Source organism: Myxocyprinus asiaticus, chromosome 31, assembly GCF_019703515.2.
Source record: "Myxocyprinus asiaticus isolate MX2 ecotype Aquarium Trade chromosome 31, UBuf_Myxa_2, whole genome shotgun sequence".
Lineage (NCBI taxonomy): Eukaryota > Metazoa > Chordata > Actinopteri > Cypriniformes > Catostomidae > Myxocyprinus > Myxocyprinus asiaticus.
The window spans coordinates 35,654,493-35,715,440 of record NC_059374.1 but is presented as its reverse complement, the minus strand read 5'-3'; the positions used below and the strand labels follow the sequence as shown (position 1 = coordinate 35,715,440).

Here is a 60,948-nt window from a genome sequence, read left to right as displayed (position 1 = left end):
GAGGTCTGAATGAGTGAACCACAGCAAGGAGCGCTCCGGACATCCCGGCTCAAACACACACGGGGATGACTGACCATCCAAGGAAAAGGATGGGTAGCTCAGCAAGTATTGATGCTGACTACCACCTCTGGAGTCGCGAGTTTGAATCCAGGGCATGCTGAGTGACTCCAGCCAGGTCTCCTAAGCAACCAAATTGGCCCAGTTGCTAGGGAGGGTAGAGTCACATGGGGTAACCTCCTCGTGGTCGTGATTAGTGCTTCTTGCTTTCAACGGGGTGCGTGGTAAGTTGTGCATGGATGCAGAGAGTAGCATGAGCCTCCACATGCTGTGAGTCTCCAGGTGTCATGCACAACAAGCCACGTGATAAGATGCGCGGATTGACTGTCTCAGAAACGGAGGCAACTGAGACTTGTCCTCCGCACCCAGATTGAGGTGAGTAACCGCACCACCACAAGGACCTACTAAGCAGTGGGAACTGGGCATTCCAAATTGGGGAGAAAAGGGGATAAATAAAAATAGCATCATCCTGGACACTTCCGTTATAAATATCTAGCATAATATTAGCAGACATTTCAGGTGATTAAAGCTGCCAAATAATCACAGATGCAAAAATATTAACAGAACTTCAATTAGAAGGTAATTATTTTATTAACCAATCTGACATGGTTGTTGAACTTAGAATGAAACTGTAGCAATTATTAAACTGCTACAACACAAATCTGTCATAGAAATGCAATGTTCCTGTGTTGCGACTGGACTGACATTTTTTTTTGGCTCACATTGGAGAACGTAAAGAAGTGGAATTGGAATTGGAAAGTGATGTGGTAATTATATTATGGACCTATGACTTTGCAGTTACGTTGCCAATAAGTCACAGAATTACCCAGATATTACAAATACATTATGTAACTGGACCATTCTGGGTAAGCTTGGGACATTAGCAGGACGTGAAGATGATGTTGTGAATTGGTAATTTAATGGTAATGAAATTACGAGCCTGTGACTTTGCAGTTACATTGCCTATTAGTAAGTCATGAAATTACCAAAAAGGACGAATAAATTATGTAACTGGTACATTGTGTGTTAGCAGGAATATTACCATTTTACCTTATAAGTTTGATGTACTGTAGTTAAGAATTACATTATTGTACAATTGTATAATGTAGAGCCTTTATTGTCCAGAAGATGGTGTCAATGTATTAGCTTTGATATTAATCCTGAAAAGTTTCTGAACTGCTTTAAACTGTTTATGAAACGTTTAATATACAGAACTGTGTAAAAGTTTTAGGCATTTCTGGAAAATGCTGTAAAGTGTGGTGTTTTCAAAAATAATGTAATAAATAGCTTTTATTTAACAATTAACTTCATATAAAGTGCAGTAAACATAAAAAAGCTAAATCAATATTTGGTGTGACCATACTTTGCCATTAAAATCACACAAATTCTCCTAGGTACACTTGCACAAAGTTTTTCAACAGTGTTGGCAAGTAGGCTGTTCCAAGATTAATGAACAACTTGACACAGTTCTTCTATGGATTTAGGCTACCTTGATTGCTTCATTCTCTTCATAGAATCCCAGATTTATAGTACGGTTTATTGTTCTTCTATTCAATTCTAAAGACATTAAAATCTAAAATTGATATTTCCTACTGACACACTAAAGCAAAAGACAGAAAATAACCATCTTAAGACAAATGTTTTTGTGAACCATCTAATGTGCCTGAGACTTTTGCACAGTACTGTAAATTTAAACAATGATAGAAACATGTTTATTATTGGGAAGAAAACAGAAATATTCATCAGTAAATGGGGGTATATATGACTATGTTTTACAGACAAAACTTCGGAAGCTCAGAAGAGATCCAGAAGAAGGAAAGGTTGTCTGGCCAAGAAACTGTGAAAGAAGGATCTAAAGGCTCTCTTAAATCTGCACATGACATCATCTGGAGATCCTCTAGATTTCCTGGAAAGAGGGATACAGAGACTGACTATATAAAGAATGATGGATTGATAGGCATCAATTTGAGATGTATAATTATCAATATGAATATGTCTGTGCAAATAACAGTAATCTAAAATGTATTCATTTGGAGTGTTTTGTATGGAGTGTGAACACTGTACAGTAGGCAGAACCTGCAATTTGAAAATCTTGAAATAAATTAATGTATGTATTCAGATGGGATTTTTTTTTTCTTTTTGCATTTTTGCATTTTAAATGTTATCTATATATTTCTTTACTTAATTTTATTTACATACCCTTATCGTGCAATTAATTCACCCACCGCCTATGTATATCTTATAGACAGAGATGTGATGCCATGTACTGTATTCAATAATATGCTTAGAATATGAAAACATGAGGCAGTGAAAATGCATGTTAGATCCAGTGTTCACAAGACCTCTCTCTCCGTCAGAAGATATCCATATATCAGAGTTCTGTCTGATATCCAAAACCGGTCAACATCAACAGCTTGTTATGTTAACTCACTCTCTCCTACCAGCCCAAGAATCAGCAGGGGGAATACAGAAGAAGGCAGGAGACGAAGTGATGGTAAAAATGAGCAGAGTTTATTGAATAATCTTAATTGCATCTTTCTCAATGCTCAGTCTGACCAGCACTAATTCAACAAGTGTTACTACACCATGTGAAGTCAATGGACAATTACTTCTTCACAACATCGTCCCATGACATTGAAGACATTGAAATTTAAACTCTTTATTTCTAACTTTAGACAATATAGCACACAACTTCAAATTAAGGAATTTGACAAATAACAATATGAAAAATGATTAAAAAATGATTATATAAAAATTATATATGTGTGAATAATAAAATAATATAAAAAATAGAAAGAAATGAATTAAGACTTAGTATGTATGTATGTACAGTATGTTTGCTCTCTTTAAGTAACACACACACTCTCAAGCACAAACACAGACTCACAAACATACACACACACACGTTGCCTTTGAAAAATGAAAACAGAACATTAAATCCTTCTGTCATGGAATGTGGTATGTAAGTTTCTTTCAAAATTATCAGAGAAAGTCATGATAGACAGATGTTAGCTTTTTTATAACTATCAGTTCACCACTAAGAAGGACTTAGAATAGCCTAAAACACCTTTCTCTGAATGCTTATTGAGGGAAGTCCAGCAGGCTATTTTTTACATACAGTAATTATAATTCTATATTCCACAGAACACCTTGCCATGAAAGCACTTCAAAAGATGGTAATTTCTTTTGCAACACAATTTGCTTCAATAGTGATGAACATAAACTTTATTCTGGGGCCATATTTGTTATTGGTTTGAGCAGAAGACACTGAATAGGTTTGGCACTGTATGAAGATTTCATTCATTTCAAGACAATGAATCTAAATTTTTTGAAGCTGTCACATAGTTAGAGCATTGCTGAACTATGTATTTCAGGTTTTTACATGATATGTCCATGCTATGTATGAAAAAAGTCCTTGTTTGCCAAAATATTTTTGCTGATACCACACTTTGCCATTACTGATCTGGCTGTCTCTGAAAATGTTTGAAATCTTTTCTTTTCCAGCAAATAAATTATGATGCATTATGGTGCCACTTGCACTAAATGCCCAACAGTTTGAGGCCTTTCTATGTAAAGAGTTTCCATTTCTTGGAGAACACCCATCTGATCTTTGTAGGATTGACAAGAGCAGAAAGTTGCACGTTTTGACCTGCTCAATCAAGACACCATTAGCAATAAAGGCTCTTGGAGAGCTTGGAAGATCTGCTCTGTATATCAGACCACAGGTATATGTAAATGTTTTATTAAGGATGCATGGATATGAATTTTTAGGTAGGTTTTAACCACAAAATATAGGACAATGCCAGTGTTTTCCCTCATGACTGACCTTATTTTATCAACAGATCACCATTTTGCTAATTAATTTAGCTTTAAAAGTGTAAAAACAGTTACAACAGCTATGCAATTGTTCAAACAATAAATAATTGAGCAGATTTAAATAGAACACTACAAATGACAACAAAAAGTCATTGATGCAGTTACTTTCTACCAGTTTGCTCACTAATGATCTCTAATTGGCAGATAAATATTGGTGGCTGATACATTAGTTCATCCCTATTTTATTTTGTCTCGACCTTGCTCAAAAAAAAATATAGGTCACTGTAATGATTCATATTTTACAGATAGTGGACAAATTACATTTTGCATTACAGACACAGAACAGACATGTCAAGATTTTATCATTTTTGTGCTTTATTTTAGATGGACAAGGAGATGACACACTCTGACCCAGATGAACTGTCAGAGGTAAATAATGAACTGAAAATATGAATATACTCTATTATGCGATTCCGGCTCTACTACACAAAGGCTGTTGTATCACAAATAGTACACCGAGTAACATTATCCTTCCTTATAATATGCCCCAATTATAGTCTACATTGCTTGTATTATTCAATGGCAACACAATCACTGAGTTAATTAATCCCCAATCCATTAATTCTGAGACTCTTTTATTGCAGGGAACTGACACTGAGAGTACATCATCTGATCAGTCTTTGGATTCACATAACATGGAAAGCCCAAACAATTCACCTCTTGCTCTTGCACCTCTAGCTAAACTGAGCCCAACTGATTTGTCTCTTCCTGAACAAAGCTCGGACATGTGTTCCTTTCCAGCTGAAAATATACCTCCTGTCCAAAACATGGCACAGTCCCCTACTGGTGCCAATTCACCTGCTCAACTAAGCCCTACTCATTCCCCTCTTTCTGAACTAAGTCCAATCCACTCCCATCTTAATGAAGACAGTCCTGTCCATTCACCTCTTCCTGAATGAAGCCTGGTCCATTCTCAACTTAGCGAAAACAGTCCTGTCCATTCACCTCTTCTTGAGCGAAGCCCGGTCCATTCCCAATTTAGCAAAGACAGTCCTGTCCATTCACGTCTTCCTGAGCAAAGTCCAGTCTATTCCCAACTTAGCTAAGACAGTCCTGTCCATTCACCTCTTCCTGAGTGAAGCCCGGTCCATTCCCAACATAGCGAAGACAGTCCTGTCCATTCACCTTTTCCAGAGCGAAGCCTAATCCATTCCCATATTCGTCAAGAAAGTTCTGACTATTCAACTCTTCCTGATTCAAATTCGCCGACTGACATTGATGACATAATTTAAAAACTTAAGCGACAAGTAGTAAGACAGCCACCACGTCCAAATATCATACATGTTTACAGGGAGGACGTATCAGATTGCTCAGTATGGGCCTTTCAGAGGCAGAGGTTCAATGCAGAGGCCCGTGTTGATGTAGCATTTGTTGATGTTCAAGACAAAGTGAAGGGATCTGTAGATGAGGGTGGGCCCAGACATGAGTTCCTGCGCCTTCTAATGCAGGAAGTTCAACACTGCAAGATATTTGAACGGCCAGAAGGATCACGGTCATTATCGCTTCATGGTGATGGTAAGTTAATTTCACATTTGCTCTGTATTACTTCAGAAGTTCTTTATAGTACTTCAGAATTTGAACAAAGCTGGTTGTGTTTATGTATGGTTTAATTATGACACCTTTTCCTTTATAGATTTGCAAGAAGGACTCTATAGGACTGTTGGAAAAATGATTTTGGTGGCTGTGGTTCAGGGAGGGTTGCCCATCCATTTACTCTCTGAGAGGCTATACTGCCAAATCAGTGGCCTGCAGCCTCCCAAGTTTACATTGGAGGAAGTTTCAGATCACGAAATCCAGAGTCAGTTGGAGAAAGTAAGTACTTATGTTTCTATATTTTATCTATTTTTATGCATACAATTGAATGATATATTGTGAATGTGGATAAAATTAGTACATGCAGGAAACTTTGTCTAATTGTAAGTGTACAGTTAGAAGTACAGTAACTCAGTGTAGCCATCTTTTCACTGCTGTGCTCAGAACTGTTCTATACCAGGGTTGTGCTGCATTAAGAATGGAATTAAGAATGCCAATTTAATTCCAATGCTATCTGTTAAATTGAAGCGAATTCGAATTAATGTGGCAAACATGACCTGCAGTTGCAATTTGAATATGAATTTAGGAAGCAGAATTAAAATGGAATGAAATTCAAAGAAATTCATAACTGTTGTTAAGTTTATTTTTTAGTTACGCATTTGATTTTTCAGTAAAACATTAAACATGTTATCATACACACTGCATTTGGGGTATTTTCAAAAACATTGCACTCTATAATTATTCTTATATCAGGTAAATCATATTTTAAAAACAGACGGGCCAATTTATTTGATAATTGTGGTTATTTCATTTCATATTTCATACATTTTCATTTTATGGACAATGGTGGAAGAGCACACCTTTTCCTGCATTGCTCTAATAAAATGTTTATATGCATGATTATTTTGTACAGTAACACTTTGGTTCAAGTTTATTTCAAATTACAACTCATGAACTGAAAGAGAGTTAATTCTGAATTCTGGCACAATTTTCGCTATGTGAAATATTCAGTTCTTGTACAAATTTTTTGAAGGGTGGGTGGGGGGTTGTATAACTGTTTGTCCTCACTTATATTCATGGACAAATATGTAAAGAATGTCAACAAACAGGGAGACATACTGTACTTTTGATTGGGGCTGCAATTCATTTTCCTAAAAACACCGTTCGCTGGGCTAGATGAAATGTTAAGTTAAAAAAATTCTTAATATTGAGCCCTTATAATGTTTTTGTGTTTCAGTTCAACACAGCTAGATCTGTGGAAGAAGCAAGGGCAGCAGTTTCTGCCTTTGCAGACACCTAAGTGTAATGGGGGCCTTCACTTACATCAGAAATTTAGAAGAGCGGGATAGGGTAATGCAGATTGCATTGCAGTTTTATCTTCAGGACAGACTTTCACAGGCTCTTTCACAGTAAGTTGAAGATTTTTTTTTATTCATCTAATTTGTAAAACCATATAAGTTTGGTAATATGTTTAGTTTAGAAAATACAGTTTTAAAGAGAAGAAGATATAATAACACTAGCTGAAGCATTTCCTATGGTGTAACTTTATAATCACTGATTTTCTATACTGTCTTGCACCCTAGGCTAAAGGAAGGTCTAATGACTTTGGGGGTCCTAAATGAGATTGTAGCTAACCCAGATAAATTCCACAGAGTCTTCACAGCATCCGTTGTGCCTCTAAACTCGACTGACCTAGTGAACCTTTTCATCCCCATTTTTCTCGCCGATTGGAAGTAATAGGTGAATGTTTGAGAATAGAACTCTTGCTTTCTGGAGAGATTGGCTGTTTGAGGTGGAGGGTAAGTTATTTGTTGACTTTTGATGTATCCAAGTGTTTTAAAAGCAATGATTACTGTATGTGTTATCTGAGAAGTGAGTGAGGGTCTGGCCTGTGTCAGTGAAAGTGTTTACTCATTTTAGCCAGGCTTCAAGAGCAGACATGCTTCTGTGTTGTATTAAATTTCTTTTACACCACATTTTTATTACATTTATTCGTATACAGCTGCCCCAAAAAGTATTTGGACACCAAAGCCTTAAGACAGTGCGAATGCTGCAGTAAATTTCAATTCACTTTGCTTGTTTTAAGAACTCTTCTCGAATGTTAATTTGGTCATGGGACGTCAGGCTGAACTACTAAGGTTATTTGAAATGCGATGGTTATTTCTTAGCATTACTTTGTGTCCTGTCTGCTGCTGTTCTCCTGCATCTGCCTCTTGGGTTGTGGAAGAGATAACTTAAATTGACTTAAAATATTAAAACAACATCTGAAATTTGCTGACAGTCTAGTAAGGAAAATAGCTCAATCTTACACTTAAGCTGTATGTTGACGATTTTTGTTTTTATTGGTAAACCAAAAAACAATTAAACATCTCAAGACACAGCTTCAAACAAACTTCAAATTATTAACAGTATTAAAAAATAACATTGAAAAAGACAGAGAGACAAAAAAGATAAGTATGATAAATATAAATACACATAAACAGACATTGTAATATATACATATACATACAAACATAGATAAATACCTAAATTAGACAAAAAAACAAAACAAAAAAAGAACACATTTTAACAAGTACTTGTTCCTTAAAGTAGTCTAAAAAAGGGCTCCATGATTTAGTCAAAAGATTGGGTTTCATTATGACTCTAAATTTTATCTTTTAAAGTTTGAGGGCAAACTGTAGGTCAAAAGCCTCCTGACGATAGGTTGCTGGAGACAGCAGTGCTATATTATCAATCTCTAAAGTTGTTAGTTTAATATTTTCTGGGAGAACGACAACGTTCCATCAGGGGGTGGCAGAAATTTCTGAGAGACAATTAAAAGTTCTCCCCCAAAACCTTAATAGCTTAGGACAAGACTAAAATGAATGAAACAAAGAGGCTGGCTCAACAGCACAGTGTGGACAAGTTGGGTCCAAATCAGGAAATACCTTGCAGAGTTGCACTCTAGACCAGTGAATATAGTGCACTACCTTAAATTGGATAAGGCTGTGCCTAGAGCTAACTGCATCCTTTTTAAGACAGCATCCCAAGTTTCATTTTCGAGTGTCAAATTTAAGTCATTCTCCCTAAGAGACTTTAATGGTCTATAAAATGGAGTTTGTTTATTATTTATTATACTGTAAATCTTAGAAATAGCACCCCTTATACATTAATGCTGATCTAAAATGCACTCAAAATGGAATAGAGGGGAAAATATGAAATATTAATATTTATAAATGTGAGTTATAAATAAAAATGTTCCTGTAAGTTGGTCAAACGAAGCAAAGTTATTGTCTATAAATAACTGGAGAAAGATACTTAAGCCGTAACGCTTTACGGAACTAGGACCAAATCCTCAAATTGACTTGACTTTAACAGTTGGGTTCTTAATTGAAATACTATAAGTGGGAGGAATAGAGGAGCAGATTAAAGATGTTAGTGTTGTTGGGGAACAGGATATAGTAGTGGGCAGAGCTATGATTATAGACCATTAGGAATTTCTACAATGACTGTAAAGAAAACTCTCACTATTGGAAAATGTTACTATTGAATGTTTTGTTCTCTAGCTGGAGGACATATTAATCTTCGCCAGTGGGGCATCTAAAATCCCACTGGTGGGATTTGATGAAAAACCAACAATTACCTTCAGTGAACCAGGGACAGGACGAAGCCTTCCAATGGCTAATACATGTTCAGTTAGCCTAAGTTTGCCAATGTGCCCAACATTTAAAGACTTTGCAGAAGGCATGGCTATAGGAGTAGCTTGTGCCAAAACATTTGGCATTGCTTAAATAATCATGTTATTATCTATATAACTTGTAATTGTTGTAACACTACTTTTTTTTTTTTTTTTTTGTTCTCAGCATGCTTTGCAGACTTGATGCACATAATAAATGTTGAAATAAAGAGCTATTCTTGTTTGCAAGAGTGATGTCTACCGATCAAAGATGGATATATCCTCTTGAGACAGACATTAATATTTGACCTCTGTAGAGTAGGCATACATACATGTTTTTTATTTAACAGAGACCATAAATGCCACAATTGTATGATATCTTAGAAACAAAGTAGACATTTCTGAAATTACAAAATGGGGGTTTGACCTCTTCTCCTTGGTCTTTAAAATATGTCAGACATAAAAGTTCAACACATTTTATTGAAAGAAAAACATTGGGTGTATTATTTTGTATCTATAATTTTTATTTGATTTTCATATTTAGATTTTCAAAGCAGATACTGGGTGCAGTTTTCACTGCATGTGAATGTAGGGTAAAAAGCATATTTCTATAAAATACGAAATATTCCGAAATTAGATGTCTGTTCCAGAGTGCTAACAAACTTGAACAATGAAATACAGTTACTGCTAATTCATAGAGTACCCTATGTATAATCAAGTGCATGCAAAAAATACAACAGCCTACAAAAACATTCTAGATTATTTTATTTTATTTACTTTTAATTCAAACAGTGTTAGATAAAATTAGGCCTACCTATAAACTTGAAACTTCAGTTTTAAAGGGAAAACGTTCCTTCATTTTCGTAGTAAATATGTACTGACGTCTACAAAGGACATAAAATATAATATGCTTCAGGAGAATTATATCTTCATAAATTAAAATGAGACCTTTTTCGTTTGTGTCAAGGCTGAGAAATATGTATTAAATATTTTTTGAAATGCATATAGCGAAAATTAATATGGAATATCTCGTTCTTTTCCGTGGATGCTCGGTCATTCCCGTTGGTGTTCGAGCCGGTATGTCCGGAGCGCTCGTTGGCTGTGTCTCGTTTGGAAGGCTGCATACTTGGTAGGAAGCGTCCTTGGAAGGCTGCAGTATACCGAGTGTCCTTCTTTTAAACAAGCCTCGTTTAAACGAGACGGAACGTAACATGGTTGCTATGACAGCACGCCACTATTTAACAAGCGCGAGTGCTTTGAGTGAGAAGGGAACAACGTGCCTTTAGAAGGGAATGTATGAGGTACATTTTAGGAGAGTTATAATGATGTAAAGAGAAAAGAAAATAGATTTTACTTTTGTACTTTTAGTCTAATACTTTATTTTAATTATATATTAATATAATTATACATATTATATACTCTGCACCCATCTACTGAGGTACTTCAACTTGGGAATTAACATTACTTGCATTTGAACATCATATTTACGGGCAAATTGGCGTCATTTTTTTAGACATTTCCGTTGAAGCAAAGAATTGTGGGTTGTGAGTGCACACGAAGGATACACCTCATGCATCCTCCGAATTCCCGTGAAAGAAGGTCGCATTTGAAGGCTGCATTCGAAGTGTCCTACTCGCTTTTCTAAAATGAGACAGCCTCGGTGACGTATGCGGCCGACAAATGTGACCTCCGGAGGACGCAACCTTTCAAACGAGACACAGCCACTCATTCAGAACTCTTGACCCTAGATAAAAAATAAAAAGTCACACCAGGACTTAATTTATGAGCAAATTAGCCGTCAAAGCAGTTTCATGGTTTGTTAATAAAGAAGCCGCGACTGCAGGATTACACTTTAACTTTAATAATAGCCTACTACACATACATTTTTAAATCAGCTACTGCGATAATCAAACGTGGACTAGTTGGAGGATACAACTGAAGCATACTAAGTTAAATGAAGGTAAGAAAAACGCAAATGTGTTAAAACGTGTCCTCACACGTAGACCACAAGTTGGAAAGACTATCGGTTACTCACACTTCCGACCAGACGCCATATGTACACGTTAGCAACGCGTAAGTACCTTTAGGAACATGTTACATATGATTTTATTAAAAATATCTCTAATTTCGTTTTGGCTCATTGTGTGTATGAGGCCGACATGAAAATTAACGAACGTAATTTAGGATTTAAGATCATTTATAATATTAAGGATACTTTATTCTACAATTTACTTTGTAATTAAGATTCACATGCATTAGAAACTCTCCAAGTTTAGCCTGTCTGTGTGCACAGTCTACTATGTAAAGAATTTATCTATTTATTTATTTTCTTCATTTTATTAACGTACCCTTTTCCTTCAATTCATTCACACACAGCCTATGTATTGCCTATAGACAAAGATGCCATGCACAGTATTCAATGATATGTGTTACGTCCCCGGGCGTAGGCTATGTTTAATATTAGTGTTTGTTATATTTGTATCTATCTATCTATAGTATTGTATCTATTTTGTTGTTTTTGTCTCCCTGTGCTCTATTCTTTGTTTTTCGCTCCTCCTATTCACTAGCAGGTAAATGACTACCACCTGTTATTAATTCCTTCTCATCTGCTTTACCTGCTGTGAGTGGTCCTGAAGAGAAGTGGAGTGTAAGAGGCAAACAGTTCCTTCACTCAGGGAGAGGCTGAGGATGTTTCTTTCTGTCCACACAAGCTGTCCTTTCTTCTGCACCAGATGGTTGCTTGCCACTCTAAAGTTGTTTAGTGCAGTGTGTTGTAAGCGTTGTACTGTTATCTTGGAGTTTTAGTAACTTCATTAAAGTGTTACTTATGGTACTACGAGTTATGTTATGTGGGATTATTCGTAGGGAAGTGATTGAATGTTTTCTCCTGTTTCTTGGACTGAAAGGGAGTTAGGGAAGAACATTGTTTATTTTGGTTTCTTTTTGTTTACTGCCATCCCCTTTTTTTTTTTTAGGAAGGTTAACTTTTTGTTATTTTGGCTCTGTCCCCATGTAAATCCCACTGTTTATGAAATAAAAGGAAATTACTTTCGGTCGCTAAACTGTTGTGGGCCTGTGTTTGTTGTGGTGCTGGGACCAGAGACGGGAGAACTCCTGAGATCTCTCCATTCTGTTTGTTACCCATTTCCAATTAAGCCCCTGGACTCGGAAGCAGCTCGTAACATATGCTTAGAATATGAAAACATGAGAGGCAGTGAAAATGCATGTTTGGTCCAGTGTTCACAAGACTTCTCTCTCCGACAGTAAATATCCATATACCAGAGTTCAGTCTGATGTCCAAAACCAGGCAACATCAACAGATTATGTTAACCTGCTCTCCTACCAGGCCAAGAGTCAGTGGAGTCAGCAGGGAAAATATATAGCAGGAGATGAAATGATGGTAAAATAAGCAGAGTTTATTGAATAATCTTAATTGTGTCTTTCCCAATGCTCAGTCTGACCAACACAAATTCAACAAGTGTTACTATACCATACAAAGTCAATGGACAATTACTTCTTCACAACATCGTCCCCATGACATTGAAGACTGTGAGTCAATATAGCACACAACATAAACAGTTTGACAAATAAGATTTAAAAAATAATTATTTAAAAATGTAAATTCGTATGAATAATAAAATAATATGTAAAATAAAAACACATGAATTAAGACTGTGTTTATATGTATAGTATGTACAGTATATCTGCTCTCTGCAAGTAACACATCACAAGCAAACAAACACACACACACACACACACACACACACACACACACATTGCCATTGAAAAATGAAAATAGAACTTTAGATCCTTCTGTTATGGAATGTAGTTTGTAAGTTTCTGTCAAAATTATCAAAGAAACTCATGATATACAGGTGGTACCTTTTTTTATATAACTATCAGTTCACCACTAAGAAGGACTTAGAATAGCGTACAACACCTTTCTCTGAATGCTTATTGAGGGAAGTACAGCAGGATGCAGGAAAAATTGCTGAGTATTGTTTTAGTATAAAATATCTAAATGTAGTGCCTGTAATGTCCATTTAAAGTCTTTAAACAACAGCATGGCTCCTTACCTAGTTAAAAACAAGTGCATGCTGCGTTCCATTTGTCTCGGAAGTCGGAGCTCCGAGTTATTTTCCGAGTTCCGAGACCGGAACTGACAAATGGAACGCCCCCTGATGTCGGAATTCCTACTTGGAAAGTCGGACGAACTCAGAGGACCCCGAGTTCAGAAAGCAAGATGGATGCGAAGAGCATCCACTGTAGTATGCTGTGGGTTTTAAGTTTTTTTTTTTTTTTTTTAGCATTTTCAAATTCTGATTCTCTATTTGTTTGTAGATTAATTAAGAGTGGAAAGCGATGAAAAATGAATAGGCAAAAAGGTGATTGAGAATGAAAGGATGAACAATATTTATTTATTTGGCATGTTAGGCCAGCAGAGAAGGCTTTGCTGGCCCTGAGAAATCACCACTGATATTTTGGTGTTAAAGGTTCAGCCTCTGCAGTATAATGGACATAAAATGTAAAAATGTAAATATTACATTCTTGCTCAGTGGTGAAACCTAGCATGGCCATATGATGGCTTTTCCTTTTTAGTGTTAAATGCCCACATTTGTTAATCTGGAGCCCATAATCAAAATCAATTTATAATACCTCAGTGGATACCTGTAATCCTGCCTCAAAATGTGTCCAAACAGTTAGTTTGTTTGAAGGAATCATTATCAGCACCCAATAATCTGAAACAGTCTTTGAATTAGGAGTGTGTCTATGATGCCCAACAATGCTGTATCTTGTGTGTGTGCGCGTGCGTGCATTTGTTTATGGAAGAGTTACAGGGTTTATACAAGTCTTAAAAAGTCTCACTTTCTTCTTTGTTCATAATGTAAAAGTAATGAACGTTGTACACTATACTTGCATAGGATAAATATTAGGCTATAAGGCTCTCACTCACAGGTTGATACCTTTCAAATCAAATGGAGAATTAATTGTAAAGATTGTGTAGAGGCAATCAGTAGAGGCAATACAAAATACAATTTACAGTAGAGGCAACCCTAAAATACCTGTCCCTGTGTTAAATTATACAGCTCTTGACTGTCTACCATTACAGTTGATTTTAATGTAATCACAGTTTTTCTTTCTTCATATTATCTACACATTCATCAATACTTTATATTGTATATATGCTCTTTTTTTATTTATTTATTTTTTTAATCCCCCTTTCTTCCAATGTTGGAATGCCCAATTCCCACTACTTAGTAGGTCCTCGTGGTGGTGCGGTTACTCACCTCAATTCGGGTGGAGGAGGACAAATCTCAGTTGCCTCAGCTTCTGAGACCGTCAATCCGCGTGACTGGTTGTGCATGACACTGCGGAGACTCTGCATGTGGAGGCTCATGCTACTCTCCTTAAACCATGCACAACTTACCACGTGCCAAATTGAGAGCGAGAACCACTAACCGCGACCACGAGGAGGTTACCCCATGTGACTCTACCCTCCTTAGCAACTGGGCCAATTTGTTTGCTTAGGAGACCTGGCTGGAGTCACTCAGCACACCCTGGATTCAAACTCGTGGTATATATGCTCTTTAAGCATGCTTATGAATAACAATGCAAATGATAATGATATGTTTGAGTTGAGTTAAGTTGACTGAGTTTGTTACATTTCCAGTTGCACTTTAAAGTCTTAAATTTAGCTTCATGAAACCTATAGAAACCCAGCATTCTATTTTGCTTTGTGTTGTGTTTTTCTTTGCTTGGATTCTGAATAAAAAATTTATCCTTTTGTTTTATATGTATGAGTGACTGAATTGTAACATGTGAATATTGGCTCTTGAATGGCCAGTGCTGGGTAGGTTACTACAAAAATGTAATCCAAAAAATGTAATTACCAATTACACAATTTAAATTGAAATCAGTACCCGGGAAAGTGATGGCACCAGGATGCACTGTGGAAAGACGATAAGCCGGTGGAGGAAGTGTGATGCTCTGGGCAATGTTCTGCTGGGAAACCCTGGGTCCGGCCAATCATGTGGGTGTCAATTTGACACGTGCCACCTGCCTAAACATTGTTGCAGACCAGGTACACCCCTTCATGGCAATGGTACTCCCTTATGGCAGTGGCCTCTTCCAGCAGGATAATGTGCCCTGCCACACTGCACACGTTGTTCGGGAATGATTTGAGGAATATGATGAAGAGTTCAAGCAGTGTTGCCTTGACCTCCAAATTCCCTAGATCTCAATCTGATTGAGCATCTGTGGGATGTGCTAAACTAACAAGTCAGATCCACAGCAGCTCCACCTCGCAACTTACAGGACTTGAAGGATCTGCTGCTAATGTCTTGGTGCCAGATACCACAGGACACCTTCAAGGGTCTTGTAGTGTCCTCGGCGGGGCTGCGCTGTTTTGGCAGCACGCAGAGGACCAACAGCATATTAGGTCATAATGTTTTGGCTCATCAGTGTGTGTGTTTATATATATATATATATATATAGATATATATATCTATATATATATATTGTATATTTGTACTGTATGTCAATATGGTGCTGCTGAAAGTTTACAGATCCCCAATCATTCATTATACTGATGATGTTCCCTCAATATTTGCTGAATACATGTGAAAAGCAATACATACTGAATTTTCGGTAGTAATGTACCCAACCTTAACCTAACAATTAGCTCAGCTCTTCTCCACAATAGTAACCTCCAAAAAATTAAACATGACAGAAACTCCTCTAAATCCCAGCATAACAGAACATGAAACACTATCAAATCTCCTATTTCATTGTGCATAGATGCATTACAATAACAATTAATTTTCAAATTTACTCTCCAAATCCAGTCCCATGCAAAGTATGCTGGGAACTGGAAATCCCTTGCCCAATTTGAAAAGAACATTGATGCAACAAATATTATTCACATAGGTCCAACACAATTGGATTAAGTGAAAATAGATGGATTGTACACAATGAAATTAAGTTGAGACCAAATGCTAAAGAACTGCGTTGCATTAGCTCATTTTAATTAATTTCGTTAATTGAGCAAGCAGTAAATATCACGCTGCGTGAACACATTTGAACATTTCATAGCAATGTGATCATATCACCTTTTGATGACTGTTGAATATCACTTGGATTTTACACAATATAATTATGTTCTCATCTCAAACATAAATTAATTAAGTTGATTTCAAGTGTATTTGTTTGGTATTTTCAATATAGCTGATTTATTTTATTTTTTCAACGCAGGACTGAGAGAATGGGTTGCCACAAAATTTGTAAATCAAAGTTACTTTAATAAGAAAATCAATTTTGTTTTTGGCTAGATACGTGGACTTTTTAAAAGGAAGTAAGGACATGCAAGAAATCGCTGTGATCTGTTGTCAGTAAAAGGTGAAATGGAGAAAAAGGGAGGATGGCGGCTGTTGACCATCTCTAATGAAGTGATTCGGAATAACATGTAATGCTGGTGAGCTCTCAAATACCTTTATGGGGCGGGGGGATTCCAAGTTTATTTTTATTAATGTATTTTACTCATGTATGTCTGCTTCACATGAGAGAATTTTTTTTTTCTATGTGATAAAAAAATGTATGCAAATGTAAACTGTTTTTGCAATGGCAATAAAGCTTCTTCAATCTTGAATTTTGACAGAAGATGGCAGCATTACTCAATGAATGCAGAGAGGAGTAAAGTAGTCTCTCCAAACAGGAAACTGTAGGCTACTAGCAAGGATATAAAACCTTAAGTTGAAAAAAGTAAATAAATAAATAATAAACCTTACAATTTTATTACTCATGTTCCATTAAATATGTAATATAGTGACTATGCTTTATTTAAATGTATATGTAAACAGCATAAAACAGTTGAATCAGTCCTACAAACATCTAAATGGAAAGGACATATAATAATAATAATAATAATAATAATAATAATAATAATAATAATAATAATAATAATAATGTTGTCTGCAGTTTTGATAATTTGAGATCCACAATGATGTGAAGGTGTCTACAATATTTCTAACGGAATTTCTAATGGACCAGTGTCCATGTTAAAAACATTAACTGTAACTAGCTATAACTAATCACCATAGTAGTAATAATAATAACAATGTGCAATTTCTTGGAGTTCTGCAAAGTAATAACATAGTAAGTTCATGTTGTTCATCGTATTACTCAGTACATAATACATCGCCTATTTCTATACGGACAGTACATGAACACTTCTATTTTACAACAACTGTGTTTATAAATAACGTCAGTGCATAGTTACATAGCGTCTTTACAAGAGAAGCCTATAAATCAAACTTTTGAATCACACATCTATTACCGTCCCCTCCCCCAAATTATTCAGCATGATTGACATCCGTTCTGTCCAATCGACGCGGTCCGTGGCAACATGGGCGGGTCCTTTGGCTGTATTCTAACAAGCTAGGCTGCAAAACCCCAGTCTGAACTCCTTCATGCAAACACACGTTTTGGTCTGTGCTTCGCTTAAAAACTAATATCCAGTGACTTTTGGAGGAACTTATCTGGAGTTTGAAACGGGGCTTGGTACGTTTCCGTTGTAAATAACGGCTGGATGCATAATTTGCGCGCATGCTTTTTTTGATGGCACTTTTAAGATTTTTGCAGACGGACGTTTGATCTCAGGGGTAAATGGGGTCGTTCGCTGCTGACTGTGCTTGTTTTGATGGTGCTTTTGAATGTCATGACTAAAAAGGACACTTTTGTAATTTTTTGGTGCTTTATGTACTTGCAATATCATTTTCGGGATAACCGATGGATTATTTAAACTTAGTTGTAACAATGTAACATGCTGCTGAAAAACCATAGTGTACTGAGGTATTGATGAACTGTGCTAAGGGGCTAATTGAAGCTCTTGTCGAAGCACACAAATATTTGTTTTGTTTTTTTTAGTGAAATGTGCAAATCATTATATTTTTCTTCTTCAACGGTGAAGAATTCATGCCCGACGTTTTGACTTTTAAGCCTGCAATATCTTTATTTTTCTACCATGGCAAGCCCGACCGCCGAGCAAGGATGTTTTTCGGACGTGAAAAAGGTGGGATATTTAAGGAAACCCAAAAGCATGCACAAACGGTTTTTTGTGTTGCGGGCACCGAGCGCCTCCGGACCATCCCGATTGGAGTACTACGAAAACGAGAAGAAATGGAGACACAAGTCAGGTGCGCCGAAAAGGTCCATTGCGATTGAGAGCTGCTTTAATATCAATAAAAAAGCGGATTCTAAAAACAAACATCTCGTTGCCCTTTACACCAAGGACGAGTACTTTGCCATCGCCGCCGACAGCGAGCTGGAGCAAGAGTCGTGGTACCAAGCCCTGGTGGAGCTGCATAACAGAGGGAAAGTCCATGAAAGCTCCGCGGGCCATGGTGTTGGCGAGGATAATTACGGCGAGGCCACGCCGGGACCTGCCTTCAAAGAAGTCTGGCAGGTTATTTTGAAACCAAAGGGTCTTGGTCAAACGAAGAACTTGATTGGGGTTTATAGACTGTGCCTGACCAATAAAACAATCAGTTTTGTGAAGCTCAATTCTGATGCAGCCGCAGTGGTGCTGCAATTAATGAACATTAGGAGATGCGGTCACTCTGAAAATTTCTTTTATATGGAAGTTGGAAGGTCTGCAGTGACGGGGCCTGGGGAGTTTTGGATGCAAGTGGATGACTCGGTTGTGGCTCAAAACATGCATGAAACTATATTAGAAGCCATGAAAGCCATGAGTGAGGAGTTCAGACCCCGCAGCAAAAGTCAGTCATCTTCCAACTGCTCAAACCCCATCTCAGTGCCTGTCAGGAGGCATCATCACAACAATCCTCCCCCCAGTCAAGTTGGATTGGGCAGGCGCTCTCGGGCAGAGAGTGTGACTGCCACTTCTCCTGGTAGGCCTGGTAAACATAGCCATTCATTCAGAGTGAGAGCATCCAGTGATGGGGAAGGCACCATGTCTAGGCCAGCATCTGTGGATGGCTGTCCTAGCAGCCCAAGCACAGTGCGGCCGCAATCACAGCGGCACAGGGGTGGATCCAGGCTTCACCCGCCACTCAATCACAGCAGATCTATACCCACACCCACCTCGCGGTGCTCCCCCTCAGCTATCAGTCCTGTTAGCCTGTCTTCCAGCAACACCAGCGGCCACGGGTCCACTTCTGACTGCCTTTTTCCACGCCGCTCTAGCGCCTCTATATCTGGATCGCCCAGTGATGGTGGTTTCATCTCCTCAGATGAATATGGATCTAGTCCTTGTGACTTTAGAAGCTCCTTCCGCAGCGTGACGCCAGACTCACTTGGCCACACCCCACCTGCCAGAGAAGAGGAGATAAATAATTACATCTGCATGGCCAAGCCTGGTTCACTTATTGGGAGCCAATCGCGGAGCCAATCCAGAGGAACTCCATCAAAACTGGAGGACCCTGAGTTGGAGAAATGTTTCAGGAAGCGAACGCATTCTTCTGGTGCATCGCCGCCAACCCCATGTCACCAAAAGACCCCATCGCAGTCTTCTGCCGCATCGTTGGATGAATATACTGTAATGATGCCTGCATATCCTAGAAGCCGCTCTGCTTCATCATCGTCATCAACGTACAAGAATTCATTCATGCCTACACATTCATACCCAGAAGAAGGATTAGAAATGTCAAGAGCTAAAGAAAACTGTGGGCCAGGGCACAAAGATGATGGCTACATGCCCATGTTGCCAGGTGTTGCACCTGCAACCCCCACAGTGAAAAATGGTGACTACATGCCCATGAGTCCAAAAAGTGTGTCTGAACCACAACAAATTATCAACCCCTGGCAGCACTCGCATGTTGACTCCAATGGCTATATGATGATGTCACCAAGTGGCAGCTGTTCTCCAGATGGCACAACAAACTATGGCAAGATCTGGACTAATGGTGTCAACCCCAAGCTCTCCATTGAGTGTATGGAAGGAAAAGTGTCATCTTGTGGAGACTACATGAACATGTCCTCAGCTAGTTGCTCCACGACCAATACGCCACCAGACTGCTTCTTCAACCCTGTTGAGGATCATCCCAGGCCTATGTATGGCTACTTCTCATTGCCTTGCTCCTTCAAACATGCCAACAGAAAGCAGGATCAGAACCCACTTCGGATGTCACTGGGCTCCAGTCGTGTGGCTTATGCAGATTCCTCCTCATCTTCAGCGAGCAGCGACAGCCTGGGTGGTCAAGGCAACTCGCAACAGTCTGCTGTCAGACCCAAAAGGTCAGAGGGCAACAGTAGGCTGACACGTCCAACACGGCTGTCACTGGATGCTAGCAAAGCAAGTACTCTACCACGAACACGTGAGAGTCCCTTCCCTCCAGAGACCAATAGTCCTGGGGAGTATGTCAACATTGAGTTCAACGACAAGGCGTATTCAGTGAGTTTAGCATCACTTTTCCCATCTGTGTTCACTGGCAGTGACGCTGAGGCCCCGTCAGACCTTTCATCGTCTGAGTACATGAACATGCAGGTGGGGTCACAGGCAAGGCGGCTGAGCCCAGAAATGGAGATTTCCACATCCTGTTCAGACTATGCCATCATCACTCCATCAAACTCTGTATCTTCCGCTCCTTTGCCATGTGAGAGCATATGTGAGCGTGACTACATCAGCATGCAGTTGGGATCCTGCACTAGCTATCCTGATAAACAAATGATGGTCATGACTGAAGCCTTGCCAGATGCTGAAGCCCCTCTCAGTTCTGTATCACCCAATCATGACATCTCAACGTTAAGCGGCCCTCTGTCAGGGCTTTGTGCCTTCACACGGGTTAACTCCACGTCTGGGCGGAACCAAGGGGCTAAAGTTATCCGTGCTGACCCACAAGGTAGGCGGCGACACAGTTCGGAGACTTTTGCGTCCACAACAATTAGAGGGTCGGTTGACACTTCAGCGGCCTGTCAGTCAGGTGATGTCAAGCGTCACAGTTCCGCCTCTTTCGAGAATGTTTGGTTAAGACCTGATGAGGCCTCTACTACGGCCGCTTCTCCTGTGTTCACAGTAACCAGTGGACAAAGGGAAACCACTTCTGACCCAATTCCCACTTTGAGTCATGACCAGAACGGCCTGAACTACATAGATCTGGATCTAGTACAGAATGGTGAGCAGCATGTTCCAGACTGGAATGTGTTCCAATCTCAGCCAGTGGAACAAGGAGCCGTGGAAGGTATAGAGGAGCTCAGTGCCTACGCCAGTATAAACTTCCAGAAATCAGATGAGACCAGAGGGAATCTCACACACAGAGAAGGTAAGACCAAGTGTTGTATGTGTGACTGAGTGTGTGACTAATGAAGAGTGATTGAAGAGGTAGTTCACCCAAAAATGAAAATTCTGTATTTCTTTGCTCACTCGCATGTTGTTTTAATTTGTTTGACTTTCTTTCCGTGGTGAAACACAAAAGTAGATGTTAGGCAGAATTTTAGCCTCAGTCACCACTTTTCCATAAAATGCAATTAATGTTGACTGAGGCTAACATACTGCCTAACTTCTCATTGTTTGTTCCATGGAGGAAAGTCAGATTTAAAACAATATTAGGGTGAATAAATAATGAAAGAATTTTCATTTTTGCCTGAACTGTCTAAGAATGGTTGAAGGGCTGGTTCACACAAAAATTTAAATTCTGTATTCCTTTACTCACCCTTATGTTGTTTTAAACCTGTTTTAACTTTCTTTTCTCTTTGGAACACAAAAGGAGATGTCTGGCAGAAGGTTAGCCTCAGTCACCATTCACTTTCATTGCATTTGTTTTTTCTCCATATAATAAAAGTCAGTGGTGATTGATTCTAACATTTGGAACAAAATTAGGCTGAATGAATCTTCTTGATGAATCGCTATTTTGGTTGAACTACCCCTTTAACAAAGCATCTGACAGTTTAGAATTGTGTGTTTACATGCTACCAATATTTCCTTTTGTCTGTCTAATCATCATACTTGTCTAGAACATTTAATAGGTAATATGCACATCATATGATTATTTTTTAAAAACAGCCCCCATTTATCCATGAAGTTTAAGTCTCTGGTGGAAAATCCCTGTTTGAAATCTTAGCTGAGAGCTGAGGGGGACTCAGATTCCCTCCTGATGACTGGGCCTCTTCAGGCTGATAAATAGACATATTTGTGAATGGAGGCAGAAAGACTTGCCGTGTCTACACTTGTTCCCGATGCGACAAAAGTGTGTGGGGGGGGGGGACATGTATATGCATTTGAGAGTAACTAAGCAGTCTTTCTTTGTGCAGATGCCCTTTTGAATGGAAGTTTACTTAGTGTGTAAGTCAGTCCTTCGGAGATATCTTTGATATGAATAAAGCGCTGTGAGAAATCCGCAGAGTTGTAACAGGGTGAAAAGAGCTGCCACTACTGTGCATTGACTACTTTGCCGAAGGAACTGGCGGTCATGCCTGGCTGACTCTGTATCATCGTTGTTTTAGTTTATTTATGTGCCCCTTCAGTGAGTGTGGAGTTTTCCACCCCTTTGGCCTTCGTTTATGCTTTCTTGTCTCTATCCTAAGGAATGCATATAGGGTTGTTATAGATCAGCTGAACTCCTTGCCCCGTTGATGATCATGCTATCGCACAGTTTTAATAGTTCACCCAAAAAGGGAGATGTTACGCTGGTCTCACACATCCTCCATGAGTGGGGCGTGAGCAGCGCGTTTTTGTTTTGTGAGCGTTGCTCACAGAGTGTGTGAATCCAGCGTTAGGCTGAGTGTTAGGAACTGACAACCTCAGTCACCATTCACTTCCAGTGTATGGGAAAACAAATATGCAGTGAAATTGAATGGTGACTGAGGCTAAACATCTCTTTTTGTATTGCATGAAAGAAAGTCATACAGGCTTGGAATAACAGATTTGAGGCTAAGTAAATGATGAACTGGGGTCAACTGTCTCTTTGTCGAACTGTTGATTTAATCCATTTAAAGGGATAGTTCACCGTAAAATTCTCATTATTTACTCACCCAGATGTGTATGACTTTCTTTGTTCTGCAGAACACAAATGAAGATTTTTAGAAGAATGTTTTAGCTCTGTAGGATTGTGCAAGTGAATGGTGATCAGACCTTTTGAAGCCCCAAAAAGCACATAAAGGCAGCATAAAAGTAATCCATAAGACTCCAGTGGTTAAATCTATGTCTTCAGAAGCAATATGATAGGTGTGGGTGAAAAACAGATCAATATTTGAGTTTTTTTTTTTTTTTTACTATAAATCTCCACTTTCACATGCTGAAAGTGAAAGTGGAGATTTATAGCAAAAAATGATTGAAATATTGATCTGTTACTTTTATGGTGGTTTTATGTGCTTTTTTGAGCTTCAAAGGTCTGATCACCATTCACTTGCATTGTATGGACCTACAGAGCTGAAATATTCTTCTAAAAACTCTGTGTTCAGCAGAGGAAAGAAAGTCATACACATCTGGAAAGGCATGAAAGTGAGTAAATGATGAGAGAATTTTCATTTTTGGTTGAACAATGCCTTAAAATTTGTTCGGTAATCAAAATATTTAGTGGTATGCTGAAAAATAAAGTGATACTGAACATTCTGTTAATGCATTAAAATCCAGACTGGGTATTAACAGACAAAATACCATTAATTAGCCTACATTTTTTTTAAAGTACATTTATATACATGTAATTGATTTGTATAGAATTATTGTATTGACATTATCTGATTTCTGTTGTCATGCAGTGACTGAAAAGGAGTGTGTTTAAAGGGAGCAGTTGAGTTGATGCTGTGAGAATCTGTATACGTGTGCTTGCTTGACTTGGATTGGTCACTGTGTGTGTTTGTGTCTGTTTTGAGCTTGGCTTGAGACATTTGGGGAGGGTGGGGGACAAGCACAGGGGCTTTAGTGTTGCGTAACCAATGTTTTTTGACACTGGACACCCTGTGTGTGTGCCTTAGAAAAACCTCCAATTTTCCTCTGGAGAAAAGAGCTGCATTTAAGGTATAGTTAAAGGAGCAATATGTAACATTGACATTAAGCATTTAAAATGGGAACTGCAGTCTAAATTCTAAATATTGGAGAGCGTTGTCTCCCCCCGCCCCCTCCTCCCCAGACTCTAAAATCATGCGGGTTGCCAGATTGAGGACACGCAACAGGAATGAGCAAACTGACAATGGCAAGCGACGAGCCTTACACTGCAAGTTGATCAGCTAATGTATACGTTTGCAATGGTTTTTATTGTTTGCAAATTATAAACCAGCTCATGTGGATTTTTTATAACTCTGTCAGTGTTAGGTAGATGTATTGCTGGCTTCCATGGCTGCAGCGCACTGTTTTTGCCCGGTAACCTGTTTCAAATCTGGCAACCCGGGGTGTCGAAATACTATTGGGAAATGGGCAGTGGGCGGATCACACAGGCCAAAACAAAAACGGAAATTCCGGCCCTGAACGGACATTTCAAAGTAGAATATATTGGCTGTAGCATTGTTTTCGGAGAAGACAGTATTTCAACTTAGCATGTTTCCTAAATCTCTGATAACATATGATCATTTTATGCTTTATAGCAAATATATTACATATTGCACCTTTAAACCAAAAATGAAAATTCTGTCATTTACGCATCTTCATGTTGTTCTTAACCAATATGACTTTCATTCTTACATGGAACACAAAATGAGATTTTAGACTGAATGTTAGCCTCAGTTACCATTCACTTTCATTACATCTTTTTTTTTTCCATATAATGGAAGTGAATGGTGACTGAGGCCAACATTCTGCCTAACTATCTCCTTTTGTGTTCCATGGAAGAAAGTCATACAAAGCTGCAATAAATACAATACTGTGGTCATGTATGGCAGGAAAACAGAAACGCCTCATTTATGTGATGATGATTTTGGCTTGTATTTTTATTTTTGATGCATTTATTGTGCATGATCTAGTTAGTTTTGACAGAATGTCCCTCTAAATCTCCAGTTCCCAATTTCATCTGCCTCCTCTGGCACATGTTCTGCTCATGGCATACTTCTGTGTTTCTCATCGCCAATGCCACCCATCTCTATGGTAACGATGTTGCCGCAGCGCTTTTTTCCCGTGTCACAGCAGATTAACGGGCCACAGGCTGAGACGCCGGGGGCTTCAAAGAGCCGCATTACCATTGGGCAGTAGAGAGGTGGGGCGGGGTGACAGAGTTCTTCAGTGGGTTTGGTCAGCATGAGACGATTAGAAGCCCTGCCCACCTCAGGCCACCGTGATGGGGTCACCCTGCAGAGTGGCTTCTTGTCCCCGTTACCCTCTTTCTCTCTCTCCCTCTTGCTCCGTTTCAACCACGTTTTCTTTTTTGCTGTCTTTCCCTCCCTTTCTTGCATCCTTTGTAAGAAATTTGAAGTGCAAAGCGTTGTGAGGGAGCATGAGCAGTTAGGAGTGGGGCACTAGGAATCAGATCACCGTGGGATCATGGGTATTCAGGGTAGAAGCTAAGCATCAGTGCAGGATGAAATCAGGGAATTGTTTCAGAGTTGAAACTAGGGGTGTAATTTATTAATTAATTGTGGACAATTGATTAATTGTTGTCTATAATTTGATTTGTTAAAGGGGTTGTTCACCCAAAAAAGAAGTCACCATTTTCAGTCACCATTCACTTTCATTGCAGTAAGTCCTGAACCTTCTACCTAATATTTCCTTTTGTTTTCATTTTGACATCCTTGTTCATCATTCCATTTCATTGCGACTTTCTAACACACAATGAAAGTTAAAGATGCTATATGTAAGATTGACAACAAGCGTTTGAAATAGGTACTGCAGTCAAAATATTGGAGAGTTGTCTGCCCCGCCCCAGAATCGAAGCTCATGCGGGTTCCCAGAATTAGCCAACTCAGCATCCGTTTTAAAGGATTTCTGGGCTTTAAGCTGTCTCCATCTTCCAAAGTCATCTCCAATATTTATCCTTGTTTTACTACGCCTCTGGTCATGGTGATTTTAGACAGATGGCGAGGCTTTTTAGGTCTGGTGGAATCTGTTATTTCTGATCCAGTTCGTTTTCTGGCTTCCATAGCAGCAGCACACAGTGTTGTTTGCCTGCAAACTTGTTCAAATCTGGCAACCCGGCAGTGTTTAAATACTATTGGTGAGTGGGCGGGATCACACAGGCCAAAACATAAACAGAAATTCCGGCCTGGAATGGAAACTTCAAAGTAGAATATACTGGCTGTAGCATTGGTATCGGAGAAGCCAGTATTTCAGCTTAGCATGTTTCCTAATTCTCTAATGACATATTATGGTCATTTTATGATTTAATACAGTAAAAAGATTACATATAGCACATTTTAATGGTGACTGAGGCTGTCAGTCCCTAACATTCTGCCTAACATCTCCTTTTGTGTTTTCATTTTGACATCCTCAGTCACCATTCCCTTTTTTAATTGCATTCATTACCAGACAATGAAAGTAAAAATGGGGACTAAGGCTGTCAATCCTTAATATTCCACCTAACATTTTTAGTTTTCATTTTTACTATGCCTTTAATGATAGTGATTTAATCAGTTAATTGATTGTTAATGTAAACAGAATGACGTTATGGAAATGTCTGTAAATTGGCATCACTAATTGAAACAGCAAAGGCAGAGAAAAAAACAGGATAATTAAAAGTAGCTAATCGACAGATCACTGTCAAGGTGGTCAGTTGGATGAGAAGCTGGCAGGTCGAGTGCTCTGTACTTTGATGGGATCATTGGAATGCATGTAAATGGGGAAAGTGTGTGTGTGTGTGTGTGTGTGTGTGTGTGTGTGTATGTGTGTGGCTCCAGGGTTGGAATGTAACAGCAACCTTTGTGCCTGTTTTACAGAGCCGCTTGTTAAAGTGGAGACAGGCAAAGATGTGGAGGGATGGAGTGGAAGTAAAGAGAGAGGTAGGCAGGGGCACACAGAAGGAGAAAGAGAGGGGAATAAGGAGGGTTTAAGGGATTAACTGATCAAGGTCAAGTATAAGAGAAACCAGAAATGTTCTCTCCAATCAGTGTTTTTTACGTGAAAGCAACCTCACATCTGTATCCCTATACAGCATTGGACTTTTACTTCCTCTAAAATGTTTTAAAGGGATAGTTCACACAAAAATGAAAATTGTTGTTCCAAACCCTATCTTTCTTTCCTGGAATACTAGAGATGATGTTAGGCAGAATGACCGCTTCAGTCACTATTTACTTTCATTGCATTTTATTTCCATAGAATGAAAGTGAATGGTGACTAAGTATAAACATTCTCTTAAACAACTCCTTTTGTGATCAATGAAAGAAAGTAGTATGGGTTTGAAACAACATGAGTAAATGTTGACCTGTACCTTTTAGGATAACCTGTTCATTTCAGCCCTAAAAAACACATGTATACATTATACAATTTAGTTTTTTGGACCAGGGTCAAAACTAATGGGCAAAATTAGCTAAAAAATGGCATCAGAAAAGCTAAATTATCCAAGTAATGTGAAATGTGCCCCTAAAATGTGAATTTTTGTTCTTTATTTGTAACATTTGATACATTTAATTCTATTCTAATCCTATCTAGTTTCTCATATCTAGATACTGAAATCAGCTCTGAAATCATTGAATGTGGGGGGGGAAAAAACCTTCAACAGCCATTATTAGAAATCGTTAGCTACATGATATACTTATGTATTTTTGCGTTGATAGGTAACAGGGTAACACTTTTAAAATAAGGTACAATAAGTTAACATTAGTTAAGGCATTAGGTATCATGAACTAATAATGAACAGTATATTTCTTACAGCATTTATTAATCTTTGCTGATTCTAGTTAATTCAGTAATAATACAGTTGTTCATTGTTAGTACAGTTGAAGTCAGAAGTTTACATACACTTTAGCCAAATACATGTAAACTCAGTTTTTCACAATTCCTGACATTTAATCTTAGAAAACTTTCCCTGTCTTAGGTCAGTTAGGATCACTATTTTAAGAATGTGAAATGTCAGAATAATAGAGAGAATGATTTATTTCAGCTTTTATTTCTTTCATCACATTCCTAGTGGGTCAGAAGTTTACAATTCCTAGTGGGTCAATTTGTTAGTATTTGGTAGCATTGCCTTTAAATAGTTTAACTTGGGTCAAAAGTTTTGGGTAGCCTTCCACAAGCTTCTCACAATAAGTTGCTGGAATTTTGGCCCATTCCCCCAGACAGAACTGGTGTAACTGAGTCAGGTTTGGAGGCCTCCTTGCTCGCACACGCTTTTTCAGTTCTGCCCACAAATTTTCTATCGGATTGAGGTCAGGGCTTTGTTATGGCCACTCCAGTACCTTGACTTTGTTACTTTGGAGGTATGCTTGGGGTCATTGTCCATTTGGAAGACCTATTTGCAACCAAGCTTTAAAGTCCTGGCTGATGTCTTGAGATTTTGCTTCAATATATCCACAATTTTTCTTCATGATGCCATCTATTTTGTGAAGTGCACCAGTCCCTCCTGCAGCAAAGCACCCCCACAACATGATGCTGCCACCCTCATGCTTCACAGTTGGGATGGTGTTCTTCGGCTTGCAAGCCTCACCCTTTTTCCTCCAAACATAACAATGGTCGTTATGGTCAAACAGTTAAATTTTTGTTTCATTAGACCAGAGGACATTTCTCCAAAAAGTAAGATCTTTGTCCCCATGTGCACTTGCAAACTGTAGTCTGTCTTTTTTATGGCGGTTTTGGAGCAGGGGCTTCTTCCTTGCTGAGCAGCCTTTCAGGTTATGTCGATATAAGACTCGTTATACTGTGGATATAGGTACTTGTCTACCTGTTTCCTCCAGCATCTTCACAAGGTCCTTTGCTGTTGTTCTGAGATTGATTTGCACTTTTCGCACCAAACTACGTTCATCTCTAGGAGACAGAATCTGTCTCCTTCCTGAGCGGTATAATGGGTGCGTGGTCCCATGGTGTTTCTACTTGTGTACTTTTGTTGGTATAGATTAAAGTGGTACCTTCAGGCATTTGGAAATTTCTCCCAAGGATGAACCAGACTTGTGGAGGCCCACAATTTTTTTTCTGAGGTCTTGGCTGTTTTCTTTTGATTTTCCCATGATGTCAAGCAAAGAGGCACTGAGTTTGAAGGTAGGCCTTAAAATACATCCACAGGTACTCCTCCAATTCAGTACACCTCCTATCAGAGGCTAATTGTCTAAAGGCTTGACAGCAAGCTGCTTAAAGGCACAGTTAACTTCTGACCCACTGGAATTGTGATAGTCAATTAAAAGTGAAACAATCTGTCTGTAAATAATTGTTGGAAAAATTACTCGTGTACAAAGTAGATGTCCTAAACGACTTGTCAAAATTATAGTTTGCTAAAATTAAATCTGTGGAGGGGTTAAATTAGTTTTATTGACGTATCAACCTACGTGTACATAAACTTCTGACTTCAACTGTATATGTTAGTTCATAGTACATTAACTAATGTTAACATATGCAACTTTTGATTTTAAAAATGTTTTACTATATGTTGAAATTAACATTTAAAAAAGATTAATAAATGCTGTGAAAGTGTTGTTCATTGTTAGTTCATGTTAACTAATGATGTTAACTTATGTTCACAAATGGAACCTAATTGTAAAGTATTACTTTTAACAGACATACTTAAGAGATTTTTCTCCAAAAATTGAAAATTGGATATAGTTTAGGCCTACTCGCACTCTTGCAGTAAGTAAACAACATTTCTTAAGAATTTCTCCTTTTGTGTTTCACGGATGAAAGTCATAGTGGTTTTGAATGACATGACGGTGAGTAAATGATGACAGAATTTGCGTTTTTGGTTGAACTATCCCTTTAAATTTAGGTATTTGACAAAAGGAGAATAAATAAAAAAATTGACATTTTTAGGACCTTTTGTAAGAACACTAAACTTTGCAGTTGGAGTAACAATGTGAGTATATCATGCTTTTATTGTTATGTACACTTGCATATGATCACGCTGTATGTAGTCAAATATATGAAATGAAATCTAGTTTATTCATATGATTAATTAAACAAATGATCATTCATGCTAACTTTCTATCATTACGGTTGTTTTCTATGTGGTTATTGTATCATTTCCACATCAGAGTTTTGATTTGTGCTTCATCTGCCAAAGATAAAACCACACGAACTCCCATGTCCCCTTTTGTTCTTCAAAGTCGTCCGAAATTTGTCAGCAATTTCACACAGAGTACTTCACACTGCTAATGTGCTGCTGACTATTTAGGGTGAGGGTCGGAACAGAAGGATGTGGTGAGTTTGGCCAGGTATCAGAGTGTTCCAGCTCCCACTATGAGACTTTGCATCAAACGGGTGGGACGTGAGCCACGGGTTAGTTATATGAGAATGATGTGTGCTGGTATTCTGTCTCTGCTTGACAGCCATTTGAACTGACTGAATGGCTAGGCAGATAGATGGATGATTGAAAACAGAGTGTTGTGCATTGTCAGGCACTGGTATCTGGAATGATATGGTCTCTTGGAAGGGACACAGCGGTCTGTTTAAAAGAGATCACAATGTCTGGATGGACCTGCAAGGCGAAAATGGAACTGTAACGTTCCATTAATAGCTTTAATATAGCAGGCTGTGTTCCTGGATGGCACTAGATATTCTCACTGTTCAGATACTGTCCATGTGTGGATCCAGGTATATGGGTCAGGAAAGGGTGCGTACGTTCATTTCAGTTGGGGATGGACAAAGCGAATAGTCGGTCTTAAAGGAATAGTTCACCGTATCACTTATTTTTATTCCCCTTTTCTCCCAATTTGGAATGCCCAATTCCCACTACTTAGTAGGTCCTCATGGTGGCGTGGTTACCTCAACCTGGGTGGTGGAGGAGAAGTTTCAGTTCCCTCCGCTTCTGAGACAGTCAATCCGCGCATCTTATCACGTGGCTCGCTGTGCACGACACCGCAGAGAATCCCAGCGATGTGGAGGCTCATACTTCTCTCCGCGATCCACGCACAACTTGCCACGCGCCCCACTGAGAGTGAGAACCCCTAATCGTGACCACGAGGAAGTTATCCCATGTGACCCTACTCTCCCTAGCAACCGGGCCAATTTGGTTGCTTAGGAGACCTGGCTGGAGTCACTCAGCATGCCCTGGATTCGAACTCACGACTCGTCATCGTCAATACACGCTGAGCTACCCGGGCCACCCACCCTATCACTTTTAAGAAAACGTATAATGATATTTTTAAGGGGCATATTAGATGTGTTCATGGAATAAAAAAAGCTGGACGAAGTGAAACGGCATAAAACAGAATGCTTTTTTAAAATGTGTCTGGGTATTATGCAATTTAAGCTCAATCGACTGCATTTGTGGCAGAATATTGATCGTTTATTTAATAAAAAAAGATCCAAAAATTGAGGTTACAACAAGGCGCACTTACAATGGAAATGAATGGGGCCAGTCCATAAACATTATAAATATACATTGTTTTAAATTTATAGCCACAAGACGTAAACATTATTCTTGTTAAAATGATTTTAGTGTAATAAAATTGCTTGCTAACCTTATCATTGTAAAGGTAAATCCAGTATTACAACTTTGTTGCATTGGCAATGTCGGTATGCCCAATAATACATTTTATCACACTAAAATCACATAGAACAAAGATTTTATTACATAGTAGACCTCGTTTCCAGCTGGTATTATGATGCATCTTGGTTGATCCAATCACATGTGGTCAGGTGAGACACATGGATGTTTACACCTGGTCATTTAAATGCGTCTCCTGTGACCACTTGTGTTCAGATTTAGAGGGGACATGACGACATACATCAGTCATTATGCAAGTGTGTTACTGCATGATAAAGCGCAACAAAGTAATGACAAAAATCACAAAAAAAATGGCGCGCTGTTTCTCCCAGATGTGGTTAAAATTGAATTGAGCACAAACGCAACATTTTGAGCAGAATTATCTTTTATTTTAGTGGATTACCTGTATTAAAGGAGCTTCAGGTGTTCGTGCTTGACATCCGTGTGGATATCAGACACACTTATGAAGATCCGTGAAGATCTCGTGATTTGTGTATGTATCTGCTTTTTACATTTTTCCGATCGGACTGTTATTTCCTTTTAAAGCCGCTCGTAACTGGCAAATTTAAACTCTCGTTTTAGCGCATCGGTTGATTGACAGGTGGGGGTGGTGCTTCACTGCTGCCAGGACTCACACAGGATGGATAGCGTTTACACCTCAAATACGATGTGGTCACATGTTTTTTTTTAATCACATTCTTATGTGTGTTTTGTGATCCGATCGCAAAACTGTTCAGACCCCGTTTAGACTTGTATTTAGGGCTGACCACATGTGATCAGTTCACCCGAAATGCATCTTAATACCAGGTGGGCTACAAATGCTGTCGATTGAACTCAACTTGTATGAACCCGGAACATTCTTCTAAAAGATTAACTTTTTTTAAAGCTGAAGTTTGTCATTTTTATGCCCCTAGAGTCACCAAACTGAATTGCAAACATAAAAAATTGCTCTCATACAGGTTTCCTGAACACTCCCACCATCTTCCACTGGTCAATCAAATGGATTGTTCTGCCCCAATTCACCTCTAAATTTGTTGCACCACAGCTAAAAAAAAAAAAAATAAAGCTAGAAAAATATCTAAAATGTACTAGTCGACCGCTCTGAATAGTCGACCATTCTGGCCCATCCCTACTTACCACATGTCTTTCATATTTATTTACAGTTCTATTGAGCAAAAGTGCTGAGTCTTTGTTGGATCCATCCGTGTGTGTGTGTGTGTGTGTGTGTGTGTGTGCATGAGAGAGAAGCAGTACTGTTCCTCCACTCTGCCCTGCTTTATTGGTCTGGACCAGTTCCTTACGACCCAGTTGGATCCGTCAGCTCTATGTCCTTGCTTCACCTCAGCCACACACACCCTTTCTTTCTCTCCCCCTCTTTATTTCTCTCTCTCTCTCTCTGGTCAGGGTTGGGGCAAGGCCAATGCAAGGACAGGGAGTTCATATGACAGGAAAAGACGTCAGTGTGTGTGCACACTTGTAGGTGATCTGTATATTTACAGCTTTTTACAAAGTTATCTTCTCTTTTAGAGGATGGTAGTAAATCTTTCGCTTCTGTTCCGTCTCTCCTTTCAGTAGATGGCATTCAAACAAGGCCACGATTAACACTCGTTGACTTTCATGTTTTTGTATGTGTTTGCTTGTCTAACGGTAAATACGAACCTGCACGTGACCGAAAAAGCATTAGGGACATCCCAAAGGAAAGATAAATCACAAAGGAGTTATCTTTAATATCGAAAAAATTTTCTCCTAGACAGCAGTGAAATTAAATGGAGAGCAAATGGAGACTTTTGCTTAAGTCTCTTACTTCTCATGACATAAAGACCCTGGTAACCACTAGAGTTTCAGAAGGGGTCTCAAACTGGGCTCAGATTTGCCAAGATACCAAAATCTGCAATTAGAAATGTTTGCAACCCCAACACTGAGGTCGCAACAAAATTACATAATTTCCACGTGATTTTATGGCAACCAAATAAACTTTTAAACAAATTTTAAATCGTAATTATACTCTTCACACCCAATACAAATTCATTGACTCAAAAACAGAATCCAATGATCAGCGTCACCTGGTTCACAGATAAACATTGTTCAGTCCAAAATCGAAATGGACTCTTCCACCACACTCTTCCTGAAAAATAACGAAAGAAGAGCATGTGAGTCATATACAGAAGTTTAAGACAAGCCCCCATTTGTTACAACCCCAACACTGAGGTCGCAACAAAAACTGGTGGAGACGAGCACAATTATCAACAAAATAACATTTACATTTCATTACATTGGCTCGAGCACAACGAATGAGAAAACAAAAATGGGTGAGGTGCAAATGCAACCGCCCTCCTTTCTGCAGGAGAGAAGGCAGCTTAAGTAGACCTGCTCACCTGTGATTCCAATCACTCATCAGCTCAGCAATCACCTGTAAATACAAACACACACAGAAAGGGAAAACACAAAACAGGCAGTGGACTAACCAGGTCGAAACAGAAGTGAAAAATTTTAAATATTAACGCAAACTTTTCTCATCAAATTCTTTCTAGACAAAATTGTCTGGGCTATGCTGTCCACATTAGATTTATAGCTCTATACTCTTACTGTATTTTAACAATTTTCTCATTTGGGTCTAGTTTTATTTTTCCTCAGGAATTTTACAAGAAACATCTTGAGACTAAGTTGATTCTTAAATTGAAAATGCCTTTGTCATCTGAGTGAATTATTTTTCTGGTTTTCACTTGCGCATACTGTGTGAGTGCATGCAGTTAGCATCGGACGGTTTTGGATTTGTTGTGAAGTTTTTCTGTGCGTGTGTGTGCCCTTGTCGCTGAGGTCAGAGCGTCAGTGGAAAGTTTCTCAAGTGAGTCTGCTCAGGCATGCCTGCACTTCAAGCGGGCCACCTTTATATTTTCTCTGTTCTTTTTTTCTTTTTCTCTGTAACACTCTCTGTCTTACACCTTTTGTTTAAGGGAACATCATGTGTGAGTGAATGAGTGAGTCATGCTTATCAGGGACACAGAGTTTTCCAATAAAAGTTCACGGATTCTGGGTAAACCTTTTCGGCTTAAGTTTTCGCCTCTCGTCCTTTTTGTTCCAGTCTCATTCCTGAAAAACATGGTCTGTCTTTCTTTACCAAAAAGAGACCTTTTGTCAAAAAATGGGACCACTTTTGAAGTCTGCCTGTACAAAAAAATTTATCAGTTGGTTATACCATTGTTCTTATACACCACAGTACTGTTTGGTTAATATAATTACATACCATGGTACTTCCAAGATACTAAAATATGATATGGTATTACTTTTATGGTGACACTGTCTGATATCACCACCATTACTTTTTTTTAAGGGGAATACCATGGCAACAAATTTCAAATGTCTTCCCTTACAAAAAACACAGTACCATGGTATTTTGATGTACCATGTTACTGAATTATTACCATATTCTTATGCCATAGTATTACATGGTCATCCAAAGTACTTCAAAGACACATTGTGCTATGTGATTGCCATGTTAATATCATTGTTTTCTTTGAATTACCTTGGAGTATATGATAATGTTTCAGTATCATGGTATAAATCAAAGTACCATGGTTTATCATCTTATACCGTTACTGTACCGTGGTACTGTCACAGTCCTTTTTGTAAGGGAAATACCATTGTAACCACTTTAAACTCTTCCCTTACAACCTGTTACCATGGTACAGTGATGGTATAATATGGTAATACCATGGTACTTTGATATATACCAAGGTACTGAATGGTTGCCATATTCATATGCCACAGTATTTACATGGTACTCCAAAGTACTTCAAAGACGCTTACAAACAAGCACTATATTATTGCCTGTAACCATGATATTCTTTGAATTACCTTGTCATACCAGTGTAAATACCATGGTTTATAAATATGGTAATCATTCAATACCATGGTTAATATTAAAGTGCCATGGTATTACCATCTTATACCATACCACAGTATTTTTTTGTTTAATTTTTGTTTTGTAAGAGGAATACCATGGTGTTACCATCATATCAGTGTCCAAAACATAGAACCATGTCCAACAAACATGAAAATACTGTGATATTGTTTGTAGGGGTTTTGAGTCATAATTCTTTCTTCCTCAAAATTATTTTTCTACCAAGACCTTCAAAGTGACCACTTTCTAAGTGTTACTGAACAAGAGAGCCTTTGTCAGCCAAGTGAAGTGGGTCACCATACAACTTCACTGATAACTTCTTTGAAGATTGAAGTTCACTGCGTTTCTCATGTCCAGGAAATGCAAGGAGTCGGAAACAATGAACAGAACTGATTGTTTCAACCTCTGGTGCGTCCCAATTAGCTCACTATGTCGTGAATCAGTATATTTTGAACACTAATTTGGGCACTGGCAAGGGTGTTCATCCACTGAACATTGGGACACTTGTGACTCAATCACCTGCTACACGATTTTGTGCTTGTGCATTAAAACACATCTGGTATTAAACGACAACATCGCTGTACAAATGACACTGTCATGCATTTTCAAATGTAGTGTCATGTAAGAAATGACAAAGTGAATTTTTATCCTTCTAACAACTAACAATATTTAAAAGATTGTTTCCCTTTCATGGTCTTAATGGATGAAAGCAATTACAAACTACATTTCTTTTAAAGAGAAAATAAGGCTTTGACTTTATAGTTTTACACTGGTGCTCGTCTTCTAATGACTTGAAAGACTTCAGAGGACATGACAGCGTTTCCGGTAAGGGAACATAGGGAGCAACGATGCTCCCTGGTTTTTACGGTGCATTCTGGGAATTTTTAGGGAGCAAACAATTTTGTGATTGAGAGAAATGGCCGACTCACTGATCAGTGCCCTGACTACTGAACTAGGCAACTGATTGAGACACACCCGAGTATCAATACCAGAAAAGGCCGTGGTTGACGGCCATCTTGGTCCGAGAGAAAATCTGCGTTGAGTTCCTCCCAGTTTACAGCTCTTAGGATGAGTGCAGCGAGGGGAGGGGAAACCGAGAGTGTGTGTGTGTGTGTGTGTGTGTGTGTGTGTGTGTGTGTGTGTGTGTGTGTGTGTCTCAACTTGCTGAAGTAGGCAAAACATCTGGTGTGTGTGTGGGAGATGGAAGTTTTTCCTTTGCTAAAGGGAATGGTATTTGGCACACGCTGTCTCTTCCACATCACACACAAGCAGAGCTGATATAGCCACTTTTTTTTTTCTGGCCTCCGAAACGAGCCACGCCATTGTTTGCTTGTCACAAACGCTAACATTTAATCCCTGTTTTGTTTAGGGATGTTTTCAACTCGACCTTTTTGGTGTGTTTGTTTCTATGGACAATTGTTTCTGTGTTAGTTTTGATACTTTTAGTGACTTTTTGCTGTAACTGTGGACCGTATGCGTGTACTGTGCTGAAGAAGAAATGTGCGCCGCAGCGGTACATGGAAAACTAAAGTATACTTTAACCCTTTAAATCACAGCCGCTGCAGCCATAAACATGCAGACGGATGTCTTTGGCCATTGCATTTCGACTTTTCTTTTGAGCATCTCTGCCATGAGTGTTTAATTTTTAAGACAGTGTGTCAAGTTGAAAATGGTTCCTCTTGTTTTTTCCTTTGTGCTCCATCCATCAGTTTGTGAACACAAGAACATGTCTTATGAAAAGGCCCGCTAAGAAACATGTCTGATCGTTTAACAAGCATAATTATACCAGCATCCATAAAGAGATTCCGGGTTCAATAGAAGTTGAGCTTAATTGACAGTAGGGCTGAGCGATATGGCTACAAAAATTACATCTTGATATTTTTCAGCCTGTTGACGATATTTGATATCCGGCTCTTGAAAAAATTAAGAGACCACTGCAAAACTATCAGTTTCTCTGGATTTACTATTTATAGGTATGTGTTTGAGTAAAATTTACATTTGTTTTTTTTGTATAAAGTACTGACAACATTTCTCCCAAATTCCAAGTAAAAAATACTATCACTTAGAGCATTTATTTGTAGAAAATAACAACTGGTCAAAATAACAAAGGTTACGTTTTTTCAGACCTCAAATAATGCATAGAAAACAAGTTCATATTCATTTTTAAACAACACAATACTAATGTTTTAACTTAGGAAGACTTCAGAAATCAATATTTGGTGGAATTTCATGCATCTTGGCATGCTCTCTACCAGTATTTCACATTGCTGTTGGGTGACTTTATGCCACTTCTGGCTCAAACATTCAAGCAGCTTGGATTTGTTTGATGGCTTGTGACCATCCATCTTCCTCTTGATCAGATTCTAGAGGTTTTCATTGGGGTTCAGGTCTGGAGATTGGGCTGGCCATGACAGGGTCTTCATCTGGTGGTCCTCCATCCACGCCTTGATTGACCTGGCTGTGTTGCATGGAGCATTGTCCTGCTGGAAAACAAATCCTCAGAGTTGGGGAAAATTGTCAGAGCAGAAGGAAGCCAGTTTTCTTCCAGGATAACCTTGTACGTGGCTTGATTCATGCATCCTTCACAAAGACGAAATCTGCCCAATTCTAGCCTTGCTGAAGCACCCCCAGATCATCACCGATCTTTCACCTGGTCATCTAATGGTTAGATGGAGACCTGGAGAGGCCTTCAAGCCACAGTGTCTCGCACCCACTGCGAAATTTGGTGGAGGATCAATACCAGGAGTGGCATAAAGTCACCCAACAGCAATGTGAAAGACTGGTATTTTTTTGGATTTGGGGAGAAATGTTGTCAGTACTATATAGAATAAAACAAAATGTTCATTTTACTCAAACCTATACCTATAAATGGTAAATCCAGAGAAACTGATAATTTTGCAGTGATCTCATTTTTTTCCAGAGCTGTATATGTTGATAATTATGTAATGGCTCTGAAATGGCTCTTTTTTTTTTTTTTTTGTAATAAATAAGAGGAACCATCATTTCATCAAAACAGCAATTGTTGGGGAGAAAATCGAGAAAAAAAAAAAAACAGCAATTATAGCCAAGTATATTCAATAGTTTAAAGGCGTTGAATATGTTTAATTATTTAAAACTAATGAAGGCATGTTTCCCACAGTTTTTCACTAAATTAATCCAAGGGAGAATGAGATTTAATCATTTTTATTGATATGCACTTATTTATATTTTATATACAATGATACAAAGTAGCTTAATAAAAAGCATTATTTACCTTCATTATAAAAAAAAGTATTATTTACCTTCATATTTTTACTAAAACATTTTTGTGAATGAACAATGTGTGCAAACGCTACTTATTTTTTGTAACCCGGTTGAATATTGCATAACATACTAAATTATTACTGTGCGACCCAGTCAAGATTATTACTATAATATAAAACTGAATTATCATTATTTTGAGGATTAGATTTGTTTTATATTAAAGTAATATATTTCTGTCCTATTTACTTCACCTGGAGCTTTTATTTTGACACTGAAAATGCTGTTTGTATTTGACAGTTTACAATGCTCCACATCTGGTGAAACGCTGTCATCTCCTTTTCTGTTATACTGTGCTGCGTTTGTAGATTTGTATAATAACTTGTAGTGGTTACTAATATTTGGATATACTTCTAATATTAGCAAGTACTTTTCTTTCACCAATGCAAGTGAACTGCCTATCTGTCTTTAATCGCAGCCTTTGCAGTTTAATAATCACATGATCATATTGCTGTTTTGATGTTATTTTGATTAATTGTGCAGTCCCGAAGGATCGTGAAATTAGTCTACTAATGCTGTTTATGAAACTTAATGACTAAATAAAAAGCTTATTAAAATCCTCGTGATATTACTTAATTTTGCTGATATAAAATTATCTTGAATATTTTGTGATTATTGCCCGTCCCTAATTGACAGCACTTGTGATATAATGTTGATTACCACAAAATAATTTTGTCTTGTCCCTCCTTTTAAAAAAAAAAAAAAAAAAAAAAAGCAAATATCTGGGATCCAGTGAGGCACACTGGAGGTGAATGGGGCCAATCTGTAAACATTAAAATACTCAGTTTTAAAAGTTTAGCCATAAGATGTAAACAATATGCATGTTAACATGATTTTAGTGTGATACATTTGCCAACCAACCTTTTCTGTGTTAAGTTATATCCAATTTTACAACTTCATTGCCATGACGACTTAACCTAAAACAACTGAATGCAAATGCTTTTATAAAATTATAAGCTTCACATTTCTGCCTTTTAATCCCTCCAGAAATTGGCCCCATTCACTTTCATTGTAAGTACCTTGATTTTTGAGGAATGAGTCAATTATCTTTGTGGTAATCAACAAATACTGTAGATTGACTTTAACTTGTATTGAACTTGGAATATTCCTTTAAAAACAGTGAATCAACTAGTCGTTCAGGCAGCGCACTGACTAGTCATTTATAAAAACATAGGTTTGCACATCCCTATCAAATAGTCTAATGGTATCTGAATTCTGCATTACTGTGTAACATTGGGGAGTGTTGTGGCAACCTCTGATGTGGCGATGCGTGGGTGTGTGTGGTTGTGTGGTTTCTCCCCTAGCGTTATGAGAACGTGAAGTTCTTTGAATGTGAGGTAGTCAGGAAGTTCGTAGTCATCACTTTTGTGTGTATGGACGGTAAGAGTTTATTGATTTAGGAGAGTAAGTTTGTCAGTGTGGTTTTGTGTTAGCAAGCCCCTTTCACTTCAGAAGTCTTGGATTAATTTCATCAAGAGCCTGTGGTGTTTGTTTGTGTGTGTACATAATTAGCTAAAATTGTCACCAAAAGTGAGCCAAATCTGACAAAAACACCCTTTAGGGACATTTGAGGATATCCTAATTTGGATAAATGACTCAATTTATTCAAAATAAATTATTCTAAAAGATTTTTATTAGGGTTCAGATTAGGGTTAATCTATAGTAATTATCTTTATATAAAAGATAGAAGTTTGTGGTATATCCTAATTTAGATAGCTAAATAAACATAAATGTGTTTGTTTTGTGTGTGTGTGTGTATGGATTGGCATCAGTGCTGAATGTTCTCTGCTCAGTGAATAAGACCTGTGTACTGACATCAGTATTGCTGAATCACAGTGCACACTGTGGCACACATCTGTAACTGAATCCCCCTCAACGCGTGGAGATGGATGTGTGTGGAAGCGTCAGTGGGCTAAAAATGTACCCACTCTCCCGGGTCCTGGCACAGCATGCCTGTGTGTGGGGGGGTTACATGGCTCACTGGCTGAATGACGTTAGTTCATTGAGTTGACTGTAGATAAGCACCACCCCTCGCTTGTGGCCTTATAAGGTCCTCTGTAGAGTAAACCTCCAAATCCCACCTCTACAGCAGCTGTATGAGTGTGCAGATATTTGTACTGTAATGTGAAAGGGTGTGTGAGTATGTTACAGTACGCTGTAATGCAGGGATCTGTTACATATGATTATTATTGACACTGTCATTGCATGTAATGTGTTTGTGTGTGTATGTAGAGCTGTCGATCACATGGTGGACACCTAAAATTGTAAATTAACACAATATTAAAATTTGTTGTGCCACTAAAGTGGAAATATATGCCCCTTTTTGTGTAGTATGCAGTGCTTAACCTGTAAATGTATTTGCACAGTAATGATGACATGGTTCCCACGGTCATGGAAAACCTAAAAACAATTAAATGTAAAGGGAAGGTTTTAATTTCTGTGCCACTAGTAGAACTAAACGGAATTGCAAGCTATTTGTTTGAGAAGCCTGCAGCAGTTTTTGTTTAAAACATTCATACTTTTTGCAGTTTTGTTTGGTGTCATAGCTGCGCAGAAATTTACAACTTCACCTTCAAAATTGGAAAGACCTGGATTGAAAAAAAGACAATTAATCGTCAAACAAATTTCATAATCACTACAGCCCTAGATCTGGAAAGTCATAGAAGTTAATAAAGTCATGGAACTTTCTATAGTGAGAATGTAGATTTTGTCTGTGTGTGTGGTGTGTGTGTGCGTGTGTTTAATGCAACACAAGTGAAATTGAGGTCAACTAAGTAGGTTTGTGCATGAATAACCAAGAGTTCCGTTGTATTGCATTCCAGAAAGTAGGTTAAGTATTGTTTCGTGACATCACAAAGACTTAATGTTTATGACACATCAGGCCTGTTGCAGTCCAATTATTCCATCATTAAAATTCTAGAATCAGAAAATTCTTCCGGTAGCTCCGCCCCCTCATTCCGGGATGTTGTGACTTCCCGGAGCGGCGTTTTTGAGTGCCATTCCCGTTTTTTTTTTGTTTTTTTTTCACGCTACGTGTTTGTACAGTCCGGCAGCTTATAATTTCACCCTATGCAATTTTCTCCATCTCTCTGGTTTTCTAAGTAAAGAAGAAAGAGGCCCTAAATATGGCCGCACTATAAAAGCGCTTGACGTGGAGATGTTAGGGGGCTTTCATGTTCTCGGCACTGGGCTGTTAGACCTGCGGTTCTCTGCTTAGCTGCTGCACAGCGCTGTATTTATAGTTCTTGAGACACTGCATCTTGAGCTTTGAGCTCAAGCCTGTTCTTTCCTTCCCGTAGATTTAAACTGGGGCCTAATCATAACAACTGTGAGCACTGAGCTGGGGCCTACTTCTCAGCTCCATCACAAGGCCCAGTGTCATTACAGTTTATGTATTTCTATTGCCTGTACACAAATAACTCCCTTATACAATGATTATTTGAAATGTAAAGACAGAAATGATTCTTTTAACAGATCACTTGTATGTTTATGGCAATACATTAGCACTATTGTGGAGTGCACTTTGCCTCTGGCCTGTCAAAAGATTTATTGCAAAGCCTAGTGAGCTACCTCGCTGTCTACCGTCTACATAGGCTGCTACCTTGACTGAAGTAGAACCCAGTTTTTTTTAACATTCACTCACACATACCACACAAATACACTGAACTAAGGCTCACAGTTGATGGCAGTAAAGCACAACAGTCTGGTTCCGGAAGTAAAAATCCCATTCATTTTCTCCATAGGAAAATAGATTTTTAATGATAACTTATAAACCTTTAAAGGCAGACCTACTGTAAGTTGTTAAATTATGGTATGTGCTTCTGTTTGAGCCTTCAATCTGCGTTATTTCATTTGTATTTTTAGAACAAACTTTTTTTTTTTTTTTGCTGAATTATTTGGTAGCGAAATTTCTGGTGGAGAACCACACTCCCCGTGAATCCTTAAGAAAAAGATCCACCAGACCAATCAGAGACTCGTGGCAAACAAGCTTTACAATGACCACCCACTTCTATAACGCACTGCGAATGATGCAATCTAGTCAGTCTCCCTACACTATACAAACTATGTATATTTGTATCTGAATATTTAGCAATAAACATAATGTTGTATATCTACTTTTGTTACCAATAACTTTAAATCATTTGTTTTATATTTTCTCATTCGCATTGCTTTTATGGGATTGTAGACATGGTGCACAGTCTTGTATCTTTATCTTTTCTTCCAAATTTCAAATACTTGCTTCAAAGTTTGTGATGTACTTTCACTTTGGAGATGGTTGATTTGGTTCATGGCTTAGAACTTTTTTTATAAAGGATTTTATGAAATTGCTGTGAAAAGCAATTAATGGGAAAATACTTGGTTGGCAGTGTTTCCCAAACGCATCGTAAGCCAACTATTGTTGCAAGTTCCATCATTACCAACACAGTTCACTGATTTTGGTGTTTCCCAAAACCATAGTACCAACAAACAATTAGCAAAGAGCATCGCAAAGTTGTGTGGTTGGAACTACAGCTCTCCACCTGTGGTTAGAAGCATGGTTCCTTGTTAGTTTGCTGTGTAGACATAATTTCACCTCGCTGAGGCTTCTATATCTTTTATTCCATATATATCTTTCATTCTGTCAAGACTTTGACCATGTTTACATGCACTTAAGAAAACCACTTATTTTGGGTTTTTGTTGAAAGCGGTATTCTGAAACGTCACAAACAAGAATGCAGCTTTTTAAAGGAACAAAGGCTGTTAAGAGAAAGTGCTTTAACACACGGATTCTATCGGAGAAAATAGCTTTATAGGTTTTTGAACAGTTTGCATGTGCATATGTGCTCGTGTACCAGGGGAACCCCGAAGTCTGATGTAAAGGGAAACCCCACTATGGCAGCGTATCTGTTGCATTTACAATGTGCACCCAGCTTTCGTGTCTTCAGCAGCTTTCTCACATTAAGCAGCCGCCTTGAGTATGTGTAAATGAGCTATTATAATTTGATATTTGCACAAGATGACTCCACCCCCTGCAAAACATCATTAGTGACAGCTCTAATTTGTTGAACCAATGTGGTTTGAACAATGGATGTGCAACATAATTACTAAGGTTTTGGGTAATCATGACTGGCTCGTTAATTTCTCCAACGATGCTACATACTATGGTCAGGAGTGACCAGCACTTTTTTTAGTCTATCAGAACACTAGCCAATCAGAAATGTTCTCTGCCTGTGAATCATTTTTCACATTTGACATTTCTAACATTGGGTTGGTTGAAATGTCTTCTAAAGGCAGGAATTTGGAAAGAGGGCATGTGGTTGAAGTTAGCAAAATGGCTGAAATCGATTACAGTACTTAGTAAGGAAGGATGAAAACAATTATTTTAGTGGTTTAGTGGCACCATAAGTGAGAAGAAATTTTTGTACTTGTTTTTAATGTAGAAAAACACATCAGGTCAGTCGTTCCATGTTGTAATAATGGCTAGTGCTCTTTCACAAAAGACATCATAATGACTGTGTCCAAATCAACGACAGCTTCAGGTAAAAGTCTGGGAACAAAATCACAGCAGTCTAAACAAATAAGCTCACTCGGAGACACAGGCGTGGTTGTGTACCTGGCCTCTATTCCAGGGCAGTACTTGTCAGAATAATGTCAGGCGAATGGAAAGAGGGCAGCACTTTGTGCCAAGCTTGGACAGCATGGAATATGCCAACAGTGCTTCCAAATATATGTACAAGCCAACAAAATGCACATGACGCACAAAAGTATGTCAAGAAGAATTGGGATTTAAACACTGCTCAATTTTTCACTTTTAAACCCTGCGTATGAAGTCATAGTCCAGTCTTAATACGCATATCAGTGATGTCTTTATTACGTCATTGTTTATTTAACAGTGATGGTGAACAGGTGTGATTGTGTGTGTTATGTTCTCTGTCTATATTGTGATCTTTTAATCACAGTCAGGGAGAGTGTTGCATAATCAAAACAGCTCGTAGTTGTTTGTGGGTGTCTCAGTGGATTAGCAGTGCGATTTGGACAGATCAGGAGTTGGGAACAACACATTTGGATGGGACACACTTGTGAAAGGATAAAGAGAGAGATACAGAAATGGGGCATTTCTGCAAGTCTCTCTGTGTGCCAAATGATTGTGTGCTTTTGGCTTCTCACAGGCTGTTCAGATCTGTGTTGAGTGTTTCCAGGGAAACGATGATGCTTGTTTATCAACTGTTGACGAGGTCAGTTCCTCAGACCAAAAAAAAAAATGGGTGTTTTCAAATAAACTCAAAAGGGAGGAATTGTTTGTTTCTGTGTTTGAGACCGAAAGCAGATTAACTCTGTTTCTACTCTAAATAGTCCCTAGTTTGTGTTAGTCTGTGGCTGTTTTATCATCTAAGCTTTGTTCCTGTAGCTCAACTGGTAAAGTGTGGCTCCTGAGAATTGCAAGGTCATGGGTTTGAATCCTGGGGAACACTTAAGCTTAGAAAGGAAAATTGAATGCACTGCAAGTTTTTTGGATAAAGGCATCAACAAAATGCATCAATATTAATTTTGTTTCTCTCGTCTTTTTTCCCAGAATGAAGAGTACAATGTCACTGCTTTGAGACTCAAGACTCAATCTCTTCCCACTTACCAGAAGCCGGACCTCAATTAAACTGGACCTCAGTAAATACTAACCTAATTTTCCTGGACTAAACTATCAGCCATACGCTACCAAAACCACATGGATGCTACATAACAGGACCTCACAAATGCTGGAATCCACTAACCAGAAATCTGCAACAGCTTGTACTCCTCAAAACCGCACTTTCAATATGCACACCTCTTCAGACTTTACCAGAACTTGGGCATCACTGTCCAACCAATAACTGTTAATCACTGTTACATTTCTACCATCATAAATGGTGCAACGGCACCTTTCTACATAGTTACGAGGTCAATGGTACTGCAGTAGTAGTTTCTCAATGCAGTGTTACATTTTTGAATTCATATTTATGTAAATGATGGTACATTATTAGTAGCAACGTATGACAAAATTTTTTGGTACAGGGATGCTCTTCAAAGTAGCCATCTTGTGTTGGATTTGTACAACAGCGTAATGCCCCAACAATGTTGTATATTGTACCCATTTCCCTTGGCACTGCCAGTTATTTCCGATATAGTTGGTACTACACATTATAATACAACTCGCAATTACACACACTTTTATACACCCAGTACAGACAACCTCAAACACCCAGACTTGACCTCAGGACTTTGTTTAAAGAGTTTACACACACTGTGTTTCAGCACTGTGAGCCAAGACTGACCTCATGCTGCCAAACACACCGTGATGTCCGTCAAACCCTTTGAATTCATGTTTTATTTCACATTTTAATTGCATTGATTACCTTTATGTAACATATGAGTACATATTGGCTTCCAAATAGTTAAATACTTTGGTTTTTTTTTTTTTTTTTTTTAAAAAATCACAGATCCAAAAAAATTTCTTATCTCGTTGGAAACTAACGATACACTGTTGAGATTTTGCAGAATCGTGGTGTGGTGTTTTTTTTTGTTTTTTTTTCGTGCTAACATCGCAATCGAATAAGAGGCCTTTCAGCCCTGATTGGGCTAATTTACAAGCTTGTTCAAGCAATCACATTTTTTGGGTGTATAAATTACATGACAGAACTAACGTTACTGATCTAATTGTACCACCAGTAGTGGGTCAAACTGAACACAAACTTGCACAAAAATGTGTGCTGTGGTTCAGTATGATACGTTAAAAAAGCTTAATGGAATCGGAGTGCAAGTAATATTACTGGCAGCAGTCATGTTTTTATTTTTTATTTTTTATTTTTTTGTATCCTGCTGTTAAGCCTTGGAAGTCATTAAAAGTTGCCTGCAACTTTTTAAAGGCTATTTTATTTTATTACAGTTATATCTTGTATTTCCAATGTTTTATTTTTGCGTAAAATAACTCTTGTGGCAACAGGTTTTAAAAAGAAAAAAACTCTCAAAATGTCATTTTTGCTGCTGAAATGAAACAACCAATGAACAATCTGTAAATTATTGAATATAGAAATTGTTGTTTGTTCACTTTTAAGAGTTAAAAGTATTTAACGTTAAATGGTTTGTGTTCCGTTATTTTTTTGCCTACTTTAGAATCCCGACACATCGTTTTGAAAATGTGTCTACTGTTCTTAAATTCGATCTTTTTTTTTGTGGAAATAATTACTTTATCGTAATTTGTGTAATCCAACCTTTTGAGAAAAAAATGGTACAGTTCTATAGAGTTTCTTTAATTTTTTTAAAAAGATGGATATTAATGTTATATGCACATTAGGGACTTCCCTTTCCCCCCACCAAAATGGAATCGTTTTTGGGAAGCTGTTACACTTGCGTTTCCCTGAATGCTGTTTGACTGTGAGAGTGGTGTTCTTGTAACCCGATAGGCTACTGTAAAGGTTGTTTGTCATTTGATAGTTTGCAGTTGTCAATTTAGCACCCTGCTGTCATGTTGAGATACCGCATAGGGTGTAGTGTATCTTGTTACAAGAACATCACTGTTCCAACCTTTATATGGCCAAACATCTCAAACAAACTTGTATATAATTTATTGTATAAAAGAAAATTGATGATCAATACTGATGGGTACTGGACTGACCAGGGATGTTTTATGAAAGCTCAAAGCAAGCAGGTGATTTGTCATCACATAAATGAATGAATTAAAACATGTAAACAAAATGAGTGTATGTACAGATGAATGGATGTATGCACATGTATACAAATATGTTTGTATGAATGAATGAATTACCAGCAGTAAAGAGAGGGCTGTGTATATACCCCTCCCTGCCTCCCCTTTTTAGAAGAATGGTATGTTCTGGAACCTTGACGTGTAATAAAGTAGAAGCGCTTATCTTTTTCTGAAGTTCACGTTTCCTGTTGTTTTTATGACTGTCATTTGCGAAGAGTTTAATGTCCCCATTTTGACTTCAGAAGATGAGACAAGTGTTGCAATTAGGTACAAGAGGCTGTGCTGTTTTGTGAATCTAGCTAAATGGCATTGTTAAAGGGTTAGTTCATGCACAAATTACAACTCTGTAGTAATTTACTCACCCTCATGTTGTTCCAAACCCATATGAACTCATTTTTATAATGGCGGCAGATTGTAACCTGTCTAGCTCTCCTCCGTAGTTGCATTTGAATCTTTAGCCTTTTTTCTGCAGTCAGGTACTAAATAGGAGATTCCTGAATTACAGCACGTAGACTGGGCTCTAGAGGCCAGCAACATATGGAAAGTCTTTCAGAATGTGGAGAAGGAAAGAATGACATGAGGTGAACCTCATCAGTGGAGTTCTCCACAGACATTCCTTCGGTAGTAGCTCAGTTGACTGCACAGCGGCAAACAAAAGGATCTACTTACTCTTGTGTGGGTTTATGTGGGTGTGTGTATGGGTTCAATTTTTTGGGAAATCAAGTGGATGAAGCTAAACAAAACTTCTGTCATCATTTACTCGCTCTTATTTTGTTCCAAACCTATGACTTTTCTTCAATGGAACACAAAAGGAGATGTTTGGTAGAATCTTTAAGGAATATTCCGGGTTCAATACAAGTTAAGCTCAGTCGACAGCATTTGTGGCATAATGTTGATTACAACAAAAAAAATTATTTAGACTCATCTGTCCTTTTCTTTAAAAAAAAAAAAAAATGAAATTGAAGTTACAGTGAGGCACTTACAATGGAAGTGAATAGTGAAAATTTTTGGAGGGATTAGAGGCAGAAATGTAAAGCTTATAATTTTATAAAAGCATTTACATTAATTCTAACGTATTTTAACGTTTAAGGATTGGTCCCATTCACTTCCATTGTAAGTGCCTCACTGTAACCCATATTTTTTTTTTTTTTTTAAGGATGGGCAAGTCAAAAATAATTTTTGTGGTAATCAATATTATGCCACAAATGCTGTCAATTGAGCTTAACTTGCACTGAACCCGGAATACCTCTCTGTCACCATTCACTTTTATTGCATCTTTGAAAACATCATGAGCTTAGTATACAACCAACAGAAGTCAATGCAAATCCCCACCTTAATAGAAAAAACAAACATACGTATGTGTTTAAGGATATGCACTATTAGGCCATTAGCTCACTTTAAGGATTTTACCTTGATTGTTTGCAACATAGCATTTAATCAGATCTGAACATGCGAGCTGGAAAAAGTCTTGCATGAGAACTCAGTGTCCCTGCTTTTACTGCCCCAGAGTCTGAGAGCTCTCGCCAGGGACAGCGTCCTTAGATTCCACCCTTTAACTCAATTAGCCTTCAGTAAACTCATCCGTCTACCATTTGCTGTTTCAGATAAGTGATGCACAGGTTAAAACACAATAAAGAACACCTATATATAGGAATAAACTAATAAGCTCAAGACTGATCGATAAAAGGTTGCTTTTGCTTTGTTGTGATCTGGTTTGTATCTGGAGTATTTTAAGAATATAATCATACAATTATAAACTTCATTTAGTCAATATTGTACCTCAAAATGCTTAACAGATAAAACATATTGCTATTAAAAGAATATCCAGGGTTCATTACAAATTAAGCTCAAGTGACAGCATTTGTGGCATAATGTTGATTACCACAAAAAATAAAAAATAAAAAAAATAAATAAAGCAAAACTCTGGGTTACACTGCAGCACTTGCATTGGAAGTGAATGGGGCAAATCAGTAAACGTTAAAATACTCACTGTTTCAAAAGTATAGCCACAAGACTTACAATACTAGGCCTAACCTTTTCTGTATAAACAGATGTACAGGTTGCTGTAATAACCTGCCAGGCATTATTGCCTGTCGCACCTCCACCAGTGCCTTCAGCCCAGCTACAGGGTTATCAGCCAGGAGCCACATACTGTATCTTCAATGTTTCGCCCCATTAATCCTTAACATCTCCTGGTGTTGGGGTGGCGGTCAGGGACGTCTCCCTGCCACCCCCTGCAGCTATAAAGCTAAATCCGATTTTACAACTTCATTGCCATGATGACGTAACACCGTAATCCCACAAAAATGATGATTTAAACAGATTTAAACTACAGGTTACATTCTTAGCGTTGCCGCAAGTGGCGCTAAAGCAAGATTAGTGTGAACTGTCCATTTCTATGGTGTTTTCTCTTTTAACTCAACAACAGTCATAGCGGAGCAACAGTTTGAAGAGAATACTGCTGAGCAATATCGACCCTTGAGAGCGGAGGTTTGTTCTCGCCACAGTAATGCAAGAACGCGTGTTAAGCATGTTCAGCCGTTGGCAATGCGGTGGCCAAGTGCTCACATCTGCGTTCACGTACTTGCTTAAAGTATGTTTCGGTAAGTGCTTCTATAAAATTATAAGCTTCACATTTCTGCCTTTGAACCCTCCAAAAAATCGCCCCATTCACTTCCATTGTAAGTGCCTCACTGGTAACTTTTTTTGTTTTTTTTTTTAAGAAAAAGAGGGACAAGACAATGCTGTCGATTGAGCTTAACTTGTCTTGAACCCGGAATATTCCTTAAACTAGATGCTTCCTAGTGCAAAACTCTCCACTACAATGCTTGGGTGTTGTGGGGGGTTGCCAATGCATTGCTATGCGGTTGCAGTGGTGCTCTGGGTGATTGTTAGGGTGTTGCCAGGGTCTTCTAAGTGGTTGTTATGTGGTTGCTTACTAGCCCAAGTCAAAAGAGCCCACTTCTAGGTCTCTATAGCTATGTTTCCATCCAACTTGCAAATGTAATATATGCAAAAGACCATAATATCGCAAAAACAATGTGCGAATAACGCTGCGTTTCCATCACACGTGTTCAAAACAACAAAATTGTCACTTCCAGAGAAATTGGAGCCTTTCTTCTTATCGAATAAAAAAATCTATCCACCTCAACCGAGCGTATATGTTTTTTTTAATGCGCATTTTGGAGATTTTATTTGCATTCCAGCAGTTTTTATTCAATATCCCAAAATGAAAACCCAGTTTATGATATTCTGGTCCATAGATATGGCTCAAGCTGCTCCTTCAATGTAAGTCTATGGTATTTTTTCATACTTTTTATTGTCCTTCATGTGAAAATCAATTAGTAATTTGAACACATCTCCTCATCAAGCTGCACAATTTGAAGTATCATTCATGCCTGTCTGAAACACAAACGGTGCAGGTCAAGCTTAGATCTAAATTTTATAATATAGGATTAGGTGTTTGTTCAAATCCCTTAACATAAGTATGAGCAAATAGTGATGCTTTCCTTAGCAAACACCACTTATAAAGTAAAACCTATTTAAAAGATTAAGGGAAAAGGTATGTTTTTAAATTGTTGTGTCTGACCATGGGCAATATTGAAAAAATGAAACCTACATGCAGTAACAAAGAAAGCCCTTTAAAAGACTTACTTGTATTCACTTGAACCCCCCTTCTTCTCACGAACACACACACACACACACCTGGTTTATAATGTGTTTATAGTTATCCAGGTAGCTGACTGACAGGAATGTCAGACATATAGTCCTGGTCTCTCATTAGGGAAAGAGAATGACAGAGGTGCAACATCTGAAAGTAGAGACACTAAGTGCACACAATGGCTTTTTAAAGCAAATGTACACACACACACACAACTAGGTGTTGTCTTTATTGCAGGGTGGTACAATATCTGTCTGCTCTGCTATGATAAAGTTTCATCTCCATAACAAGCATACACACTCTGAAGAATCCATAGACACCACAGGTTTTGAGGTTTAAAGGCTTGTTCACCCACAACGCAAAATTGTGTCTACATTTACTCACCCTTGTTTTTCCAAACTTGTATGACATTCGCTGCGTCCGAATATCCATACTTCCCTACGATATAGTATGCTAAAAACAGTCAATGGAGTAGTATGTCCGAATCCTCAGTATTCATAAAACATTAAGCGAGAAATACCCGGATGACCTACTATTTCTGGCGAGATTCTGAAGTGCAGATCGACTGTACACTTTACTATACCATAATCCCTTGGGAGCTGAGGAGATGTCACGTTCAAAACGCTGGATTAAAAAGAACGGTGGTGAACCGCGAGTCAGCTCTTTTCAACTGTAAGTGCTGTATATACCAAGAAAGTTTTTCTTGTGCTTAAATTGTGCTTGTTTAACAAAACCAGAGCAGATTAATTTTGCAGTTGGTGTTATTACGTCATATCTTTGGGCCACAGGTGATGTCCAGAATCTATACTACTCGCATGCATACCTAAAGAACGTAGCCTACTGTTTTACCAGCCGAGAAGTGCACTCTTCATCAAATACAGTACATACTTTGACAGTATAAGATTTCGGAGGCAGGGGTTATTTCTTTCGTTCAACACAAGTGGAAATGCTGTACAGAATGACAGCCTTAATCCCCATTCACTTTCACCGTATGAAAAATAGATGTTATGAAAGTGAATGTTGACTGAGGTTAACATTCTGCCTAACTTCACCTTTTGTGTTCCATGGTGGAAAGAAAGTCATACAGGTTTGGAACAACACAAAGGTGAGTAAATAATGACATCATTTTCTTTTTTGGGTGAACTATCTCTTTAAAGTTTAGGGTTCTAGCTGTTAGACTGCACACAGGACAAATATGCAACTGCGAATTTTGTAAAAAAAAATTAATGTTTAGCTTTATACTATCCAACAGATAAACATAATGCACAATTATTAAATATCAGTTGCATAAATTTACAGTGTGTGACACAAAGAAAAAAAAGCTTTTAATGGAATCATTCAGCTAAAAAGACTAGAAAAGTAAAGTTTGTCAATAAAACATTGAATTCTTGTCTAATGTCAGTGATGCCAAATGCTATTGTTTTCGCAAATGCTCTAACTGCGTGACACCTCATGGTGTTGGAATACGTAGAAGTATACACTCACAGAGCACTTTTTTAAGAACACTATGGTCCTAATAAAGTGCCCGATGTGGTCTTCTGCTGCTGTAGCCCAAGGTTTGACGTGTTGTGTATTCTGATATGTTATTCTGCTCATTATAATTGTACAGAGTGGTTATCTGAGTTACCACAGCCTTTCTGTCAGCTCAAAACAGTTTGGCCAATCTCCGTTAACCTCTCTCATCAACCAAGCCTTTCTGTCTGCAGAATTTGCCGCTCACTGGATGTTTTTTGTTTTTGGCACCATTCTGAGTAAACTCTAGAGATGTTGTGCATGAAAATCCCAGGAGATCAGCAATAACAGAAATACTTATGCCAGCCCGTCTTGCACCAACAATCATGCCACGGTTGAAATCTCAGATTATATTTTTTTCCCCATTCTGATGGTTGATGTCAACATTAACTGAAGCTCCTGACCCATATCTGCTTGATTTTATGCATTGCACTGCTGCCACATGATTGGCTGATTAGATAATCACATGAATATGTAGGAGTACGGGTGTTCCTAATAAAGTGCTCTGTAAGTGTAAATAAGATTTGAGAGCTTTGGTGGAGGGGAAGATTTTCTATGATTAATGACTTACATTTGAGTTTGTTTCTCAGACAAAGCTGTCATATGTCTTCAGAAGACTTGAAATATAGTACACAAATCATATGGACTACTTTTGTGAGACTTTTGTAGTGCTTTTCTGTATTTTGTATGGCATGTAATGATGACAATGGTTTTTTTTTTTTTTTTTTTTTAAGGAAAAAGTCCATTTGATGGGGTGATTCAGGTCATGTACTGTATGACCAACATCGGTTGACAACATTGGTTAGTTACTCAAAAACATCTTGCAGGAAGTAAGGGAGGTCCAGATGGAAGAAATGAAGATAAGTGAAGAAAAAATGAAAGAGGACAAGAAAGGAAATGAGGAGAGGAGGAGAAGATAAAAAAGAAATAAGAGGCAGAATATACAACTGAAAGAGGAGAAGAAAAAGAGAGTAGAGGAGAAACTAGACAAAACTAAACAAAAGAAACTGATCATGAAAAATAAGGTAACATTTTTGTAAATAAGATTGTGTCAGAAATGAAGATAGCTACAGCACAGATAAAGAACAGAGATGGAGGTATAGCAGTGTGATAGAAGCAGAAGAAGAAATAGAGAACAAAGAGTAGACGTGTGGTGGAAAGGCACGAGGGGTGTGTGCATGTGCATGTGTATGTACATGAACGTGTGTGTGCAGTATGTTAGGGGTTGATGTATAAAGGGGCCCCACAGCAGTCTGGTGGATAATACTCAGCAGATGTGTCCTTATCTGACTCTGAGAAGGGTAGAGCTGAACCCAGAAAGAGGGAAAAATGGCAAATAAATTAATAAATAAATAAATACATCAATAAAAATGCATGCATACATACAGTACTCCTGTCTACGAACAACTGACCATTTCAGTTATTCAGGGTTATGCTTAATCATACATTGCAAACGGCTGGACCAACATTCCAAGTCATTTTGGATTAAAAGTGAAGGGAGAAAATTTTTTAAGTGCTCCGAGGTTGCACTTTCCAGTGTTGGGGAGTAGTTAACTAAAAGTAGCGATGCTTGTGACTACATTTTTCAATAGTGTGGCAGTAGCTATTTTCACAATAATGTAGCTACATTATACCAAGTTACATTTCCCAACGAGTAACGCTGTAGCGTCACAAAATGCAACATTTGTCACATCGTATTGCGAATGCAGCAATGGAGCCGATGGAGTAATCAAACATGATCACCTTAACCGTCCTCTCTCTCATGTAGCGCTAGGAAAACCAAATCATTTGAGTGAATCTGCACTTTCAGACACTTCAAGTAAACAGACTGGTTAAAACAAACGATTCCCTAATATCTAACGCTGGGAACTCCAATTCATTTTAGTGAGTTTGTTCTTTCGGACGGTTCATATAACTAAAATAGTTCACATAAATGATTCAATGATTCACTAAGCCTTGCACAGTCTTAAAGGAACCTTGCCTTCTTTTTTGAACCGAAATATTTAGTTAATTGCTACAGTTTATCACTATGTTTCAATTCAGTTACATAAAATAGGGTGATATAAGTGTATAAAGTATACATTTATGTTCAGTTTAATGTTGTCACTCTATCTGTTAAACCCTTATGAAAATAATCATGGCTTTCTAGCCTATAGTAATATTGTAGCAACCATTATAACCATGGTTAATTTTGTGGTTACTACCACAAATACCATGGTTAAACTATGGTTGCTGTAGTATAATCTCACCCTATTTAAATATATAACTATAAGGTGTTATTAAATGAATTCTGCAATCAATTCAGAATTAAATAATATCATCTGACTGTTTGATATCTAAAAATGTTCAATGTTAGCTTATTTTTGTTAGGAGCTTGTAGTGTAGCTAATTACTTTTTAAAAGAGTATCTTGACTGTAGATTTACTATAAGTAATGAGTAGCTTGGGGAGCTACAGTTTCAAAGTAGATAATTTGGTCATTGATGAGAAATATGGTGTTCATTAGAGGTGGAACAATATATCGGATTTACCGATTAATCTGTGCCGATAGTTGCTTTTTGGAACTATCAGTTATCGGCAAAAATCTCTGCCAATTGTTGCTAATAGTTTTTCTTTTTTTTCTTTTTTATTCCTCATCAATAAACCTCATCTGGTGAAGAAAAAAATATATACAAAAGTCTTCTGGTGAATATATTGGCTATAAAAACATAATTTTGGTACATAGTCACCACTGTATTTCAGGTCTCGTATTATGCACCAAATCGTAATTCTTCTGGTTATTATTGGGATTTTGGTTGCATAATTAACTGCTTTTGGGATTTTATTCATTTTGGACTCTTGTAGCCTCAATGTCTGTGCCTGTCATAGTAAGGAAAGACTAAGAAATGTTTTATTATTCTACAAATCGATAAAAAAAAAAAAGCTATCATCCGATATCAGCCTTTTCCACCACTTTGGTTATCGGTATCGGCAAAATCCACTATCGGTCGACCTCTAGTGTTCATGTTGAAATCTCTGACTTTTGATTGCAGATGATCACCTCAGCGGCTTGACACCAAATGCACCATTAATTCATCTGAGCATCTGGCCTCTTTAACGCTTTTCAACCCTGTGCTCTAACAAAGTTTGTTGTGTAGCTCCTTTGACTGCCAAGTCCTTGATTTTAGGTTTTTAGGGTAAAAATTATCAAAGCCTGGCAAGTCTGTTCTTTTATCAGAGGCCAAGAGGAGATGACAAGGCTCTTGAGGTAGTCGGCCACCCTTTCATTAACTGAAAGGCCGAAACCGCTGATAAACAGTCATTAAGCTTTGAACAGTGGTGACTACAGGCCCAACGTAAAGCGCTGACAACTTTTAGCTAGCATTAAAAATCTAAATGTTTAGAGCGATCGGTTTGAAGCCACACAAACCTTTGGAATACTAAGGCTCCTCTAGTTTAGTGAATTGAAGAAAAACAATTTTGGTTAGAAGCCGAGCCACCCTGTCAAGCATTTTAAATAATTTTGATACATACAACTCAGCTTCGTTGAAACAGCTGTGTGCTCGCCAATAATTTTGCTGCTGCTGTTCTCTGAATGAATGTTAGATGTGGTTTTGGAAGAGGGGGGTCGCTCCACGTTGTTTTTCCACCACCAGTTTGTGATCATTGACTTAGAGACTCCCTTTTCTTGTGAGTTTGTTTCTAAATATAGCTTGGAATGAACTTGGAGCAAAGCAGTGTCCGTTCATAGTCAAGAGTGTTTTTGGTACAAATAGTCCAAAAATTACTGCGGCAGTCATGCGGTGCTCATCTGAAGTAGTGGATGGATGGTTTTGGGAGTAATTCAGTTTGAGCGTGTGTGACTCAGATTAGGTAAGGGATATGCTACAGAATGCGAGCATTCAGCTCAAGTCGTAAACACTGGATTAGCGTGTAGTCTGAAGCAAAGGTGATATGTATTACACTGAGGACAGGGTTTGAAAAGACGCTTATTTGGTTGAGACAGGATGTTCTTTCATCTGAAAGGGTCAGTGCAGGAGACGCAAAATGATCTAATTTGATCCAATATAGCCTGGGTGAAACTAAGGTCTCACCTGACCTTAACTCCCTGCTGAATGACATTGGCTATTAACTGCTTATTTTATTAAGAGGGGTGGAAAACCAATTACACACGTTAGTTACAATGAGAGTCATAAGAAGTTTTACTTGTATAGGTTTTTTTTATTTATTTTTATTTTTTTATGAATGAAACAGTTATTCAACAATGTATTTTTGACACTTGACCTCATTGCATGCATATTTAATAGCATTGAGAAGTCTGAAACATTTACTGAATTGGTTCGTTTGGATGGTTCGTTTCATTAAACTGGTTCAAACAATGATTCATAACCATGGCATCACTCAGAAGTCTCGGTGAGACATTTTACATTTGGTTTTATATAGATCAGTCAAATGTTGTTTATTGCTCCTTTCAGCAATATTGATAACAACATTGTTAAGAACAACACTAAATAACAAGAATATTGTTGCCAATATTAATAATAATGTTAGTTATTAATAATATAAATTTTCACCATATTGTTAACAACATTATTCCCATCTTAAAGTTTTTCTGCATCAAATTGGTTAAAAAAATTTATTCAATCATGAATCGGACATCACTGATATTTAATTCAGCAAGTGGCACAGTTATTTGAAGATAAAAACAATTATTTACATTTTAAATCGAATTTGGAGTAAAAATGTCTTGACTCATAGCAGACCAATTAATCAAATAATAACGAGTATAGAAGTACAGTAGTATGCTACATTGTGAGTTGCATATGAGAGACATCTTGAAAAAAAATGACTGTTTTGCTTTTTTAAATACATTTCTGAATAATAATGTCCTAAAATGGTAGTCTGATTTAATGATAGTAAATATAATACAGCTGATATTAGCTCTGGTTCATCACACTGGAAATGAAAGGTCATGTCGAGCTCATTGCATTGTAGTATCCAGTACCTAGTGCAGTGTGCTGTGTTGTGTATTTCACATTTTGGCAAATGTAGTAGGTCATGTATGTATTTAATGCATAAAGAAAATTTGCCTACGGTCCACACTATACATACTATGTAATGCAGAAATAACTAGTGTAGAGTAAGTTTGAACACACATTACAAAATGTGTTTGTTTCCTCACATAACTTCTCTCACACTGAGATGTCCTTGATCAGCTACAAATATAAAATTTATAGCAGCCCTTCTCTGATAATAGTGTGTTTATCTCTCCATTGGTTAAGGGTCATTGAAAGCAAGGCCGTAACCATGTCTTGAACATTGGAGGGGACCAAACCATTTTGGGGGTGGGGGGTCACGGATGTTGAGGTCACAAATATAACTGTCCTCTTTGGTCCTTTAAAATATTAAAGGCTCTGAATGCAATAATTTTCAGAAAAAAGGCTTGAAATGCGATAAAGGCCCCAAATTTCATAATTTTTCGTTTTAAAAGATACATGTTTTTTTTCACACAGAAGTTCACACAGTACAAGACTACCACTGTGTCTGCATTGCTAGCAATTTGCCTGTTTTAGTAATCTTTTCTTTCTTTTTTGAGTTGTATCAAAGAAAAGATGAATATGAATAATGCATCACTGATGTATCTGTAAAATGACATGACTGTGTCAGCTGGCTATTTTCAAAAAGAAAATACACAAAATTATTTACTGCCCTCAAGTTGTCCCTCATAGTTTTTTCCTCCCAGTAGAATCTTAACACAAAATTTTCTTCAAGAACCCGAATGCTGGTCTTTTCCATACAAAAACAGTTCATATTGACCACTGCTGTCAAGGTCCAAAGAGAAAAAATAATTATAAAAATACCATAAAAGTAGTCCATACAACACATAGCTGTTGTGTGGCCCCAGAAAGCTTGGAATATAGTGCACTTGTCACATGGACTAATGTTATGATGTCTTTATACTGAACCTTAAATAGTGCTTTGTAATATTTGTCCTTTATGAAGCTTGACAGCTCCTGCTCCCTATAAACTGTTATTCTATGGAATAGAGCTGCTTAAAATATCTATTTTTATGTTCCAAGAAAAAACCCAGCATATGGGTTTTGAACAACATAAGGGAGAGTAAATGAGTGAGTAAAAGTACATGAAAAATTTTTAGGTGAACTACTCTAACTGGTGGCTCATCCTCAAAATAAAATGTTCTCTTTTAAAAGAAGACTCTTAGGAGATGCTGTACAACATTCAGAATTAATTAAAGTCATAAAGACACTGGCCATTGGGGGGAGGGGGGGGGGGGATATCAAATTATATTGTGGTTACGGCCTTGATTGAAAGTACAGTTGTTCTGCAGATAATACCTGGGACCCTGTGTCCTCACAGTACTTCCTCTTTGAGCTCAGTTATGTCAAAAGGATTCATCTGCGGCTGTGAGCTATTGAGATTTAATGGGCACACGGGGTGACAGTGTCACTTTAGGCCAAAGCACACAATAAATCAGCAGTGTGAATGTGTTTGTGCTGCAGTAGAAATGCCAGTGAAGTCCTAGCTGGAAACAGCTCCATTACTGGGTCATACTCTAGCTAAGAATACAACAGTGACAGCGTGAAGTGTGTGAAATGCTTTTAATGCAAGTTAACTTTTTTGGAATTGTTATCTTGTATTTGGTGAAACAATGACCCTTACACAAATTTACCATGGTAACCATACTAACAAAAATTAACCCAAATGTACCATGGAATTATCATAATGTTTTGGAGAGTTTTTGAGTACCTCGATGATTTCATCTAAAAACAATGGAAAATGGTAATCATTCAGAGCCATGGTAAATATCCAAGTACCATGTTATTACTCTTTGATACCATTACTGTACAGTGTTGGTACGGTTAAGCTACTTTGAATCTTTAGATGTAACTTTAAAGCTACACTTTAAAGAAAAAGTAGTTAGCTACACTACAATTTACTAACAAAAGCTAACTATATTGAAGCAATTTAAATAAGAAAATATTTGTAAATATATAACAAATAGATGATATTATTTAGGCTAATTAGCATGACAAACAATTGAGGTGACAATGTTAAATTAAACAAATAAATATATCCTAAATATTAACTAATAATACAATAAAGCACTCTATTTTATATAACTGAGTCTAAATATAGTGATTAACAGCAGCAATTAACGAAATATTTTGTGTTAAAAAAGAAGGCAAAGTCCCTTTTAAAGAGTCATGACACCCCCCAAAAAAATTTCAGTTGTTAACAGCTATATAAAGTTTGCACATCACTGAAAACAGTGGTAGCACTCATTGTTTATTGTTAAAGGGAAAGTGGTTGTCTTTTCGTTTTACTGAGTCATTTAATTCTTCTGCTTTAAAAAGCGAAAGTTGAAGCAGCATCACAAAATATGAGGTATACGTATGCATAAACTCTAATTTGTGGTTGGTAGTAGAGTACACTAATACGTAATTCGATTCGGAGCATTTCTCCATTTTATTCATGAAAAGGAACACTTCCATCCAATCACAGGGCTGCCTCATGCATGAGCTTGCATTACAGCAGAGATTTCAAACTCATTCACGGATGTAACAGCGGTTCTCAGGCAGGCGCAAGACTTTAACAGCACTTTCGGAACAGAAATGAGAGGGGCTTTTACCGGAAACACAGTGGTGAGATTGAAATCACTCCTCAGAATGGACAGCAATCCCACAGTGTCCCATGACTGATTAACAGTAAAGTGCTCCAAAACTCTTGTTTTTATCTCCACTCATAATGTTATGTTCAGCCATCGCTGTTGTGAGTGTTTTGGAAGTGAGTGAGTTGCTCTGAATAGTTCTTGGCCCCTCCCGTCCACCTCTCTCCACCCCTTTACTCTCCCACCTTTTTACCTTTTCATCTTGTCACACCCATTTCATGACCCTTTTTTCAGTCTGAGGTGTGAACAGTTGGTGCTGAACTGGGTTTTTTTTTTATAATACTTTAAGGCTTAAGGCCAAAGTATACTTCAGTTGTCCACATTGCTGATCGAAACGTGCACAGTATGTATGACGCAAATTTTTTTATCAGCGCAGTCTGCATGGGGCCCAGTTATTCTCGACAAGTGGACAGTCCTCGTCAGTGCCGTCATTGACTGTACTAAAAGTGTATGACAAAGCAGTCATAGCGCAGATGCGTCGAACATGTTCGCATTCACTTGCGTTTGTATTTGCTCATGTTTTTATTCACTCATGGTCAAAAGAGTATACTTTAATAGGCAACGCGGTTG

General features: G+C 38.0%; 1 protein-coding gene and 1 long non-coding RNA gene across 3 annotated transcripts; both read left to right on the top strand.

Annotated features, from left to right (window-relative positions):
* Positions 1-3,152: 3,152 nt before the first annotated feature.
* LOC127422093 (uncharacterized) lies at positions 3,153-12,172 on the top strand. Its single transcript, XR_007894136.1, has 7 exons — positions 3,153-3,782; positions 4,258-4,302; positions 4,518-5,448; positions 5,567-5,745; positions 6,704-6,875; positions 7,050-7,265; positions 11,692-12,172. It is a non-coding gene; the product is annotated as an uncharacterized LOC127422093 (long non-coding RNA).
* Positions 12,173-17,588: 5,416 nt separating this feature from the next.
* LOC127422333 (insulin receptor substrate 1-B-like) lies at positions 17,589-47,705 on the top strand. Of its 2 annotated transcripts, XM_051665777.1 has the most exons (3): positions 17,589-21,396; positions 26,930-26,992; positions 45,375-47,705. In XM_051665777.1, exons 1-3 carry the CDS (start codon positions 18,141-18,143, stop codon positions 45,377-45,379), a joined length of 3,324 nt encoding a protein of 1,107 aa, XP_051521737.1. In that variant the 5' UTR covers positions 17,589-18,140; the 3' UTR covers positions 45,380-47,705. The 2 variants fall into 2 exon arrangements, with proteins under 2 accessions (XP_051521737.1, XP_051521738.1); XM_051665778.1 differs by lacking the exon at positions 26,930-26,992.
* Positions 47,706-60,948: the final 13,243 nt, after the last annotated feature.

Coding starts and splice junctions, on each gene's coding strand:
- LOC127422333 (XM_051665777.1), top strand. CDS start 18,141: ATGGCAAGCCCGACCGCCGAGCAAGGATGTTTTTCGGACGTGAAAAAG. Junction 21,397..26,929: donor GAATCTCACACACAGAGAAG/GTAAGACCAAGT, acceptor CCTGTTTTACAG/AGCCGCTTGTTAAAGTGGAG.